General features: G+C 43.8%; 1 protein-coding gene across 1 annotated transcript; it reads right to left on the reverse strand.

Moving 5' to 3' along the window:
- Nucleotides 1-2,363: 2,363 nt before the first annotated feature.
- On the reverse strand, nt 2,364-48,328 carry LOC147894417 (uncharacterized). The gene is made up of 9 exons (XM_087385308.1): nt 47,979-48,328; nt 47,607-47,732; nt 33,322-33,433; nt 5,449-5,576; nt 5,222-5,355; nt 4,986-5,140; nt 4,854-4,895; nt 4,704-4,759; nt 2,364-2,598 (listed from the first exon to the last, which is right to left on the reverse strand). Exons 1-9 carry the CDS (start codon nt 48,326-48,328, stop codon nt 2,364-2,366), a joined length of 1,338 nt encoding a protein of 445 aa, XP_087241434.1.
- Between the last annotated feature and the right edge of the window lie 23,761 nt (nt 48,329-72,089).

Raw genomic sequence — 72,089 nt, forward strand, 5'->3', positions numbered from 1 at the left:
ACAACACCTGAGGCTCGAAATGGAAAAAGACGCACACGTGAAAGAGCAACAATTCAACTAGCAGCTCCAGAGCATGGAAAGTGCCTATAAAACAAAGATGGAAAAGTTGAAAGCACAGCATGCGCAGCACTTACATCAGAGAGACACTCACCTACAAGAGGTTATAGGCGCACATACCGCAGAAAGACAGAGGCTGGTACAAGACCAAAGTACGCTTCAAGCCAAACATGACTGCCTAGCCACTTCCCATTCAGTAGCAGAGAGGAGGATTGCTGAGTTGGAGTCTCAGCTTCAGATTCAAGAGCAGGGCCTCAAGGAGCTTCAGGAACAGCACTCTGCATTGCAAAACATGCATGCCACAGTCCATGCAGAACTACTATCCCTACAAGCAGAGCATACTACTGTGCAGGCTGAGCATACTACTGTGCAGTCTGAGCCTGATCTCTACAGATCAAGATATCACAGATATAAAGGAAAATATGAGGACCTCCGGAATGTGATGGACACTGTGGAGGCAGAGAATGATCAAGTGTATGGAGTCTCTGTCGCACCATCTTAGGGAGAGATGAACAATGACATATGTTTCAGCAGGAGGATTTTTGTGTACAGTTATCTTGTTTACCTCCTCTGGCATCTCTTATTAGCATGATGGCATCTCTGCTGATTTTAGTATTGGATGAGTTCTTTCCCTTTTCAGCTCCAGCATTTTGTACATAGTGCTTCTCTGGGTGTTTTTCTTGGATTTCAGCACACTTTTGTAATAAAGGAGGTCTTTTTGCAGACCCATGGCTTCTGTCAAGCAATTTGATCAGCAATTTTTGTAACCACTGGTTCAATAAAGTTTTCAGAAAATTTTCTTTCAACTCCACTCTTCCAACACAAGGGTTCTGCATTAGTGATACATTTGGAAGTGAATGACTCTGATATGTTTTCAATTCCTGTATTTAGCAAAAGGCACTCTCCCTGCACATCTTTCAGCATCACTTATTCACCAGGATGGTGAATGATAGTGGCGGGGGAACTGTTATACCGACATCATGCAAGACCAACTATGTCCAGCACTTAGTGAGGGGATGACACAAGTCAGGGGATTACATGGTCACAAGGATGACACAAGTCAGGGGATGACATGGTCACAAGGATGACACAAGTCAGCAATGACATGGTTGCAAGATGACACAAGTACATGGTCACCAGGATGGCATAGTCACATGAGGACATAGTCATCAGGATGGCATAGTCACATGGGGACATAGTCATCAGGAGGACATATCACCCAAGCACATGGTCATGCGTCAAGGGTCTTCATGTCGCGTAGTCACGCTCTGCCAACCTCTGCAGACCTAACTCATTGGTGGCATAGACGTTCATCTGGTGGTGCCTTGTCAGATACACGGTGGCTGCAGCGGTGCACATGGAGTAGTTACAAGGCACCGACTCAGCGCAAGTTGGCCATTGCAGGAGACATGAAGAGGCTCAGTGGCGGAATGGCTAAGGAGGAGGGGACAACCAATAGGAGAGAAGGAGGGGATTTCCCATCCGGAAGGCGAGGGTGAAGAGGGGTATGGGGATTCATTTAGCATTGTACAGGGATTGAGAGGGAGGAGAGAGGCTAGAGCTACGAGCTCGCCTGTTGCATTGTTATGGTGTATTGCTACTATTGCATTGTTGTGGATGAGTGATCTCTGATCTCTGTTTAGAGAGGCTAGTGTATGAGGATCTCTTCCTTCTATCATGCGCACTTGTTCGCATTGAGTAATTGTCTACCGCTTTCTCCGTTATCTGTTATTAGCGTTGTTCCTTCTTATCTCCTTTCTGGGTTTATTCTTTCTGTTCTAGTACTCCCCAGTACTCAGCACTCCATAGCATCTTCGACTAGTGTTATGTCATAGGTTCATGCATCACGCAGTGTAGTGCAACTGAGGTAGAGTTGTGTCATAGGTCTACGTATCACCCACCTCACATCAGTGGCCTTAGGCCTCCGGTAACACCTCCGGAAGTGAGCGGACCTCCCCCTCGGACAAGTATGTAGCTCTATAATGTGAGTTCTATATAATAGATTTTTTGTCTTAAAACTCAGCAGAAATCTGCATTGAGGGGAATGAGAGAGAGAATGGAGAGAGAGAGAGAGAGAGAGAGAGAGAGAGAGAGAGAGAGAGGAGGGGGGGGGGGGGGTGTGGGGGGGAGGGGAGGGCGGGCATGCATACATACATATATGTTTTTATACATGCATATCTGTATAAATAAAATTTATATTTGGGACCATTAACAGAGGAATGTGTATGCATGAACTTTGGCATGAGTGGTAAAAAAATAAAGAACTAGGAATCAAAAGTGAAGGCTTTGATCTTCTTAAAAGCTATTTACCTTCGCAGATCACCTTCTCGAAGGCGTGATTTCTCCAAGTGGTAGATGAAAGCTTTGCCTGATGGGGCCCACGGTGCTGACAAATAATCTAAGGACTGCATATGGTATAGTCTTGAGACTGTACTAGCAAAAGCAAACTCCTCATCCTTCTCTTGATAAAGAATTTGCAGTCCATTCGGCTGCCTTTTCCCTCTTGACCTTGAGAAATCAGTATCATCCAGTTCTTCTACCCTGCAAAGGGACAAGTCTTTCAAAAAGTATTACTTTAATCCAAAACATATAATCCTACCAGTTGATATGCAAATTTTGAATGGAAAGCACAAGAGGAGCCCATGTCTTGATTACAATGTAATATGATAAAAAGTGCATGGTACTTGCCAAAAGAAAACTAGCACATAAGATGCAGCTTATGAATACTTCAAGCACAGAACAAGTAGATATGCAATTTTTAATTCTAACATGAATAGTATAACACTTCTTGCACAAGAGCTATGTGCCAAATCATATAAAACAAGAGAGTATCACTGTATAAGAATGTTTCATTTTGTAAAGCATGTATTGTGCTTTCTAAAAACTATCTGGAAAGACTTGCATCATAGAATTGTCAATATCTGAAATAAATCTCTCTTCGTGAGGATGAACTCTCCTTTGTAAGGGATACATCTCTGTTCCAGAATGCACTCTATTAAAACCAATATCACAAGATGGCATCGAGATCAGCATCCACATGGAGCATCATCCATGAGATCCTCTTGCACAAATGTAGCATCCAATGATTTTGAAAATGAAGTTTTTGACATGCATGCATTCTGTTAATGGTTCAAATATACGAATGTTCAGTACAAAGAATAGCATACAACAATACGCCAAACATAAGGAACAAGAGAGCATTGAGGATCATCCTTATTTAATAGGAGATCCTCCACCACTTTGAGGGTTTAATAGTACCATTAGAAAGAAAGAAAGAAAGAAAGTTTATTAAAGTCTTCGGAAGACCGATGGGTCTATGAGATGGTGAAAATCCTGGTACAAACGAGCCGTGGTGGTGGAGCTACTAAACAAGAATCCACACCAATGCAAAATGAAAAAAATGCAGAATGGTAGTACTAAGTACAACATAGTCATGTCGGTGGTCAACTATATATCAATCTCATCATCATCATCATCATCATCATCATCATATGACATCAGGGTGGATGAGGCAATGGAGGCATGAAATCGGCGATAGAGTGTTGTCGGCCACTCACGGGTGCAGCCCTCGCACGTCTCCTGGTCATAGCTTTGCGCCTAACAAGGGCTACAGTAACACTTGTCGGTCAAGCTCCGACTCTAAATAGGGAGGGGATGTCCAAAGTGTAATCTGTGTGTCAAGCCTCTATCTGAGCTGTCGGGTCACTGGCTCTGGGTCCCGTCTGAGAGAAGGCCGTCTGATGAGACACCATTATAGTCATAAGAGGCAGGATAAAGCAGATAATTGCAACTTGGTTGTGCGCTAGAAACATTGCACAGAATTTGAACATATTTTATCACGTTGTCTAGAGGGCATTGATCTTCCTGTAATTCGATCTGATTTGCTCCTAGTTTTTGGACAAGAACATTTAATAAGCCTTGATTAAAGTGAGAGGAGGCATCTAACAAAGTTCTCGTGCCTTGATTTTGAGCCAAGAAGCCAATTCTCAAGGAAAAACATCTTTTTGTTCAATGTATCAATCCTTCTATAAGGTTGTGGGATGAATGTGCAGGCAGCCAGAAGATTAAGGACCTCTTTGCAAAAGGCCACCATCTCTACCTATATATATGTCCCAAGTCATCCACTAAAAGGAATGACAACCTTTGGGTGAGTGGGTGATTGTCCATTTCTGGACCACAAAGGCACTTCATATCAGCATAATCACAAGGGCAGCTGCAAGGTCAAAGAGAAAGGGCACGCAGGTCCCCCAAAACCGGAAGCACAAGAAGGGAGGCAGAGGGGCTGAGAGACAAGGAAAGGTCAGGGAAGAGGTAAGAGGACAAGAAGAGCAAACAAACGGGGCAGAGAGAACGAGCCATGGGAGATGGAAAAAGGATTGGGACAAGAAGAGGTAAAATAAGGGAGAAAACGATCATATAATCTCAACTCAGATCCAGTACAAGAAGCAAGACAAAGACTAACCCAGTTATATAATTTATCCTCAATCCTTGCAGCAAAAATCATGAACTTTAATGCAAGTGCATGTCAAAGCATCCTTCAAACTCTGAAATTTACATTCCATAAGATGGAGGTTTAAAACAGTCAAACTTCAGAGAATTCCCTGAATGTTTCTAGTTGATCATTTTCAGGTATGGAGGTAATATACCTTGGTTGATACAAGTCTTTTGGTTCCACACTAGCACTCGCTATTAGCTTAACCTTCTGCAAACACATTAAAAATCACCACCTATACAATTATAACAGATGACAAAAAAGAATAAAGTGTAGCCTTATGTTTATGACAGTCATCTTGTACCTGTTCATACAGGACATCCACAAGAGTGATAAACCTCCTTGCCTGAATCAGAGAAGTGCTGCATTTATGGGTTTATTTCACAATTCAACCAAGCAAAAAGTTACTCTAAGCAACTGTATTTGTCTTAAATACCATCTCATTGTGAGAAGATGTCATCTGAGGAATGTCTGCTATAAAAACGGTATGGAAAGATGTGGCAATAGCAAGGTAGTCCGAAGCTCCCTTTGTTGGTGTGCCACAAAGATCTACAAATTTGAAGTACGCAAATCCACCAGCTGCTCTAGGAACTGCCAATCAACACCAGAGATGTGTTCATCATTCAAAAATACGGAGTTAAACAGGAGGCGATTTTCCAAAATGAATCTGACCTTCAATTGAACGTGAGCCTTCTTTCAATGTTGTCGGTTCTATCGGACGCTCGCCTGCAAGTTCTGTAAAAGTTTTTTCTAACAGAGTTGCAGTCCCCTCATTCAAGGTTTTGTACCATACCGTAGAAAGGGCACTGGAAAAGGAATAAGTTACACCAAGATTCATAGCCGGTTGGACAGCAGAAAAGGGAAATTTTACTTTGCTACCTAGCAGATCACCAATCTACCTGGACCCATCTGTACAGGCACCAACAAGGCGATAATCTGGAGACCCTGGACAGAAAGCATGTGCTTCACAGCATTGCTGTATCAATTGAATGCATGGCAAAAACAGATCCCTTTGAAGGCCATTCAGCTGCACACCAAAAAAAATATGTGGTCAACAATTCTTTCCAGAAACAAGAACTAAGACTGAACTCACCTGGATTCTGAAAGAGAACCAGACAAAGACATACATCACGTTGTTTCTCATGAGAGCCCAATCCATATGTAGTGGCTGCTAGAGAAAAGGGGAGCACAGTACCAGCATCATCTATAACATCAGCAACCAAGGTGATGCCTTTAAACGAGACAAAGTAGGAACGTCGAGGTTCCTATAAAGCCAAGGGAGGCTGAAAGACTTTCGACCAGTGAATGCTTTCAGCTCTCAAAGAATTCCCAAGCAAAGATTGCCATCCATTCCATTCCAGATGAGAGAGAACATCCTTCCAGTCAAGAAGCAAGCAGAAGACAAAAGGGCAGCCAAGCAAAGTGCCATCATTATAGCCAAAAAAGAAATCCCAGTGATCGAGTTGCCAATGACCAAACGCAGAAATACTAATATGAGTGACCAGAGTCCTAATCATAAGAGCCCAAGGTTGATCACCTTGCAGAAATTGCAGCAACATTTTCCCCCTGTGGGCAAGAATATGCACATGAATATCCGTGATGTTCAATCCACCATGCATCTTGGGAGAACAAATGTGATGCATCGAAAGCAGCCTGAGACTTTTCTGCCATTTTTGGATCACCAGATGATTTCCATAAAGACAGACATGAAAGATGTAAGATCTCCCTTAGTGAACATGATCAATGGCAAGTAAAATTGAATATATGCCACAAGGATGGACTACACTATTCGAAGACAAACGTGCAAAGGCCAGGTTGCCACAGGACCACACACACACACACACACACATACACACAGAGTTGAGCATCCATTTTATTTATATATATAAAAGTTTGTAAGCACTCTAAAGGCAAAGGACTGACAAGGTCTAGCATGAAAGGAGAATGCTAATTAAATCATGGTGCAATGCTTGTAAAGACTCTAGTATTTCAGTTTAGTCTCTCCTAAACACGCATCTCTAAGCAAAAAATGCTTTCAAAATCCAATTGATAGGGCAACACACTTATCTCAAATCAATAGGCCACACATGGATGAAGATAAAAACTGAAATTTGGAAGTTCTTGATAAGCATTTCTAAGAAAAAAATGCTTAGAAAAGATAGTTGATAGGGTAACACACCACTTACTATAGAAAGAAGTTAATGCAATATAAAATAGGCCGTAGCATGATGAAAATTTCACAAAGTAACATTTGCATATTCACTAATATGGTCTAGAAACATGCCCAAGCTCATCATTTGAAAATACAACAAAGTGCGGTTTCAATCTCATGATAGTGACATAGAAGATTACAAACCATAATCTCTATCATACATAGCAAATACTAGCTAGTGTCGGTGTCATCACTGCTCGACGGTGGGTGTAGGCCCTAGTATATACATATATGCTCTTAAACATACAAAGACTCTATTGCAGCAAATTAGATAATAGGAGGTGACAATGCCACAGGAGGCTAATCGTACGTAGCAACATGTCACAAACTTTTATGCTTTCGCAACCCACAACATAGTGGAGAAGAGGAGGAGATAGCCGACATGAGGACATCATGGACCAGTGGGAAGAGAGGATGTGGAGCGATGGAGCCATGGATACAAAGACCAAACATGATGTAGAGATTGACCAGAGCACACACGATGGAGGTCCAGCCCATCCCATCTCTACTCAGAGGGGACCATCCAAGATGAGGCGTCACTCTTGATATGGACTACTAGATATAGACATAAGGGAGATCATGCCCTTGCCACAGCAAGAGATGACAAGACAAACATAGATACAAGACCATCTTTGCAGCTTAGAGGAGAACCACCATGGCAACTAGCTATGTATTCTGAGTACTAACTCTCCCGTTTGGCACTATATCGTCCCACCAAAATCATTCCATAGATGGGAAGAGGAGGGAAGGGAATGAAATCTAGCTAAGTAAACAAAGCAGATGTCAAGGTCCTATGTTAAAGATTGTTGATTCTTAGAAACCATTTTCCTAGAAATCGATGCAAGTGGTTATGCGGTAGAAGTAGTTCTATTGCAAGAGGGAAGGCTGATTGCTAAAACTCTGAAGTATTTTTTATAAACAGCCATATTTGAATGGCCACCAAGCTAGGTGGCAGAGCTCATGCGAGAATGCCATACGGAAATACAACACCAAAGAGGTAAGGAAAATAAAATTAATGATGCATTGTCACACATTATGCATAATGTAAGTTTCATAGTATTAATTAGAGAGTGCTGTAATGATTGAGATTAAAAATTTCAAAAGGTGGGTAAGTATGTCTGGAGCCTTTGGCCTAAGGCTATTGTAATTGAATCTAGGTATTATTGGCCTGGCATCCAGACAAGGTCATATGTGTATAAGATATAACATCGATGACAATATGCTTAAGAGAAATAGCAAGGTTCTAATACCTGAATGTAATTATCTTTGATAGGACATCCAGGTGTCAAGAAGAAATACGAGTCCTTAAAACGTGATTTCTTTTGGTAAGGTTGTTACAATTATGTTTGGTAACCCATGTGTGGGACATCCAGGTGGCTAGAAGAAATACGAGCTTGTAAACGTGATTTTTTTTAGTTACAAAAAAAGAAAAAGAAAAAGGAAAACATATTTACGATAGTTACACAATGTTTCTCGTGTCAAGTAAGGCAAAGTGGGGCGAAGTCCCCTCACCTTTTACAACCAGGTGGCTAGAAAAAATACGAGCTCGTAAACGTGATTTATTTTAGTTTCAAAAAAAGAAAAAGAAAAAGAAAACATATTTACGATAGTTACACAATGTTTCTCGTGTGAAGTAAGGCAAAGTGGGGCGAAGTCCCCTCACCTTTTACAACCATTGGAAAGATGATCAAGTAGATGGAAGAGCATTTCCATGGACTATATAGTTGCTTTGCGACAAACACGAGAATAGATCCTATTCTTGTGGTGGTTGATAGTCTTATAAGATATTCATGTCATCTTATGGGACAGTCAGTTAGTGCTCCATAAATAGCAAACACATTTGTAGGGATTGAGTGAAATAACACAATCATTGTAATTCTAAAGTCTTTTTTTCAAAAATTCCAAATATTTTGCTTTAGTCATGTAAACAGAGAAACCATTTTAAAAAATGGCTAGAAATTCATCAATGTATTCTTGGAAAGTTTCCATCATGAACCTTTGAAACGTTGCTAGTATGTTCTTCAATCCAAATGACATCACTCCACTTGAAAATGCTCATCATTTGGTGATGTGAAGGTTGTCTTTGGCTAGTGTTACTTGATTGTAGGCACTATATCTATCCATTAAAAAATACATTTCATACCCTATCACTTTATCTAGAATATTATTAGTGATTGCAACCAAACTGGTTCTCTATTTCATGAATTTTTTCCGTTAGATGAACTAGAGGATAATGTAGAATGTAGACCAGCAAGAATCTTGGACCAGGGAGAAATGCTAGTTCAAAATCGGAACATGCCTACAGTGCTAGTTGCTTGGCATGGACTTCCTCTATCTAAGGCTATTTGAAGTCTGTTTACTAAATACGGAAAGAAAGCATTCCAAAACTTAAACATCAAGGACAATCGTTCTTGAAAAAGGAAGAAATGTTATGTTCTAGTAAGATTGTGGTAGAGTGTGTTAATCGTTGCACATATAAGTTTGACTTTATGTCAAACTATTTATCAAGAGTAGTGTTCGATGAGATCCTTCATGAGGGGTGCAAGGGGTTTAGGAAGCTTTAAGGTATTCTTTATACATTGAATCACTATGCTATAGTTTATGGGAAATTGCCTGGGGAAATTAATGGAATTCCAACAAAGGACTCACATAAGACGCATACTTGGCAAGTGCATAAATAGAGGACTTTTGCAAGATGCCAATTGACAAACTTTCTAGGATCAAGGGGTCGGGAAAAAAACTTTACAAAATACATTGACTATGTATATAGCTATGTGAGACTGATAGAATAGCTCAGGAGCGCTCCTGCGAGCTTCCCTTCCTCCCCCGCCGTACCTCTACCTCCCCCCCCGCCCCGTTACTCCTTCCGCTCACCCCCGCCCCTGCTACCCCCTCCGCTCACCCCCGCCCCGCTATCCCGCCCCGCTACCCCCTCCGTTCACCCCCGCTATCCCGCCCCGCTACCCCCGCTATCCCGCCCCGCTACCCCCGCCGCTCACCCCCGCCCCGCTACCCCCCTCCGCCCCAGCCCGCTACCCCCCGCCCCGCTACGTCCGCCCCGCTACGCCCTACCGCCCTAGCCCACTACCCCCCGCCCCGCTACCTCCGCCCCATCCCGCCCCATCCCGCCCCGCTTACCGCCCCACCCCAGCCCGCCACCCCCTCGCTCCACTCCGCTCACCCCCGCCGCCAGCCCGTCCCCTCGCCTTTTTTTTTTTTTTTTTAAAATAATTTACTCTGCCTTCCCCTTCCGCCCTCACCCCCGCCCCCCCCCTGTTCACTCGCCCCACCCCGCCCCCTCCACCTCTCCATTCCCCCCCACCCCCCGTCCGCCACTTCATGCGCCACCTCCGTTCCCGCCACACCCAGGCTCCACCCTCCCGCTTCTACCCCCCCCCCGTTTTTGGGTGACAGCCTCTTCCTCATCGGAAGCCTCGCAGTTTGTCTTGGCGGTATGGCGGCTCCCTGCCCGGAACCGGAGGCCCAGACGGTCCCTCCCTCTCCAGATGCCTACCGCGTCATCCTGACTGAGCAGCAGTCATCTCGGGTTCAGGAGGTGGCCAATGACTTTGCTCTTACATCAGTCTACGGCAGAGTCATTGGACATTCCCCCTCCAGATCAGCCATCAGGGACTGGCTCCAGTCCACTCTCATGTTAGAGGACGGCCATATTGTGGAGGTGGCCCTTATGGGAAGGGGCATCTTCTGGCTCAAACTCTCCAGTGCGAAAGCTGCGAGCAACCTGATTGCTGGCTCCCCCACGTCAGTGGACAAAAAGATTATCATGATAGTCCCGTGGTACCGCGGATTCAGCGCAGCAGATTTTGATGCCCGGTTCCGTATACCTCGCCATCCAGTGACGCTGGTTTTTCCTGGTCTTGCTGCTGAGCTGCAGCCGATTGTTAGGGACCTTGGTTCCCACTTCGGTTGGGTTATGCACGATACCTTCGCCGATGCGGTGACTACGGCAGGAGCCCCCCGAGTCCGTGTGGCTGTGGCGGATCCTGCGACTCTCCCGGCAGTGATCGAGATCGTGACAGGTACCGGCAGCATCACCCAGAGCATGGTAGTCACCGGACAGCCAGGACAGTGTCTGAGGTGTCACGGCTTTGGACACCTGGCGGCTGTCTGCCCACGTTTCGCCAGCTCTTCTCGGCCCTCCCCGCCTCCCCCCGCTCCGCCCCCTCCTCCCCCCTCCGGACAGCCACGCCAGGAGGAGCAGAGGCAGCCGGAGCCCGAACCAGAGCTAGCTGGCGGCTGGACTGAGGTTAGAAGAAAAAAGGGAAAGAACAAGAAGATTTCTGATAAAGGCAAGGAGGCAGAGGTTACCCCACCTGTAGCTGCACCCTAGAGACCCGATAGGCAGCCGCCCCAGGGACTTGGGAGAGCATCTTCCTCGACGGTAGCCCGCCCTCCACAGCCTCAGGTCCCCCTCTCTCCCTCTCCCCAGCCTCCCCCCCTCCAGCCCCAGCCCGTCCCCCAACGGCACCCCTTGCCTCCCGACCCGCAGCTTTAGCCCCCGCGTCCTCCTCAGTCTTCTTCCCCTCCTTTTCATCCCCAGTTCCAGTTGCAGCCCCATCCCTCCCCCCCCCCGCGTCTTTCAGTTCTCCCGCAGAGCTAGCTGCTCCGTCGGTTCCCCAGCCGAGGGTAGTTCCCGCTCCCCCTCCTCCTTCTCCTCCGCCAGCCGCCCCTGAGGAGTCTGAGCTGCCTATTCCCCAGCCTCCTCCCCCTCCCCCTCCCCCTCCGCTGATAGGACACCCGGAGTCTCCACCACCACCGGTGCAGGCTTCTCCGTCCGCTAGCCCCTCAGTGGTAGACTCTGATGGGCCTCAGCCTCAGGAGAGAGAGCTCCCCCGCGACTTTTACAGATCCGGCCCCTGGGACTACTTGGATGTGGCCGACCTCGGGACCTTCCCTGCTTGCCTCGACATCAGTATCTTCCTGCTCCGCAAAGGGGCGGATGGGAAGATAGCCGCCTTGGCCCCTAGGGATGGCCCTAGCTTTGCTTTCACGTTCCTCAGTGACGACACCGAGACCTGGACAGACGACTCGGTTTGGGAGGCTCTCAGGGAGCAGACGCATGCTCAGATTTGTTCCTGGATAGGCCCGTCCGGTGGGCAGCTTCTCGAGACTCAGTGGTCCGAGGGTGACGTGCGCCTGCGGTGGCGTTGCGCCGCCAATCGATTTAGACTGATTGTGATCCTCAGGCCCCCCCTGTCTTGGCCCCTCCCCCAAGATGTCAGAGCCTGGACGCCTCAGAAACTCCGTGCCTTCTACGGGATGTCCACCTCAGAGATCTCGAGCTGGCTCGAGAAAGCCTTCGTTCATGGTACCAAAGGCCTCTCGCCTTTGCTGAAGGTGTTGAAGGACGGGCAGGACGACCCCGCCTCCCCCTCCAAACCTTCCCATAAGCGCCAGCGCCTCTCCTCCGAAATGTCAGCTTCTTCTTCGACCTCGACCGCGAGCAGATAGTTGTTCGCTGCCTCCCAATCCTCACCATGAGCCTACACCTCGTATCCTGGAATGTGAACGGGTTTCACTCTTCTGGCACCCGTGGTCCCAGGAAGCTCATTTTGAGACAGGAACTTCAGCCAGCAGTGATAGGACGTGTGGATGTACTTCTGCTACAGGAACACAAGCTTTCGGCGGCTCACTCCCGTAGATGTGGGAAGATCCTCACTGGTCACTCTCACACTTATTGGGAGCCCTCGATCGGCGCTCTAGGGAGGAGTGGTGGTGTCTGTACTTCCGTGGGAGAGCAGCTAGCCCAGGGAGTTTTCGATCATGGCACGTTGATTCCAGGTCATGCCCTTTGGGTAGGCCTGGAATTAGAGGGCTCCAGAGTTGGAATCCTCAACATTTATGCCCCCACAGATCTCCGTTGTAGAGCCACCTTCTGGAGGACACTTACAGGGATTCTCCCAGACATGGATTCCTGGATTGTTGGAGGTGACTTCAACAATCTGGAGACCTTGGAGGACCAGCAGGGCAGAGGACCGGAGTTTATAGGTATGGCTCAGGCAGAGCAGTCCGCTTGGGACTCTTTTATCTTTGCGACAGGAGGAAGGGACTGTTGGCGAGACCCGTCCTTCCGGCGTTGGCACGGGAGATTGGACTTCTCGTGGGGTTTCCGCAGGGAAGGAGGCAGACTCCTGGAGAGCCTGGATAGATTCTATGTTAGTGATTGGGCCATCAGCAGAGGCGGTCAGGCCGGTATAGTTCCAGGGACGACACTCTCCGACCATGCGCCGGTGCTCTTATCATTAGATTCGGCAGCTCAGACCCTTCCCCCCCGCTCATGCCGGATTCCCGATTCCATTTTCTCGAGGGAGGACGTGCGCAGCAGTATTTGCGATCTTTGGGACAGAGACTGGGGCGAGTGCGAGGACTTGGTTGATTCGGTGGCGCAGGCGTTGCAGGAGTCCAACCAGATCTGCCAGCTCGCAGCCCTACAGGTTCGACAGGAGTGGTGGGGTAGAGAGAGAGCCCTTCGGAGAGACCTCGCCTCCATTCAGCGGCTCCAGCAGGCATCCCTGGGCTCGGAGGAGCTTCGGATCCAGGCCCTTCGAGCCAGAGCCCTTCTTGAGGAGACACTCCAGCGTCGCTCAGAGTTTTCCTATCACGCCTCTCTCTCCTTCTGGGCTCGGAAGGGTGACCGGATGTGCAGGGAGTTCTTCAGGACACATGGCCAGAAAGCTGCAGGTGATCAGCTTCGGAGTCTCAGGACAGCGTCGGGACACATTGTCACAAATCCGGGAGAGGTCTTGGGATTGGCCATCGACTTCTATAGGACCCTTTTTCAGCAGGAGCCACTTGCTCCTCGCACTCGTCGTGCCCGCGAGGAGGTGTGGAGACACACTCCTTCCTTGGTCCATCCTAGCATGCAGGCGACGCTGTTGGCACCGTTTACCACGGATGAGATGCTGGAGGCCTTGATGGCCATCGATGGACAGAAATGCCCAGGTGAGGATGGGCTATCCCGGGCATTCTTCACCTCCTTCTGGGACCAGATCCATCAGCCCCTCTTAGCAGCTTTTCAGAGGATTTTCAGCAGCGGTTATATGCCAGAAAGCCTCTCCTCGGGATTGATTTGCCTCATCCCGAAGGGAGGAGATAGACAGGAGATCCGTCAGTGGCACCCGATCACTCTCCTTACCACTGCCTACAAAATCCTAGCCAAGATGATCAGCGCCAGAGTTCGGCCTCTACTTCCAGACATCATTCACGACACTCAGACAGGCTTTGTTCAGGATCGTTGTATCCTGGACAATGTCTTCACCTTTTCAGAGGCGGCAGAGTGGGCTCAGCACAGCGGATCACACCTTGCCATCCTACTTCTCGACTTTGAGAAGGCCTACGATCGGGTGGACTGGTCCTTTCTGGAGGGGACTCTGGAGCGGCTAGGTTTCCCAGCAGGTTGGATTCAGGGCATTTCAGCTTTGTACAGGACAGCCTCTAGCAGAGTCATCATTGGAGGCAGGATGGGAGAGCGTTTTAGCTTGGAGAGATCAGTGCGTCAGGGCTGCCCCCTTGCCCCTTACCTGTTTCTCTTCTTCGCCGAGGCTATGACTTACTATCTCCGGGCGAGGTCTACAGGGATCAAGGGTGTTCGCCTCCCCCTCCGGGAGGACACGGAGCTCTTGGACTCGGAGTACGCGGATGACACAGCCCTGTATGTCCAGGACGATGAGTTGATGCTGGAGAGGGTGAGGTTGGCCCTGGAGGTCTTCTGTTCGGCTGCTGGTGCGAAAATCAACTGGAACTAATCAGTTGGTTTCCTCACAGACCCCGGGGCGCGTTCTCAGTGGGGGAGGTTTTTGGGTTTCAGGTGGATCCCGCGGGGACAGACAGCTAGATACTTGGGTTTTCAGGTCGGCCTGGACATCACGCCAGCTCAACAGTTTCTCCCGGTGCTAGATTCCATCCGACGAAAGCTGGCTTTCTGGAGCACTGCTAAGCTTTCCCTTGCAGGTCGTGCCTTGGTAGTCAACCAAGTCCTCCTTGCCATGGCTTGGTATGTGGCTTCCTGTTGGTGTTTCTCGAGATCCAGTGTGGCACAGCTTAGGAGGCTGGTTCGGAACTTCCTTTGGTCCGGGGAGGATGGCCTCAGAGATACCAGAGCCAGGGTTGCTTGGCAGACAGTTATTCTTCCGCAGGCTGAGGGAGGCCTAGGAGTCATCGATCCAGAGCTGCAGAGTCAGGCCTTGCTAGGCAAGTTAGTCTCCGCGGTTTGACCCCGGGGGGGCAGACGTGGAAGATGCTACTTCAGCAGGGGGTCGGTTCTTGTGTCCCGCGACGAGGTGGAGAGTGGCTCCCGTCCCTCAGGTGGATCTTCACTTCCGCCCCACTTACTCAGCCCCATGGACCTATATTCCCTCGGAAGCCTCAGGAAGCGGAGCGTCACTGGAAAGCGAGGAACATGGTGAGTCGAGTCCATGTCCCAATCACATGGTGTTGTCATAGAACCCCTTTGGTCGCCACCAATGTCCCAATCACTAGTAATAAGCAATAAACCACACCAACCGCAATAGAGGAGGAACGGAAGAAAGAAGTAAAAGCACCTGCGAGGAGAAAGCCCCAATGAAATGAACCGGCCCAACCCTGAAAAAAGCCCCGAAGTTCTTCTACAGGCAAGCTCTCGAATTCCACAAGTGAGCTGTCATGAAGAAGAACTAGCCCCAAAGAGCATGAAACTTTCCACTAGCTCGGGAGCAGCTTTCAATGTACTTCTTGAGGAGCTAGTCAAGCAATGGAAAGGACAACGAATGTACACTCCCAATTCCTAGTGTCAGAAATCTCCTTTGGGTGAAGAAGATTGCAATTGAAGAGTGCCAAAAGGAGAACCAGTTGACCCACAGCGGCTGTGGATTTTTCAGCGTGATCACGAGCTTCTAAACCAGAGCTGAGCGTCAAGGGTAATGTACAGTGATCACGAGGGGCTGGGCTGGAGAGGTAGCGCCAAGCAGCAGCAAATCTGCAAGAGATAGCAGCTGGGCTACTATTGGTGCCTAGGAGTGTCGGTACGGGCAGCAACGAGCTGCTGGTGAGGCTCAAGAGAGGGCTCGGAAGCTGCAATGGGCAGCTGACAGAGACCACTAGTGGGGGAGTGCCTTGGGCTTTGGAACAGTACGGTGCCACAGCCTGTACGATGGCTGTGGCAGCGAGGTACAAAGGGAGGGCGGTGAGACTAGTGCGCCCCTACCCTGCTGTCCATGCTGGGCAGCAAGGCCTTGCAATGCCGAAGAAGGGCGCGGGGCGCAAGGGAGAGGGGGGTTTTGTGGGAGGTGAGCTCGCAGTGGAGACCATTCAATCAATCCTTGGGTTTTGGAGATTTGTTTAGACTCTTCTCTTAAACTCCAAAACAAAGATAGAGGTGAATGGATTGAGCTCGCAGCCCTTAGTGTTAAAAAGTTCAATCAAACAAGGCTGCCCTCTTCCCCCCTCCTTTTTGCAGTTGGGCTGGCCCATCCAAAAAAAGCTGATAAAGGACTAGTAAGAGGAATTCAGTTGGGCAATAGAACCCGAGTCCTCTGCCAGCACTTTGCTGATGACACCTACCTCACTCCCCATAATGATGAGGGTTCAGTGGGCACCACGCTAGACTCTTTAGATACCTTCAAAGCCTCAGGATCCAAGATTAATCACAATACAACTGGGTGCATGGGACCAAAGGACCGGTCCAAAAGAGGCTAAACGAGAGCCGCTGTAAAGAAATCCTAGAAGGGGTACCCTACAGGCTCCTAGGACCCCTTGGGATTTCATTGCTTCATGAAAGACAAGTGGGAATTGGGTTTGCACAAACTAAAAGGAAGGTACAAACTTGGCAAGCAAGGAAAAAATTTCTACAAATCAATTCCTTTATCCTTGAATGATTATTTTATCTCTTGCTAGTTCCCCTCATAGAATACCACAACACACACTATAGCATAAAGAAACTTTATCCTTATGACAATACCTAAATGACAGCCCTCTCTGGTGTTGATATTTTCAACATGTGGCACCTTGGTGGAGCCATGTACTGAGGGTGCCCCAACCCTTAGCAACCTAGCCACTCCAAGGAACTCAACCCCTTAAAAGTCCATCTAGGGTATTGAAGGTCCTCTCAATCCAAGGCTTATATGCCTTGATATTGGGATATACACTTTTGCATGTGGGATTAAGTCCTTAGACATTTGCAACGTGTCAATCCTACGTGAAGTTCTATCCTCTCCTCATGCACTCTCATGATTGTGCACATCTAACAGCCCCCCTCAATCATGAGCCAGGTTCTGACAGCTCCCTTTGCGATATGTGGGCTTCAACTTGTCATTAGATTTTTCATGCTACGGCTCTTGCCTACACATTGGTCCATTCTCCAAGGCGTGCAGCTTCATTGTCATTCAGATTTCAATTGTGCGAATCTTCTTGTGTGTTGCATGTTCATATTAATTCGGTACTCTTCCTTGCGTGGACATTATCTCAACAAGTGACCCATAAAACGTGAACTGTTCCTGGTGCATGATGGCGCGAGATGTGTTGAAGACCATAACCTTGGTTTTACCAAGGCTGACCTTCAAATTATGAGACTCACAAAAGGAGTGTAGTGCGTCAAGGTGTCTCTGGAGACTCTCTGCTGAAGGAGAAAAGTGCCACGTCATCTGCATATAGCAATATCTGGACAGAGTGCCAACAAGAGAGCATCCATCCCCCCCTTGTGTCAACATCCATCCCCCCCCTGTGTCTGCATCATTGTCTCAAGCTCGTCAATGTAGAGGGCAAATAGGGTAGGTGATAAAGGACACCCTTATTTGACTCCAATAGTGCTCATGATCTCGTCTGTCCACCCCGACCCTGCTCGGACTCTACCTGAGACCGTAAAGTGCCATGACAGCTCAAATGATCTCTTGGCCATAACCCAAATCCTATAGGCGCCGAAGGAGGCGGGCTCTTGGGACCGTATCAAACACTTTGTGAAAGTCCACAAAGCAACAGTAAACCCTCTGCTTCCGTGCCCTCACCTCCTCGATGTAACACCTCAGCGTGAGAATGTGATCCATGGTCCCATGATCCCGTCGGAATCCAGCCTGTCCTGCTGCTCTAAGTCCTCGATACTCTACGAATCGATTGACCTTGGAATCAAGCACTGATGCATAAATCTTGGACATGACATGTCCAATCATAATGGTCCTGTAGTTCTCCGGGCTCATGGGATCCCCTACCTTGTGGATGGGTGAGATAGTGTTAATGGTCGAGGTGTGTGGAACCCCAAGCAAACCGCTTCATTAAAGAACTTTGCTAAGATAGGGGCTAGGAGATAAATCTTGTATGCAATGAACTCAATGAATAGCCCCTCATGATCCTTCACTTGGCCGTTATGAAGTTTCATTACAGCATCGTTCACTCCCCCTTAGTGAAGAGAGTGCATGAAATGGGGTGTGATATATGTGAGAGGTTAGGGACTGCTGGCTGATTTGGGACGTCATATAGTGTGCATGCATAATTATGCTAGACCTGGGTGTCCATGAGAGGTGAGGGGGACCGTCCCTTTAGAAATCTCTGCCAAAAGTCCTTAGAGTTGTTACTAAACAAAATGTTCAGTAGTTCCTCCTCATTCCGGCGAACAAAATCTAGTTTCTTCCTATGTACTAGTCGACGATACTCGAGTAGCGTCTCTAGTTCACTCGAAAGATTGTTTTTTGCTATGAATCTGAGATGACGGTGTAAAGCCTTACACTCATCATTGTACCAACTATTATAAGGTATGATCCTGGGTGGTGGTGGGCGGGTGGAGCAAGTGGTGTGAGGGAAAGCGTGAAGCGCAACCTCATGTAGTGAGCGAGTGAGTGCGATCCTCTAATAGGGGTATGAAGTCAATATAAGCGAGAAGTATGTACAGACGGCCCGAGTAAATAGGTGAGTGATCGCGGTCAAAGCGTATGTCATGATATGTGGAGTAAGAAATTAGTGGGGTGGGAGGTGCTATGCAACGGGGAATGGAAATACTAAAGAATAAGTAGGTATGATCAGCTCCTGGGTAGAGAGGTGCTACAGTGAAATTAGTGATGCGAGATGTGAAGGCAGGGGATCCCATGATATAATCAACACTAGAGCCTCCCCCATGTGGGAAGCATGTGAGACCACCTGAGGCGGGGCATCTGTTAACACAATTATAGATAATGAGATTATGCATCCTACCGAGATCCAAAAAAGCCTATCCATAAGATGTGACCGGCCTTCTCTGTAGAACGAAACACGTAGCATACTTGCATCCTCAACGTCAATGTTTGGCAATAGAATGGAATCATCCCTGAAATCGAGGAGTGGTACCTGGTGGGAGCCTGTCCTCCCATTGAAGTCCCCAACTAGGAGGACTTCTCCGTGGCTCGAGAAGTCAACAATGGACTGATAGAGGTCTACAAATGGAGATGTCTCAGCCTCATCTCAGATGTCTCTAGCAAAGTGAGAGGTCTCGGGAGGGAAGTAGCATATTGCAACAAACAGATCCTGGCTGTCCATGTGTCAGATTCGGATCCAAAGAAACCTGGAATGTGCATCTCTCTACTCTACTGAAATGGTCCCCAAAAGAGTGGATCTGTAAAGAACTGCAACTCCTCCTAACCCTAATATTCTCTCTGCATCCCTAGTCCCATCTCTGTAGGCAAACTCCCATGTGTATTCACTGATTACTGGTAGTGGGCGCTCTGGACTTTGATGTGTCTCTGTGTAGAAGACAGTGAATCAACTATGCTGAAGAGAAAGAAAGAAGAAAGAAAGAAAGTCTATTAACGTCCACTGGAGACCAAAAGGTCTATGGGACAGCAAGAAACCCTCTAATACATCTACTTTAGGGAGGGCACATGGCACGTCCCAACAAGGAGTGCAAAAGCAACCCCCATTTATTTAGAGTACCTACATAATAATCTGAGAGAGTAAACAGCCATACATCAGTATAAGACGGAGAGTCTTTTGGTTTTGATTTAAACTCTCGGATTAGAGCTATGCCTTCACCGTAAACTGCCCATTTTTCATCCTTTCAGGCAGTCCTGACTTTAGCTAATTCAGTTTCCTTATTCTTGAGTTGCGCTTGTGTAAGCTCCTCAACTATCCATACTTTGGTACCCTTCAGCTTGTAAGATTTTCAAAGAAGCTTGATTCGCATATCTTTTGACTTCGGTGTAAGGATTGCATGACCTTTATAGTGCATAATAGAAGCTGGCCTGGAGTTGTCGTCATCCTACTCATCATCATCCGTCCATTCAATGTTGGGCAAGCCTGTTTTGATCTTTGTCAATATTTCACTATATGTGTCCTCCTCTTTGTACCAATCTTCTAGGAGCCCCCTATTCTAATCTTCAGCGCATTATCACATCTAGCTTCGTGTTCTTTAATCTCTGCTTGAATATCAGACTTACTTGCTTTGGTGTCCACTTCTAAAATCACTTCCTTCTTAGCAGGTTGTACTTCAATGTGAACAAGATCTTTGATTGTAGAGACTAGCTGCGAGGTAGGGGGGGAATCCTTACAAGATTTTACAGCCTCATCAATTACTGCCTGCTTACAAAGTCCTTCCTGAATGAGAAGTCGAGCCTTTACTCTTGCCAGTTCCAATCATAGTTCTCTCATTTCCTACTACAGATAAAAAATCTGATCATCTTGCCCAAGGATGGGTCATTTTGAGCCTTCTTGTTGGTAATTGCGTACATATGGAGAGGGTGTCATAGCTGCAACTGTACTTGTTGGTAATTGCGTACATATGGAGAGGGTGTCATAGCTGCAACTGTAGAGTACCGAGTCCTGATGGAGGTTGAAGGAGTTGAGGGGGACTTGGAGGAGAGGGTAGGCCAGTCCATAATTGGTTGTCTGTTGAACCCCTTAAAATAGGGGGCTGGCGGTTGGCAGTTGGCGGCTGCTGACTACTGTTAGTAGAGGCTACGGGGCTAATGGGCGACGGGCTGCTGACGGACGGAAGTATGATGGGCTGACGGGCTGAAAGGACGAGCTAACGGGCTGACGAGAGAGAGAGAGAGAGAGAGAGAGAAAGAGAGTTGAAACAACAGCATATCTTTTGTCCAAGCATGGAACAATCATATACAAAATATGTGCACAGCATCCCAGCCTGTATCGACAGGAAGCTGACTAGATGTGGACCCCTATGACACCCAGAACTGCTCTCCTACCTCCTCATGGCACCTTCGAGACACTTCAGCCTGCGTTGCTCTCCTAGAGCTTTTGTGGGCTTCGTAAAATACACCTTCTTGTTGCTCCACTGAACAGCCCAACGTAAGGAACAGTTTGCTCCTGTGAGCTTGACCTCCTTGCTGCTGTGTAGGCAGCCAATGGTGAGGCACAAGTTCTTGGGAATCTTCTCCTCACTGTTGTGTAGGCAGCCGATGGTGAGGAACTTCATTTGTTCATCTGGACCTCCCTGCTGCTCCAGTAGTGGCAGCCCAGGTTGAGGCACTAGAGACTTGGTACAATAGTTAGTGAATGCCCCCCTTGGCAACGCTTTTTAAAGGTTGGATCCCATTCAAATCTGCCCAATCCAAGTGTGTAGACTGGCCGACTAGTCTACAGATTGGCCTGACCTGTTCGTGGAGTCTTTACCTTGTCCAATGTAGGTGCAATACTGCTATGTGGCAGATCTACTCGAGGGGACTCTGTCTTGAACTACCCCGACCTACCTGGTGACCCAACCTGCTTCTGCAGCTTCCAAAGTTCCCTATGAGTTGCACGTTTTGCTGCTGATTGTCGTGCAGGCTTCTGCTACTTGCAGACCTGCCCCAAACACTTTTTTGCACCCTGAATTCCACCTCTTTTGTGGAGTCTTTATCTTGTAGGTGCAATACTGCTGTGTGGAAGATCTACTCGAGGGGACTCTGTCTTGAACTACCCCGACCTGCTTCTGCAACTTCCAAAGTTTCCTATGAGTTGCGCCTTTTGCTGCTGATTGTTGTGCAAGCTTCTGCTGCTTGCAGACCTGCCCCAAACAATTTTTTGCACCCTAAATTTCACCTCTTTTGCTCCAAACAGCCTCCGGGTGCTGCTGTTTGTTGCAGCCTTCATTGGAGGTCCATACCTGCCTTTCTTTCGGAAATTAAATCAGGAATGTATTCTTTGCCTCCAAGTTCATGAAGTGAAGCCATGCATAGGAACCCCTTTGAAATCGGCCTCTTTTGTTTAAATATTAGGCAATTAAAAAAAAAAAAGAGGCCCAAATACCCCTTTCTTTGAACAAAGGGGTTTTTGGGCTGCATTTTTCACATGAAAGCAGCCCAAAAATCTCTTTCATCATAGAAAGGGGTAATGGGCAATATGAAAAAAATAGGCCTAGAGACCCCTCTCTTTGATGAAAAGCATTTTGGGACTGCTCTTTTCTACATGAAAGTAGCCCAAGAATTCAATTTCTCCGAAGAAAAGGGTCTTTAGTCCTCTTATTTTTTACATGGCCCAAAGACCCATTTCTTCAATGAAAGGGGTCTATGGGCAATATGAAAAAAATAGGCCTAGAGACCCCTCTCTTTGACGAAAAGCATTTTGGGACTACTCTTTTCTACATGAAAGTAGCCCAAAAATTCAATTTCGTCGAAGAAAAGGGTCTTTAGTCCTCTTATTTTTTACATGGCCCAAAGACCCATTTCTTCAATGAAAGGGATTTTCGGGTTGCTTTCATGTCAAAAAGAGCAGCCCAAAAACCCCTTTCGTCGAAGAAAGGGGTATTTGGGCCTCCTTTTGTAAGATGGCCCATGTAAAAAAATGAGGCCCAAATACCCCTTTTGTTGAAAAAGGGGGTCTTTGGGCCTCATTTTTTTACATGGGCCATCTTACAAAAAGAGGCCCAAGACCCCTTTCTTCGATGGAAGCGGTTTTTAGGATGCCCTTTTTCACATGGAAGCAGCCCAAAAAGGGCTGCTCTTTTTCACATCAAAGCAATCCACCTTTCTTCAACCAAAGGGGTTTTTGGGCTGCACTTTTCAAAAGAAGGCACCCAAAAACCCTTCCATTGACGAAAGGGGTCTTTGGGCCTCTTTTTTGGAAAAAAAAGAGGCCCGAAGAATCCTTTCTTTGACGAAAGGTATTTTTGGGATGCTTTCATTTGAAAAAAAGTAGCCCAAGAACCCCTTTCATCATCGAAGGAAAAAAAAGAGCCCTAAAGACTCCTTTCTTTGACGAAAGGAGCCTTTGGGATGCTTTCATTTGGAAAAAAGCAACCCAAAAACCCCTTTCATCGAAGAAAGCGGTCTCCCTTTCATCGAAGAAAGGGGTCTTTGGCCCTTTTTTCCTTCCATGGCCCATGGAAAAAAAAGAGGCCCAAAGACCCCTTTCTTCAACAAAATGGATTTTTGGGCCGCTTTTATTTGAAAAAAGTAGCCCAAAAACTCATTTTTTCAAATAAAAGCAGCCTAGAAATCCATTTTTGTTAAAGAAAGGGGTCTTTGATCTTGTTTTTAACATGGGTAGAGGCACAAATATCCCTTTCTTCGCCAAAAGGGATTTTTGGACCTCTTTTTCACATGGGCCATGGCAAAAGAAATAGGCCCAAAGGCCCCTTTCTTTGATAAAAGGGGCATTTGGTTTTTTTTTCCCCAAATGGGACATCTAGTAAGTATGCATGATGGATGTTTTAGTAGAGAGGATGCTAAAATTAAGTAAACATGTAGGGTAGCATTGTGAATAAAGGGGTCTTATAAACAATATCTCTATTTGAAATATCAACAAAACATTAGATATTTGCAGCTGAATTGGTAAGATGTTAAATGTGGTTAAATAGGAAATAAAATATAGCATCTTTATGGGGTGGTTTTGCGACTAAATGGGTCTATAATGTTGCAACAAAATTGTTTATCTGAAGACAATATACGCCATGCTCAGAAAATTTTGCTCAGACCAGATGCTTGGAGAAAAGACGCACCCTCTCTGAGCAACCTTTATTGATGGTCCTAGTCACATGTGTTGTCGACCACCTTGCAAACCTTCTCAATTTTGCATCTCTGAGACCTTCTTGGTGCACCTCACCCATGCTCTTCTCATTTCGGGGCTCTGCAATTCACAAGCTCTCTCTCTATAGATCCTCACGCTCTGAATTTACTGCAGAAATACTCAGTAGAGCTCTCTCTCTCTCTCTCTCTCTCTCTCTCTCTCTCTCCACACTGCTAGGGCCCAAGACAACATGTCGGGCTGGGTCCCCCCGAAGGTATTTTATTGCTTGAAGAGAATCTGTTACAAGAGTTCAATGTAGAGCTGTCTGATACATTCCCAAAAATCCAAAACGTGAATCATTCATTACAAGAGCTTCAACCTCATTTCAAATTGGCAACATGCCACTTGTCTAAAATCTAGACTAAGTCCTGTTACATGCCACTAAGGGCCACTCTGGAGTCTTCAAAGCACTTGGTCACATAAACCGCCTCCTAGATGCTTGTTAGGCTCCCGTAGTGCTTAGGAAAATAACTCTTCCTAGTACCTGCAACAATTAATTAAAGCGCACCACCATGGCACCCATTAATTGTTAGCGCTTTGCATGCAAATAACACACTGTGGACTAATTCTAGTCACGGTGGGTGTCTCCACTGAACACATGTGCACACCTAACAAATATAAAAATATATATTTATTCTCTGGTTGACCAGAGTCAACACTCTTGATTATAATTAAGGAGCTTTGACCAAGGGTCGAGGCGCCTTAATTATAGCCAAGTCTCTCCAACCGAAGTTGGCATAACTCTCCAACCGAAGTTGGCACATCTTGGTTAACTGGTGTTAACCCTCTTGGCGCATGGCAAGTCTTGTTGACCGAAGTCAACACTCTCTAACCGTAGTCAACTCTGTGGTTCTCTAATTAACCGCAGTTAACCCTCTTGGTAATAAACCAAGTCTCCCCGACCGAAGTCAGGTTTACTTGACTAGAGTCAAGTATCTTTGACCGTAGTCAATCCTTTGACCATTAAAAGAATTCTTTGACCATAATTAACACATATAAAGCTCTTTAATTATGATCAAATAAATGGTCAACTGTACTTTGACTTAGGATATTTACATTGTGATGACATCCCCTCGGCTTCTATTCAGTTGACCTCAACTGAAAAGCTTCCTTGTAAACATCCAAAAGCTGTGGATGATCGGATAACATGTCTTCGTCCATCCACTTGGCATCTAATGCCGTATAGTTCTTGAATTTTACAAGATACCTGTAAAACTCCTTACCCTGAGGACCTTTGCGTACAGTATGGTACACAATTTGCTCTGGCTGAAGGACCTCCTCCAGCTCATCCACTTCTGGTGGATCCTCTGATACTGGTTCTGTAGGCTCTGGTCCCTGGAAATTCTTTAGAAGACTCACATGGAATGCATTGTGAATCCTCCAATGCTTTGGCAATGCTGACCTATATGCAACCTCATTTATTCTTTCTGTAACCCTGAAAGGGCCATAGTATCTGGGAGATAACTTTGCATACACTTTCTGTTTGCCTTTAAACTTACGGAGCCTAGCTTTTTCAAACTTCAAAAGTACCCAATCCCCTTCCTTGAGATCTAACTGTCTCCTATGCTTATCTGCAGCTCTTTTATGTTTCTCTTGAGACCTTTCGATTGCTGTCCGGACTTGGCTGTAAGCTGTCTGGAGGTCTCTCACAAATTGATCAGGTGCAAATATTTCATCTTTGGTCCTCAATATAGGTGGCAAAATCACGTTCCCATATATGACCTCAAAAGGGGCTTTCCTTGTAGAGCTATGTACTGTATTATTGTAAGCAAACTCTACCAATGGTAGGTACTTTTCCCAGTCTGAACTTTGGTCACCCACGTAGCATTTCAGCATATCCAAAACTGTAGAATTTGCTACTTCACTTTGACCATCTGTCTGGGGATGGAAAGAAGAAGAAAAATTCAGATTCATCCCCATGTTATCAAATAAAGCTCTCCAGAATAGACTGGTCATTCTGGGATCTCGATCACTAACAATGGACTTAGGCATACCATGATGCTTAAAGATCTGTGCCATGAAAAGCTTAGCCATATGATCTGCCTTTATGGTTTTGCGAACCGGAATGAAATGAGCTTGCTTGCTGAATCTATCAATGATAGTCCAAATCCCATCATTCCTTGACTTTGATCTTGGCAAATAAAAAATAAATTCCATTGTAATACTTTCCCATGGTGCCTGAGGCACGAGAAGAGGCATAAGTAGACCAGGTGCCTTCCGTCTGTCATACTTGACTTTCTGACACGTAAGGCATTCAGTAACAAACTGATGTATATCTTTCTGCATCCCTGGCCAAAAGAAATACCTCTCTAGTGCTAAAGTGGTTGCTGTAATTCCTCTGTGTCCAGCATAGGGAGGTGCATGGCATTCCTCCAAAATCTTTTTCCTCATCTCCTGGGTGATGCATAGGCAATCATCTTTCATTAGATACCCATCTTTCAGGGAATAGTGACTGGTGGATTGCCCCTCTTGCATTTGCTGTAAAATCTCACCAAAATCCGCATCACTAGCATATTGCTCCCTCATGCCTTCCAGGTCCTGATGATAAGCAATAGTCACATTATTGACCTAGGGAATTCGGGACAAGGCATCTACCACTCTGTTCCAATTCCTGGGGTATGGACAATCTGAAAATGATACATTGACAGCATGTTTGCCCATTTCATATGCTTCTTAGAAAGCTTGGTCTGAGTCAAAAAGTATCTCAGACTTTGGTGATCTGTCTTAACAGTAAAATCTGCACCCAAAAGATAGTGCTTCCATGTATGGATGGCATGAATTACAGCCAATAACTCTTTCTCATAGATTCCTAGATATCTCTTTGCATCCCGAAGTCTCCTGCTTTCATAGGCCACTACATGACCATTCTGATGCAATGCAGCCCCAACACCTTCTCCACAAGCATCGCAATCAACGTCAAAAGATTGATAAAGATCCGGGACTACAAGAATAGGCTCTGTAGTCAACTTCTCCTTGAGTGTATTGAATGCTTTCTTCTGTGATATTCCCCATGTGAAGGCTGCATTTTTCTTAGTAAGGTCATGTAATGGAGCTGCGATATCAGCAAAATGCTTGATAAACCTTCTGTAGTAAGAACACAGGCCTAGGAAACTTCGAACTTCATGCACAGTTTTCAGCTCTGGCCATTCTTGAATGGCACGGATCTTTGCTGGATCCATTTGTATCCCATTCTTGGATATTATATGCCCCAGATAATGGATTTCTTCCAAGAAGAATTCACTTTTCTTGCTGTTTTGCATAGAGCTGATGATTTCTCAGCTCTTGAAACGCTATAGCAAGATGTTCCCTGTGCTCTTCCTCTGTCTTTGAAAAGACTAGGATATCATCAAAGAAAGTACTCGTGAAATGCCTGTACTTTCGGAAGATGCGATCAATCATTCTATTGAATGTGGCTGGAGCATTTGTCAACCCAAAAGGCATCACTAAGTATTCATACAACCCGAATGTAGTGCGGAATGCTGTCTTGTGCACATCCTGAGGCTATATCCTCACTTGGTGATAGCCACTCTTTAAGTCTAACAACCTGCTGAAAACTGAAGCTCCATTTAACTGATCCAGCACATCATCAATGCGCGGAATAGGGAATCTATTCTTGATGGTCATTTTGTTCAGTGTGCGGTAATCGATGCACATACGAAGTGAACCATCTTTCTTCTGTACTAGTAGTACAGGGGAACAAAAAGGAGACGAGCTAGGCTGAATCAACCCTTTGGACAGCAAGTCCTATACCTAAGCCATAATCTCCTCTCTCTGAGTCGCACTGACTCTATAAGGTGGTCTGTTTGGTGGCTCACTACCAGGCATTAACTCTATCTGATGATCTTCTGGTCTCTCTGGGGGTACCTCCCCTGGCAAAGCATCAGAAAAGCAATCTTTAAAGTTTACAAGAAACTGAAACTTATCTTTGTCTGCATCATTCATTTCAGCATGCATATCATTCTCTTTTTCTTTTACAAAAACCATGTACGCAGAAATTGCAGACTTTATTGCTTTACCACATGTAACATCACATACAATGGGGATAGTGTCCCCTTTATTCCTGGCAACTAAACGCTGATTTTTCCCCCTATGCACAAACTCCAACACTCTTTCAAGAAGAGTCAACTTCACTACCTTGCGATGAAACCAAGGCATTCCCCGGACTACATCATGATGTTTCAGTGGAGAAATGAAGAAGTCTTTCTTATCCACATAACTATGTACATGAAGACGAAGCTTCCCTATCAAGGGAGTGACTGGCACAGGATTCCCACAGAACACCTGATTGGCATCCAAAGCCCTGCCCAACTCCTCCGTCTTTATTCCCAGCCTCAGGGCTAGGTTCTCTGATATGAAATTATCAGTAGCCCTTGGATCAAATAAAATTAGCGCTTGCTGTGGTCTCTGACTTTGCCCCATGATAGCAGCAATTCTCGTTCTTCTGGGTTTGAAACATGACCCAGTATGTTAGGAATTCCTCTTGCCATTGGCTTTTGTGGTCCTCGTGGCTTCTCTGCCTCTTTTCCCTTCAAAGTTGAAGGGTTTTCTGGGCACTGGGCAGCCACATGTCCCTCTTTACCGCACTTGAAGCATTTCTCATCTCTACGGAATTCAATTTATCTGTTCAGGGGTGAATGGAGATTTGCCTTTATAAGCCTTTGAAAACTGAGTACCCCTCGGCTTCTGAGGCTGAACTTTCTTTTCAACCTTGGGGTACTCTTTCTTTTCAGATTTTGAAAAATCAGTTTTCTTTCTTTCGGCATGTCCTGCATGCAAGGATAGTACCGTGGATGGATCTTGTAACGGCACAAGACTAGCTGCTGAAGCTGAATGCATAAGGTCTTGAATGTTCTTTGCCCCCAAAGCATTCACTACTGCCTGGATTCTTGGAGTGAGACCTGCTCTATATTTTCTCATTTGGGTTCCTTTGGAGATCTTTTTGAAAGGTGCAACCTGCAAATAAGCATCCCAAAACTTTTGGTTGTACACATCCACTGTATCTCCTGCATCCATATGCAAACTGTCCCAATCTTGAAGAACATGGTCTCTAAATTGTTTAGGCATAAACTGTTGGTAGAAGGCTTTCTTGAAGTCCTTCCACTTCTTTGGGGCTGACCCATCTATGGTCTGTGCACTCCACCATGCACTAGCTGTCGCTGTCAAGTGCAAACTGACCATTCTTAACTTGGAGGATTCTGAAAACTTTTCTGTGCCGAATGCAGCATCAAACTGCCTGATGAACTGCAATGCTTTGTCTGTATGACCATACTGTCCATTGTAGGTCATAAACTTGATAGATTTACCTCCCTCTTTGAATTCCTTATTCTCTCTGGAATACTCTCTCTTTCTAGACTTCTTGTGTTTCCTTCTTTTCCTGGATGGTTTATCTGATAAAGAAGAAGAAGATATAGAAGTCGAACTTGGGGTAGATGGTGATGGACTAGGAGATCGGTGATGATGCCTCGATCTCTTCCTGCTATGAGACCGTCCCCTATGAGATCTCTCTTTCTCTGGTTGTACACCGAGAGTGTGCCTCTGGCATTGGCACGTCATATACTGCATTAGGCATAGCTTCTGCTTGAAACAAATGCTGAGCCCTTGGATCCATTCTGAGATTTTCCATCTCTTGTATACGAGTGTGTACCATCTGCTCAACTTCTTGCTGAGTTTGTTGCACACTTCTCTGATTTGGATGCGCATCCCTATCTTGTGAATCCCACTGGTGGATAGGTGATTGAGCCATCTTCTTACAACTCGTCTGAGATCTACAAATTTCTCGCACACACACTGTGTATGCAACTGATGCACGCTGCCTTCAATGAGAAAATTTACCTCAACAAGAGGTGTCTTGCATTCACAATCTATGCCAGTACTGGCTGTCAATTCAAGGCATGTACCCACACAGTTGCCAAAGCATCAACAACTATATTGCCCCTTTTCTGGCTACTGCAAATGACTTCAAAAAGCATTTGTTCTTTCCCTCTTTTCACTGCTCAAAGGCATGCATACTCTTTTTTTGCAAATCTCTGTTTTCTCTGCTTTTCTGCTGCTTTTCTGACAGTAAAAGTTTGACAGGCAAGTGAAATCTGCTAGGAGAAATAGTCTCTGCAACTGTCTTTTTTTTTTTTTTTTTTGGGTCAACAGTAATCAAATGAAGTAACTGACTGGTTACTCTAACCAGACTGATCTGCAACTAGATTAACTGGACTGGTTACACCAACCAAACTGGTCTGCTTAGGCCAGATTAACTAGACCAAAGTTGAGCTAACTAGATACTGGTTCAACTAACCAAAGTTAACTAGCTGTATTTAACTTAACCATGGTTTCACTAACCACTGGTCAACCAACCAGGATTAACTGTACCAGGGATAACTTAGCCACTGGCCTGCCAGGCTGGCTGCCATGTGTCAGTGCCACATCATCTAGTGCGTTGTCTGCCACGTGTTAGTGCCACATCATCTACTGCACGTGTGGATGCCACGTCAGTTGGACCTGCTGGCTGCCACGTCAGTGCCACGTGTCCTGCGCCATGTCAGCTCTGCAAACTTCTCCAAACCTTGGCAAGAATTTCTGTCGAAAGCATCACACCTCAGAGACCATCGCGTGTTGCGCCTCGCTAGAGCCTTTTGTGTGCAGCGCAGATGATCAACGACGAAAAGGAAACTTTTCCAGGGTCACGTCTGTCGTCGCACCATCGCGTCAATGTGCCTGTGCAGAGTGCCACACCCGTGCCCGATCATTGTCTTGTGCCTTCACAAGGACAACGAAAACTTCCATGAACTCCTTAGAGCATGCCATCTAGAGACCTCCCTAATACCCCTTCACCGCTCAACGGAAATATTATTCCCTGATACCCCTTCGCCGTTTCTTTTGCCATCAGATGTGCGCCGTTAGATGTGCGCTGTCAGGCATCCTTTCTATTCCGTCACATGTACACTCGTGCGTAAGGCAATTCCTTTACGCAACTGATCAATCTAGACTTAGGGGCTTTCGTGCATTCATAGGCTTCAAAGTAAGCATTTCTGTCCCTTCACACTTGAAGCCCCAAACCTTCCAGCTGCCACCTCTTGGGCCAACGCCATCCTTTCTTCGGAATCAACGTCGAATCTTTACTCTCTTGTTGGATTGTCACAGCCTGAGAAGGCTATGAGCCTTGGCTTTGATACCAATGCAATTCACAAGCTCTCTCTCTACAGATCCTCACGCTCTGAATTCACTGCAGAAATACTCAAAAGAGCTCTCTCTCTCTCTCTCTCTCTCTCTCTCTACACACTGCTAGGGCCCAGGACAACCTGTCGGGTTGGACCCCCTCGAAGGTTTTTTATTTCTTGAAGAGAATCTGTTACAAGAGTTCAGCGTAGAGCTGTCTGATACATTCCCAAAAATCCAAAACGTGAATCATTCATTACAAGAGCTTCAACCTCATTTCAAATTGGCAACATGCCACTTATCTAAAATCTAGACTAAGTCCTATTACATGCTACTAAGGGCCACTCTGGAGTCTTCAAAGCACTTGGTCACACGAACTGCCTCCTAGATGCTTGTTAGGCTCCCGTAGTGCTTAGGAAAATAACTCTTCCTAGTACCTGCAACAATTAATTAAAGCGCACCACCATGGCACCCATTAATTGTTAGCGCTTTGCATGCAAATAACACACTGTGGACTAATTCTAGTCATGGTGGGCGTCCCCACTGAACACATGTGCACACCTAACAAATATAAAAAAATATATTTATTCTCTGGTTGAGTGGAGTCAACACTCTTGATTATAATTAAGGAGCTTTGAACAAGGGTCGAGGCGCCTTAATTATAGCCAAGTCTCTCCAACCGAAGTTGGCACATCTTGGTTAACCGGTGTTAACCCTCTTGGCACATGCCAAGTCTTGTTGACTGAAGTCAACACTCTCTGACCGTAGTCAGCTCTGTGGTTCTCTAGTTAACCGCACTTAACCCTCTTGGTAATAAACCAAGTCTCCCCGACCAAAGTCGGGTTTACTTGACTAGAGTCAAGTATCTTTGACCGTAGTCAATCCTTTGACCATTAAAAGAATTCTTTGACCATAATTAACACATATAAAACTCTTTAATTATGATCAAATAAATGGTCAACTATACTTTGACTTAGGATATTTACATTGTGATGACAGGCTCACAGATGGGGAGGTGACCTACATAACTCCTACAGCCCTTCCCACCAACCCATGATGGGCCAATCCCCACACGTGGACGAAGCGGCTCCATCGGCTCCAATGACCCTCTGGAACAAGTCGGAGTCATCTTGTACATTGGTCTTTCAACCCTCATGTCCTGCTCCTCTAGGTCCGGTCCCATGAAAGTAAACCATCTTGGTACACATGTATAATCGTAGCGGTACCATAGGTCCATGGCACAAACATCTTAAGTTAGGAACCCACCAGTGATCTTGACCAATCCTAGTACCCTCATCTATCTGTCCCCCTCACAATCTAAGAAGAGTATTGAGTCTTCGAAGCGCATCACTCTTGACATCTGTTTCAACCTGTCTTTACTCCGGCAGTGTCTGCAGTCAAGTGAGGCATGAGATCCTTGTGGCTAATCCACATAGATCTCCTACTCCATTGGGACATCTCTAGAAAACCTAGACCATGAGCTCTAGTTGAGCTCTCACTTAGGTAATCCTCTGCTGATAGGACACTAATAGATGTCCCAGTCTCCACCACCAAGGCCTCAATGAGTTCATCAAGTCGACCTTCCAGCAACCTACCAACGAGTTTTGAAGAAGCACCACATCTTCCCTCTGTGCCTTCCACGAAGCCTCTCATCCTCCAACCTCTCATCATATGAGAAATATTAAGCAAAGATTGTGCCCATAGCATGCTACTAAGGTCTAAATGAATACACAATGAATATACATACCCGTAGATCCACCCCTTTGTTTTCTTGCTCTGAAAAAAAGCCATGTACCTCAAAGGGGAAGGATGTGACAGCCATGAGAAACATCAAGCAAACAAAATGCACTCACCATAGCAATCATTAATTAAACCACTCATTACAATGTTAATATATATGACATTTGACAGATTTTTATTTCTTAGAAACACAAAGAAGAAGAGCCTTGCAACTGTGTAGATGAACATACATTTAGATCACAAATCTGTTATAAGAGGCCACCTAATAAATAAGTCTAACCTTCCTCATAGATTTGCAGACAAAGGTATCAAAGATGCCAAATATGCTTACTGCTTTCATATACATGCACAGTAATTCGGAATGAAATGGTTATAGAGTCCAGTTAGTACTACATATTTTCCAATTGAATGAGAACTAAAATATCACTTATGCCTTCATTTTATTACTCGAGTAATTCCTTGATTTCATTAATCCTTCCAAGGCTACAAGGGAAATCAAGATATTAGTAAGATGTTGAAGATCAATTGCGCTTGTGTATGCCAATTTCTTAGCTTATTTTCATTCCTTCAATTCCAAAGTCAAATTTCATTTATAAGCTCTCCGTTGCTGCTGTCATTTATATTTGTGAGTTCTAGAACTGAATGCACATATGCTACTAGACTGTTAGCAATTCCACAATTGTGACAAATTTACTGGTATTGAACACTCACGCACTTGAAGTTCATCAAAGCAAAAGAGCCATCCTGCCTCCAAAAGATCTTGCGCCACAATTTCGATAACATCATGTGTCTTTCCTTGCCCTCCCTTCAGCCTCCTCTCGTGCAACCTAACCCCTCATTGTTACGCTCTAGCTGAGGTGGCATGACCTCGGAAGAATTAGTCGACATTTCCCTTAAGGATCTATGTTTGTAATATATTTGTTTGCACTTCATGTAAATGATTGGGAGGGAATTAATGTCAAGGTCCTAGGTGAGGGCTGATAGCACCAGACTAGGTGGATCTAAGACTAAGGGCCTAATGCAAGCAATGTGCCTAGGGGCAAAGGAAATTAAAGTATCCCAAGAGAGGGGTGAAAAGATGCATTAGGAAAGGCCCTATGATGATGACATGTGGCATCTAGATCCATCTAGGGAGATGGGGCTTGTTGGAGTTAGCGAGAGCAGGAGAATGGACCTTTACGTGATTTTTTTTTCCTCTAAAAGCTCTCACACTCTAGCAAGGATTTGGCTGGGAGGATATTCTGTGGTGCTACTCCCATGATCTGCTGTAGTAAATAGGAAGTTCATATCATTTGGTATCAGAGCGCTGGTTATCGAAAAGGTGGACGAACGTTGCGCAAAAGCAAGCAACGTTGAAATCTGATAGCGAGGCTATCGCTCGACTTTTATTGTCTGACCTTGGAGGGCTATGACTGTGAGTCCGTTGGGAAAGCAGGGCGAGATGTATCATGAGCCAGTCAGCAATGTAGCCAGAGAGCATAGGTGCGAGATATGTGATGGTTTGGAGATCGCACTCAGCCTGGCAGCGCGCTGAAATTCAGCTGCAGACTTATGCTCTTGCGACAAATTTTAGGCCACACAATTTTGTTCGGTTGATGGGACGATAAGCGATAAGCGATAAGTGAGGTGTTGGTGGTGTCAAGCGTAGCAGTGGCCTCATCTACGAAGAAACTCGGCTTGGGAGAAATAGATTGATGAGGAACAGGAGCGGAGGGTTCTCGTAAAGAAGGTGACAGAGGATATCCAGTTTGCTAATGACTTCGAAGCAGGGTTCCCGTAGGCAGATAGCGGAAGCTCCAAAGTGACCCTACGCACTGGGTGAAGTTGCTAAGCAGAAATTCGCATGTCTATGTGTCATGTCCCTGTCGATAGCTAAACAATCCGCTTGCTTATGGGCAATCTCTCTCTGGTGGAATATCCTGTTGCACTACACTCTACCGACGAGAAGGAAGGCGACAACCTTTGAAAAAGTTTTAGAGCATTTGTGGTCATGTAACTAGCCTGTACGCTGAGGCTGATTCCGAACAAACAGCAGGCTGATTTTGAAACAGAGAAGCGAACAACCATGGAGCTTTCGTTGGCATTCGTCAATTCTGTGTTTTTTTTTCTGACCTTAATCTTTGTTGATGCTCTGCTTGCATGAAGAAGTTCTCGTGAATATTTAGCCTGCAAAAAGGTTCGATGCCATAGCAGGGTACATAGAAGACTTGGGATTTTTTTGACTTCTTCAAATTCCTGTGGGCAATCTGGGAGATTATGCTTATGCATATGCCTTTGTGATAAAGTCAGTTGTTTGCAGGAATTTCCCTAGTATAGGGAAAGGCGATATTTGGATATATGCCTGTGTCAATTACCTAGTCAGTATAATTGTCAGATTGCAGGTATTCCCTAGAATAGGGAATTGTGTCAAAGTGCCAGTACACTGAATTCTGTCAGTTTGTAAATACAGTGTTCTAGCGGTGTTTTAAATTAAAAAAAAAAACCACACAAAATAAAATAAAACACCCATTGACCTGAATGGAAGCAGAAGAAGGAGCACCCAGGATGGACCCTGTAGAGTCAGGAGTCCGGCCGACCCAGCAGGTGTCGCGCCTAGTAGTTCACACCTTATCTGGCAGGATTGCATTACTTGAGGATGCCTTGCAGTAGTTATTAGCACAACAATTACAGGCAAATGCAGGGCAGTCTGAACTTAGAAGAGTGATACACAGTATGTCTGCCACACCTTCTCGAGATGAGAAAGGAAAGGCTCCAATGGAACCGGAGTCTAGTGTCCATACGGTCGAGCCTAGGAAAGCTAAAGTACCTAATATTGCCAATTATAGGCCGGAAAAGTATTATGGTCAAATGAATGATCGTAGTTCTGATATCATTGAGACCTGGTTGCACAAATGGGACGAGGCGTTCACCATTTGTGAAATCAGAAATGATATCAAGAAAATCCACGAGGCCACCCACATGTTTAGTGAGGCAGCGGATCGGTGGTGGATTAAACAACACAAAGATGGTATTGCATCCACTACCTGGGAGGGGTTTAAAAGGGAATTTAGGAAACACTTCTTACCTCCTGACGAAGCATCCCGAGCTTGGGATCATTATAGAAACCTTCGTCAGAGAAATTTGTCAGTGGCAAAATACACTGATAAGTTTCGAGAGAGCGTAATGAAGGTTGATGAGCCCCTACCTCAATCAATCCAAGTGAAAGATTTCATATTTGGATTGAATGATCGGATTAAAAGGAAAGTTCGGGCTAAGTATGCGAACACGTTGGATGATGCAATAGCCATAGCCCTGAACTATGAAGATGCCAAGGGCAGCAGGCCAAGTGGGTTTGCGTAGGTCGAAACCCAGTATGGGTACCAGAAGAAATCTGGGTTTAAGAAGAAGTGGATTAGTAAAGGGAGTGCGAGTGGTCAAGCCAAGCAGGCGAAACCAACTGAAACTCCTAAATCAAGTACCACCATTGGAGTGAAGAGGAAAGTAACACCAATGGCAGCCCGGGCTTGTGGTCAAAGTCTCCCTTAAACCCAGAGCAAAGAGAAAAAGCGAGGAGAGAAGGCTTGTGTTTTGTAACTAGGTCTCAATGACATCGGAGCTACGGTCGTTCATCCAACCAGAACTTTTTCGGTCTGTAATTGGCAATATTTTGCACTTTAGCCTTCCTAGGCTCGACCGTATGGACAATAGACTCCGGTTCCATTGGAGCCTTTCCCTTCTCCTCTCGAGAAGGTCTGGCAGACATACTGTGTATCGCTCTCCTAAGTTCAAACTGCCCTGCATTGGCCTTTAATTGCTGCGCTAACAACTATTGCAAGGCATCCTCTAGCAATGCAATCCTGCCAGATAAAGTGTGAGCTACTAGGCGCGACACCTGCTGGGTCGGCCGGACTCCTGATTCACCAGTGTCCCTCCTGGAAGCTCCCTCTTCTGCTTCCATTCAGTTCAATGGGTGTTTTGTTCTGTTCTGTTTTGTTTTGTTTGGTTTTGTTTTCTTTTCTTTTTTTTTTAAATAATTTTTTAAACATCGCTAGAAAACTGTATTTACAAACTGACGCAATTCAGCGTACTGACACTCTGACACAATTCCCTATATTAGGGAATTCCTGCAATCCCACATGCACCCTGACTAGGCATTTGACACAGGCATATATCCCAAATGGCACTTTTCCCTATCCTAGGGAAGCTCCTGCAAACAAACTCAGACTGTAGCACATAGGCATAACCTCAAGCATAATCTGTCCCTGCTACAACATCAAAGCCTCATGTAGGCTGATCACTCACGAGATCCTGTCTATAAAAGTAAAGCATCAACCGACTAAATCGAGAAGAAAAAAAAACACCAAACTGATGGAGGTCAAAGAGAGCTCCCTGGTCATCAACGATTTCGCCATAGCCTTCTTGGATTGCGTGGCCTCTTCCTTTGTCAGCCAAGGTGTAGATGTCTGATCGAGATGTTCTCTGGCTACGAGTTGCCCATCCCCAAATCTCCTCGAAGATGCACACGAGCCACCACGCTTCCGCTGCGTCACCTCTGCGCTCCCAGGTCACAGCTTACGTGCTCAAATCCCAAATACAACTCTGTTGTTCTGCGTCACCTTCACTGAATCATCGAAGGCCTCTTCCTTTGTCTGTCGGGCTATTCGTGTCAAATGGTCTCCCCGCTCACGAGCTCCTGCTGTTTGTCGTCACGGGCAATCAACGTCGAAGGGTCTCCCTAATTCCCGAGTTCCTGTTACGCCCCCCCTTCCGTTGTAGTTACGGGAGCGCCAACAGCACCCTTTCCATCGTAGTTATGGGAGCGCCAACAACTATACGTCCATGTAGCCTGAGTTTCGTCACAGCCTTACGAGATGATCAACAATTTCGTCAATTGCCCTACACACCACAATTCCTGCTCGCCAGAGGACTACCGCGCTGTTTGTCAATCCATTCCTTTCCTGCGCTCTGCGACAAGCTTGCGTAGGCCAGCTCCGATCGATGCATAGGCCCTGTCACATCGCAGCATCAACACAATCTACCCATCGCATGGACTCTCCATTGATTTGGCGCTTAGGTGCTTCGACGATCCAGCTCGTCTCTCTTGTTTGCTCGTCCGTCCCTTCTCTAATTTCTAGCCTTGGGCTCTGATACCAAATGTTACACACTAACTATCTAATTCCTACTGCAGATCACGGGAGCAGCACCATATATATCCTCCCAGCCAACCTTGCTGAAGCTAACGAGTTAGACAGAAAATTTCGATATCAAAACATAGGTGAAAATCCTTCTCTTCTCTCTCTAGCTTCAACAAGCCCCATCTCCCTAGATAGATCTAGATGCCACATGTCATCCATATAGGGCCTTCCTAATGCAACATTTCACCCCTCTCTTGGGATGCATTAAATCCTTTGCCCCTAGGCACAATCTTTGCATTAGGCCCCTAGCCTTAGATCTACCTAGTCTGGTGCTATCAACCCCTACCTAGGACCTTGACATTAATTCCCTCCCGATCATTTACATGAAGCGCAAACAAATATATCACAAAAATAGATCCTTCAAGGGAAATGTCGACTGATTCTTCCGAGGTCATGCTACCTCGGCTAGAGCGTAACAAAAAATATGCCTTGCGAGGCTGAAGGTCAGCCAAATGGGGATCAAAAACTTTTCTCCAATGGATGCTCTGAAGAACAAATATACTCCCAGGATCAGGAGGACGACTTGACCAAAGTAGATGAGCCAAGAGCTGCTGTCATGAAATGGGTAGGAAAGGGACAACTAGAAATCTAAACACATAGATGCCCTAAAATAACATCTAAAATAGCAAATGGCCAAATGTCTTTGCATGAAGAGAGCCTATTAGACAAGAAGCTAAGTGTCCAGGGTTAACGTTGCTCCACAAAGGTGACCAACAGCAGGGCCCTGCAAGCAAAAAAACTTTTGAAGCACCCACTGTCTCTCTTGCGGCAAAGAAATATGCCATTCATGCTAGGCCGAAGGCGATCCCTATCACATTCATACAAAGGCAAAAGCTTAGATTTGCTAAAATTCACCTTCAGCCCTGTTGCAAGACCATACAAATCAAGTGCCTGCATAATGTGCAAACGTCTGACTCAAAATTCCAAGAAGAAAAAGGATTTATTTGCATAAGCCTGGCTTATAAAAGGTACACCTTTAAAGAAATCAATGTCATGCAAACGCGGTTGAGAGACCAAGGCATCCATATGCATCAACACAGATGAGTAGCAATAGCAAATAGCAAGACATGAGAGGACATCCTTGACGAACAGATTGACCCAAGGGTCTAAGAAGAAGAGAGGGCATCGATAACGTGTTGTGCCATCTTGATAAAGTGTCAAAAGCTTTCTCAATATTCACCTGCATTATCAAAACATCCTATCCTATGTATTTGGCATATTCAATTTCAATATAAGCATTAGCAATGTTATCCCCATAATTTGTTTTGCGGGGTGCAAACCCATACTAGGTAGGATGATGCAACCCAGAGTAGAAGGAATTGGAGATGTGTAAAACCAACATTTTAGAAATCAACCTATACACCACATGCATGAGTATAATTGGGGGCCAATCTAACAAATGCTCACATAATGGTTTTTTCGGAACAAATGCAGCAATCCCTATTTCCACAAATGAGGCATAGTGCCAAAAAGCCAAGCATTATTGATCATTTGCAATAGGATAGGGCTTAATTGATCCCAAAATTCAGTAAAAAACTCAATAGTAAGGCCATCTGATACAATCTCGATTCTAACTCACACTCAGATCACGGGCGATGGCATCACAATTGTTCCACCCAGCCTACTCTCGTGGATCACATTTTCCAATTCATACGTCTTTCTTGTTTCCTCATGCATATCCACGAGACCCTCAACTCCCTAGATGGCTCCCCCTTGCCACATGTCATCATTTTAGCCTTTCACTTGGTGCACCATTTACCCCTCTCTTGGGGCACATTAAAACCATTTGCCCCTTGGCATTATTGCACATTTAGGTGCACCTAGGCCTTAGCACTCAGAACCACCTAGTCAATGCCATTTCACCCTCACCTAGGACCTTGGCAGTTACTTCTCTTGACCATTTCATTTACGCACATTAATTATTACAAAAGTTGGTCATCTAAGAGAAAATGCCCACCGATCTTTTCGAGGTCATGCTATCTCGGCTAGAGCATAACATTCCTTCCCTCTTCAAGCATCAGCGTCCTCGATGATTAAATCTGGGAACACTCTCCGTAACTGGTATACGGATTCCTAGGTAGCTTCCGATAGAGGCTGACCATGCCATGCAACCAACACCGTGGGTATCTTCCGATTTCGTATTTGCATTGTTCCTTGGTCCAGGATTCTTGTTGGTTTGCGTCTTGCATTATCCTCTATCTCCTGAAACAAAACCACACCTTCGATTAGTGAGTCACCAATATGCAAAAATTTATACCAGACTCATCCTCTAAAAACACAACATAGTGCAGTTTCAATCTCATGATAGTCACTCACAAGGTTGAAAACCATAAACTCCATCATGCATAGCAAGGACTAGCTACTATGAAATCCCCACTGATGTCATCAACGCCCAACAGTGGGTGTAGACCATAGTATAAAAATATGCTCTCACACATACAAATCCACACACCCACACATACTTGAGCATCCATTTATACAAAGTCTTCGTACTGAGTTTCTGTCGGCACTCCGGAGGTGAAGGGTAGACTCAGCCATGATGAAGGCTAGCACTAAAGGAGAAGGCTAATCAAAAGGTAGTCCAAAATCTCTTCATTCAAGCTACAACTGCTTGTGAAGTCCAAACATTTTCATTTTAGTCTCTCCCCAATGAGTATCTAAATCTAAATCTAGCTGATAGGGCAACGCACCATTTAAGATAGAAAGAATTATCACAATACCAGCAGGCCGCAACTTGGACGAAACATGAAACACTGGGTGCACCTTACACCCCAGTGGTAATTCTAATTTATAGGCTACCTTGCCTATTCTTTTTAGAATTTAACCACGGCCCACAGTATCGAGGTGATAACTTAGCACACTCTCCTGAAGTCAACGACTTCGAGTGCGAAGGAACTCTGAGAAAAACTTTTTCTCCTTCCTTAAATACTCTTATAGACCGGTTTTCATCCGCATACACCTTGGCTCTACTGGCGGATATTAGCTCTCGCAAGTGCTAGCATCTCCCGCATCTGAACCACAAAGTTCGCGGCACTAGGTACTTTCTGAGGTACTCCAACTATAGTTGGATTGGCTGGTCTATAACCATAGTTCAGTTCAAACGGACTGAACCCTGTAGAGGAATGTTTCCTATCATTGTAGGCAAACTCCAACAATGGCAACCACTTGTCCCATGTATGTTGCCTCAATGACACATATGCTCTCAGCATATCCTCTAAAGTCTGGTTGACTCTCTCCGTCTGACCATTTGTCTCAGGATGATCCCCACTACTCATTCCCAACTCAGTCCTTAGTGTCTCGAATACCGCTGTCCAAAAATGACCGGTAAATCTGACATCTCTGTCTGACACTATGGATCTAGGCAATCCATGCAGATGAAATATATGTCTAATAAACAAATCCGCCACTTGCGGGGCAGTAACAGACTCTCTAGTCGGAATGAAGTGAGCCATCTTGGTTAGACGGTCAACCACCACAAGGATAGAATCATACCCTCCTTGTGTCGTAGGCAGCCCTACAATAAAGTCCATGGAAATGCTCTCCCACTTACTTAGTGGTACTTCCAAGGGCTGTAAAAGTCCGGGTGGCTTCACCTGCTCGGCCTTGTTTACCTGACACAAGAAACACCGTGTCACATATTCATGAATATGCTTTTTCATCTTTGGCCAAAAGAAATCTCGCTTCACGAGATCATATGTCTTCTCGACTCCTGGATGTCCCGCACATGGGCTATCATGGCACTGTTGAATGACTCTTTGCCTAAGATCATTCTGACTAGGTACTACAACCTTGCCATTTCTTTCTAGCATACCATCCCTTATGGTATATCTTGCATAAGTTTGGCCTTTTCTGGATGCCAGGTCATCCTTTTCATTTTCCCCGGGTTTCAACACATGAGCTTTAGGCCATAAGCTCTGGACAAACTCGTCCACCTTTTGAGTTTCTCTGATCTCGGTCATTAGAGCACTCTCTAATACCGTGAAACTCAGGTTGTGCATAATGTGAGACAACGCATCAGCAACCTTATTGTCTTTTCCTCTTCGGTACCGAATCATTAAATTAAACTCCTGCATGAGCTCTGCCCACCTAGCTTGGTGGCCCCTCAAGTCAGACTGTTTACAAAAATGTTTCAGAGTATCATGATCCACATCCACATAAAACTCTGAACCATACAAATAATGCCTCCATGTTTTCAAAGCATGGATAACAGCATACAACTCCAATTCATGAGTTGGCCAATTCCTTTGAGAGGGAGAAAGCTTCTTGCTTTCAAAGGCTACTGGCCTTTCCTCTTGAAAGAGAATTGCTCCTACCGCAATGCCACTTGCATCGGTTTCTAGGAACAACGGTTTCACGGGATCAACTATTTTTAACACTGGTCCTATGACCACAGCTTGTTTTATGGTGTTAAAACTTTCTTGTTGATTCTATCCCCAAATAAAAGGTACTTTATCTGAGGTCAGATCAGTCAATGGCGATACTATTCCGGAATATCCTTTGATATGCCTTCTATAAAACTGGACAAATCCCAAGAATGATCGCAACGTGGACAGACTCTGAGGGATTGGCCAAGTTAGTATCGTAGCCACTTTCTTCGGATCCATTTCTACCCCCTGTGGAGTAATTATGAACCCTAAATATTCAAGCCTAACCATACACAGTATAGTTTTTATTTTATTTACATAAAGACTGGCTTTCCTCAAAGTACTGAACACTATTCTTAAGTGTTCACGATGCTTAGCAATACTTTTACTGAATATCAGGATATCGTCAATAAAATGTACTACGAACTTTCCGATATACGGACGTAGCAAATCATTCATAAGCATGACGAATGTCGCTGGAGCATTGGTAAGTCCAAAGGGCATAACCAAAAACTCATAATGACCAAACCTGCTTCTGAAAGCGGTTTTATGCACATCCTCGGCTCTAATCTGGATCTGATGGTAGCCACACTTAAGATCTATCTTGCTGAAAATCACGGCTCCATGTGATGCATCTAGCAAATCATCAATCCGAGCCATCGGATACCTGTGCTTAATAGTGATATTATTCAATGCTCTGTAATCTATACAGAGGCGAAACGTATCATCCTTTTTCTTCTTTAATATCACTGGCGAAGCAAAAGGTGAGAAACTTGGTTGAATCTGCCCCAACTTGAGGTATTCTTCCAGTTGTCTATGCACCTCCGCCTCTTCAGTAAAACTCATTCTATAGGGCGGCCTATTTACAGGTTCTGCCCCCAGGATCAGTTCAATCTTATGATGAACTTTCCGCTCTGGAGGTAACCCATAAGGTAGTTCATCCCTAAAACATTCAAAGAACTTCTTTGATATCTCTTTAGCCAACTCGGCCATTTTCCCATCTTGGATAGCCTCAGTGCTAGTCGATGCATTATCAATCGACTCTACCGATGCTATACACAGACGCAGAAACTCTTTCGGAGTCCTCCAAATTTCCATGGCTGAAATGAGTGGTCCTCGAGGTAAATCCTTCTCACCTCGCAAAACATATTCTACCCTGTTCATCTTGAACTGGTAAATATGCTTCTTCCAATCAATGGCTGGATTTTTTCGAAAATGCCATGCCTAGGGCTATATCTGAGTGAGCAAGTCTGGTCAATTCAAAGTCCAGCTTCACGAAGTTCCAACTGGGTAACCCTTTGGTCCCATACTTCAGTTGAACTTCCGTCCGCCATCTTGACCGTATAAGCATAGTCAGATGGACTGGTTTTCAACTTGAGCCTCTTAATAAGCTTCGAGTTGATTACATTGTGTGTTGATGCTGAGTCAAACAACACAATCACATCATGACTGGCTACTTGCCCTTTCATTTTAATCAACTCAGGCTCATTGAAAACCGTATACCCCGTTGCTGCGGCTTAGAAAGGATGTTATCAGGTGCACCGCTTACTAACTTAGTAACAGACACACTTAACAACACAGGTACTAACCTCTGAGAAGGTCCCGCCAATTGCATCTGCATATGTTCCGCACTGGGACTCTCTTGCATTTCCACGTCGCATTCAGATATTATCATATTAGCCATGCGACGGTCTTTATTCAGCGGACAATCTTTCCACTCATGTCGCTGAAGGCAGCTGAAGCACAATCCTTCTTTTCTAGATTTCTCTTTTTGTTCAGGGGTCAACGAGGACTTTGACCAAGCCCGGGCTGCCATAGGAGTTATCTTCCTTTTCACCCCAACGGTGGTACTTGTTTTTGCTGGTCCCTCAACCGGCTTCACCTGCTTGGTTTGGCCACTTGGCTGCGAGACACTTGTCTTTGAAGTCCATTTCCTCTGAAATCCCCCTTTTTTCGGGTACTCATACTGAGTCCCTGCCTGCACAAATCCACTAGGTCTGCCTCTGGCATCCTCATAGTTCAAGGCTACTACAATAGATTCGTCTAATGTAGTCACATATTTAGCCCAAACTTCCATTTTGATCTTGTCGTTCAGTCCATAGATATAGTCTTTTAACTGAACCGACATAGGGAGAGGGTCTGTTATTTTCATGACACATTCCCTGAATTTGTCAGTGTACTCTGCCACCGACAGACTCCTCTGACGAAGATTTCTGTAAGCATCCCAAGCTCGGGAGTCTTCATCAGGTGGAAGAAAGTGTTTCTTAAATTCAGCTTTTAACCCTTCCCAGGTGGTAGGAGCAACTTGATCCTTCTGTTGCTTTATCCACCATGTATCCACTGCCTCAATAAACAGGTGAGTGGCCTCACAGATTTTCTTTAGATCAGATCTGATTTCACAAATGGCGAAGGCTTCTTCCCATTTGTGTAACCAAACCTCGATCACATCAGAACTCGGTCATCCGACCAGCGTACTTCTCTGGTCTTTAGTTAGCAATATTAGGCACCTTGACCCTTGCACGCTCTGATGAATGTATACTGGGCTCTGGCTCTGCTGGAGCTTTGCCCTTATCAATTCGACGAGAAATTGGAGAGGGGTCCGAAACCATCCTGAAGAGACAATGGTAATGACCTTAGATCTCGAAGTACACAAGGCATCTGAATTTGAAGCGCTCCTCTGACTTGATCTCGGTCGATCACATAGAGTACCGATGTGATCCTCCCATAGGTGGTGCGATGAGACATGGAATTGCCCGACCTATATCCTCAGGGAGTGGGGGAGGTGGACCCGTTGTATACCTAGGTGGATCAATGAGGCCATCCTCTGACATCCTCAAGCAATGGTCCCTGTAGAAGCTGAGCTTCACAAGAAGCTCGTTGGGTGCCAACCAGGTTCTGAATGTGTGTAATTGTGAGAGATCTCTTGGATAACCTGGATGAGCTCGTGATAGGTGAGTGGAGCAGAGAGCTATACTGAAAGGTGGGTAATCTGTCCATGTAAAGCTCCAGGCTCTAAAACCATTTGCATGCACATGAGTACCAACACATCTGATCGCCCTCACATGGATGAAGATATGGCTAGTCATGGTAGCCTACGTCGTCCTGAGGACTCGGTAGAGGCATGTGATAACTTGAAAAGCTCCATCAAGCTGCAGTGGGGATGCTCTAAACTCAGCGAAGACTATCTGATGTCGGCCTGGTGGTTGCAGGTCATCTGTAACAACAAGAGAACCTGAAGCCTCTCCACTCAATCCCAATCTACAACTGCCCCCAACAAGACTACAACACATACCTGTAGGGCAGACCAGGGAGTCAAAGACAAGAGACTTGATCTGGGGATCCTAGAAATGAGAGTGAAAGCACTGCCACCTGAGACTAGCAAGTGCGGCGTATACCTGCTCAGCGGCCTGCATATTGTGAAAACCGGGCCAAATAAAAGAACCCCCAAGTATGTGTAGGATGCAACAACCTCTACCGGTAATCCATCCACCAGCATGAACTGCTCCCTGTGCATGGCTACTCCAGATGTGATGAAGATTATGATATTGGTTTTACCAAGGTTGACCTTAAAGTCATGTGTCTTGCAGAAGGTATGAATTGCAGTGTTGCTGGAGGCCCTATGCTGAGGATGAGTATAAGGCCACGTCATCTGCAAATAGGAGGATTTGAACCATGTAGCCGGCAAGAGAGCAGCCTGCCCCCCCTAGCGTCCCAAGGAAAGTCTCAAGCTTGTCTATGTAAAGGCCAAACAAGATAGGTGATGATTGGCAACCTTGTTTGACCCTCCCATAGCGCTCATTATCTCCTATATCCATCCTATACCTGTCCGAGCCTGCCTGAGACCCTCTCATAGAGAGAGGGAGAGAGAGAGAGAGAGCTTCGACGGCTCGGGGAGTAGGAGCTTGACTCTCAACAGCTATAGAAGATAGATATGAGTGCGCCAGGAGTTGTCTCATAGAAGATAAAAGTTTGAGAAGAAAGTATTCTTATCACTCCTCTCATGCTCGCTGAGTTCAGCAGGGTGACCCGATGACATGATAGTTTTTCCATACCACATGTCCATGTTCAGCAATGACTCAGCTTCAGAGGTTGAGGGATGATTTGCAACAGACATAGAGGAAATTCAGACATGGGAAGAGGCCCTAGGTTCCCTATGGATACCTTGAGGACAGAGTATGCATTATCTGTGCTAGAGAGAGTATGCTGAAAGCTCCAATACTTGAGCTTTGCCAGATTGAGCCTGGAAGGGAGCGCTTTGGGGGTTAACAAGGATATTCTGGCCGTGGGATCTTCATGGTGCTTTCATAGAGATGCATGGGGCAGCTTAGGTGCTTGGTGCAACAATTTTCTATGGGCAAAGTCGAATGGAACGTAGAACACTCTGGCAGACTGTGATCATGCCTCACATAGAGGGTCCACATACTGGAGTCCCACTCAAGAGTCTTCTTTGTGGGTAGCAACATTGATCTGCCGTGCCCGATTTCCTACAGTATAGGCACGAGAGAGTGGTTGTGAATGGAGTCAGAGCCTATGAGAGAGCTAATAGACGATGGGTCCCTTCAGTCACAGAAAATCAGAGTGGCTGGGCGTCGTCCATTGTACTATACTCTCTCATGGACTGCTTTGGTCTTCTAAAGACGTTAATAAGCATTTCTTGTTTTTCTTTTCGTCTCATCGCCAAAAACATTCTTTAAAAACCATACATAAGCAAGAAATCTCTTTAATAAACAGATAGCTACAAGATATTTCATTAATTTACCACCTCAGGGAGACGATGGACTAGTCAACTCCTAGCACAAAAGAGAGGGAGAAAGCTGCATCCTCTTTAGCAAGCATGTACATAGACAACATCTGACAACTCCTACTGCCACAAGAAGTGTATCCTTTCACTTCTCACTCCACCTTCTCCAGTTTCTCTTATTCCCCCTTCCCCAACCAAAATCAACATCCAAGCCCCACAGTACAGAGGCATGGGTACAGATGACGATAAGTGAGGTCCCATTCAAGGCAGGGAGTGTGCCTGCTAATTTGAGTGTCGAAAGCCTCTCTCTCTCTCTCTCTCTCTCTCTCTCTCTCTCTCTCTCTCTTTCTCTCTCTCGTGCATACAAGTGCACAGACAGATCAGCAGCCAAATTATATAACACACGATCACTGATTATGTTTGTTTTCAGCCCACAGAGTTCAGGATGATATAGGGGATAGACTATAATTCACACACGAGAAGTAAGAAATTTATCAAGCATTACATTCAGAAAATGAAAAAATGCAGACTATAAGGTACGATGCAATCTAAGTACCAATTCATCTAACTTTTTGAGCTTTGTATGGGTTGGCAATGTCAAGTATTCCAGTCTTATACACTAAGATCCAACAATCGACACAATCGACACACCCAAAGTTCTAGTCATTACAGAGTGATTCAGGACCTTTATTTGTAAAAAATAAAACGTTTCAAAACCAACCTTCGGTGCACATCGAGCATGAATTGATGAAAATGCACACGACGCTTGCTTTTGACAGGACTGCAGTGATAGAATATGTCCGCAATCAAGGATTTCCCAGTACCTACTCCCCCATAAACGTAGACCCTGCAACAAGCATTTACGCATGATATTCAGTAAAGGGAGCAAACGCAGAGCCCTGTTTCACCCGTCAAAAGCAGATCAATGGTTACAGAGAGATGAAAGATGTGTGGTGAATTCCAATTCTTATGAGCAGTTAGTTAGTGCAGTAGAAGTGTCGCACTGCTCCTTGTGCTGCTCGACGGTATTTGTTGAAGGACGTTTTGGTATCGAAAGGTAAGTAAGCGGTTGCCAAATAAGTGAAAGGCGCACCCTCGAGGAGCTTCCCGGGATGTATAAGCACCCACAGCCCGTAAAAGTCGTGACGCTAAGCCCTTATAAGCTGGAGGCTTGTAATCTTCCAACTCTCTGTACAAGCGCTCGAAAGGTTGTAGTGCGGCAACCTGATGTTCGTCTCTATGGATTGCACCCGATGCCACAAGCTGATTATAGGCGGCTGTTGGAGACGTTCCAACAGGAATCTGCTCCAATTGTGCACTCCCATGGACATACCTGTTAATGCAGCTCCTTATCGAATAATTCGAGGGACGAGGAAGGCGAAAGCAGGGGCGACAGAAGCTATGAGCCCTTTCCGTGATTGCAAAAGCGATGGCTGCAGGCATCCTCAGTTGTTTGCTCTGCATCTAGGCAATCCTTTATATTTTCTTCATCAAATCGAGGAAATGCGACTACAATGCACTACGACACAGCTTGAAAAATCAAAATGTAGTTTCTTGGCCGGTTGATGTCGCGTTGCAGTATTGATTCTCAAGTCCTGTATCTCATTGCTCGTTCGAGCTTGATTCTGCCATCCAATTCGATGCTTTCGTTTCCTAATTTAGCCTGACACCATGAAATTTATTCTATCCACGAGGCAGCGTAACGCCAATGCTGCAAAATCTGCTGCGGGGTGAATCTACGTTGCATAGCTTCGATGTGTCGCCGAAATTCGATCGAAACTGTTGTTGGGTGCTCGATTCCGAAGCCAAAATCGACGTTAGACGAATTTTTCTTGCACTGCCTGCGCACCACCTTGCGTCACCTGTCTTCTGAAGACTTGTTCAATTTGGATGTTTTGGCTCACATAAAGAACACTCACAAATAATGCATGGCCATGGCAACGCTACAATTCACACCAAGTTTAAGACACATTGCCACACTAGGACATCATGAGTTTCCAGAGAGGAAGCCCACGTACCTAGCCGCACCGCCCACGTACCTAGCCTGGTGCGGCTGGAGGCAAGGGACCTGAGGCCCTCACCACAAAAATAATGCATGGCCATGGCAACGCTACAATTCACACCAAGTCTTAGAGAGATTGCCACATTAGGACAACATCACGAGTTTCTACATAGGAGGCCCACGTACCTAGCCCGGTGCGGCTGGAGGTAGGGGACCACACCCGGGGCCCGGCGGTCCCCTACCTCTAGCTGCATCGGGCTAGGTACATGGGCCTCCTCTGTAGAAACTCGTGATGTTAGGGCCGGCAGTCCCCTGCCCCTAGCCGCACTTGGTTAGGTACGTGGTGCCTTCTCTGTAGAAACTCATGATATTGAATACTACATGGAAAAGGGCCTCTTTCCACATGGCAAAACTTCCAAAATGTCTTGTGAGCAAGCCTACATGTGCCCTTCAATACTTCCCATAAACTCTCCTCCCATAGAAGTTCCTAGCCATTTTGGGTGAGCATCTTCAAGATTGCTCACAGCATGGGGATTGAGACAAGCGAATACAAGGTACTCCTCAGACAAACCAATACAAGGATTGCCCAAAGCATGGTGAGTGAGACAAGTACTCGTAAGCACTACCTTAGGTTGCAGACGATCGTCAAGATGAATGGATGATTACTTTGCAGCTCCTATGATGGAAGCCCGTGCATCGAACCATTGGAAAGTTTATGTGCTGTTTATTTCACTAAAAAGGAAGTTTGTGTGTGTGTGTGTGTGTGTGTGTGTGTGTGTGAGAGAGAGAGAGAGAGAGAGAGAGAGAGAGAGGAGCCACGCGGCAAGAGGGACACTTTTTTCAAAAGTGAGAGTAAGCACTGCCTTCCAAGGAAATGCTAACAAATTGAAGACAACTAGAAGTAAGGTGGTCACAAAGCTATTGGATAAACGTATTCAAACAATGAATTCACCTAAAAGAAATTTAGACTAAAGGAGAAATAAAGAAAAGAAAAAGTACAACTGGCTTCTATCGAAGTCCAACTTTGAGCAATGTTGCATCAATCCTAAAGACTTTAAATGCATTACAATAAAATTCGAACACACTCATAATTCTAGCTTACCAATGTCACCAATTATGAACAATGTCTATGAACAAGAAATTCAACCGACCTAGGTCTCCTCAAAAGAGGTACCAATAGCCTACAAGCTTTGTACCTTGTTTGCAAACAAAATTAAGGACATAAGGTGGAGCTTTCTTTGCAATATTTTTTTAAACAATACCTCTCTCTCTCTCTCTCTCTCTCTCTCTCTCTCTCTCTCTCTCTCTCTTCTTGCCCCCCCTCGCTTCCCTTCCCCTTGCATGAGCTACAAGGAGGGAGTAGGGCTCGTCAAAAAGGAGGTAATTTCTCCCTAAACAATCAGAACAATGCAATTATACAGTTTCACAAGGTCTCATCAAAATCCTTAAACTTTCCCTTGACCATGATTGTTGTATCATGCGCCTTTAGTGCAAAATAGAGTATAAATATATATTGCTCCTTGAACTAGAGGCCAAATTGAAACTAAGTTTGAATTGAAGCCGAGTCCCTTAATTAAGCTTGTCTCCATCGAATCTAATACCTTTTGTATTGCCTACTCTAAGGATTATTCTTTTAATGATTCCCCATAGCCTTCTTGCAATCCCTTCTTGTTTTTGGGTGCTTCAAAATAAGTGCATGGTAGTCTCAATGTCAAATTTACATATTGGACAATGGGTATCTATCTACAGAAATTAGGCTTGGAATGTGCAAGGGCAACCACTCATGCATGATCTCCCATTATAGGAAGTGGAATATGAGAAGCATTCAAGTTGTCATTTTTGTTTATCCAAGATTTTCATTTGACAGGAGATCTAACTTTTCCATTTTGCTCCCATTTTATAGCAAATCTCTCATACGGACCTTGGAAGCTACCAATGAAGAAAACCAACTTGAGGAGGGATCTTTCTTAAACAGAGTACAAGTTGCGACTACAAGTGCCCAATAAAAAATGCCTATAACTAGAAATGTTCATGCACAGCCTTCAAGGTGGCTAGTGACTAGGAAAACTGTGGATGCATCGAGTCATGCCCAAGCCAGTATTCATATGCCTAATAATGTTCCTGGGGTTGGACAAGGATTTGTAGAAGAGGATCTCAATACTGAAATGGACACTACCCCAACACTTGATCCACCCTTGAGATTGTTAACCAAGCTACAGGGAGAGAATTTATGTGGGTGCCACAATCCTCTCAAAGAGGTATTCCACATGCACAGGGGGGAAAATGTAAGTCACATGGTGGAAAGAGGGAGAGAGAGAGGGTAGGCTAGGGAGAGAGGCAGTGATACTCAAAAGAAGACATAATGAAATGGAAATGAAGTGACTAGAGAAATGAACAAAAATGAGAGTACTCACATGTAGACCAAAGAGCTTGTAGCTTGATACTTGATTGATTTGACACTAGACAAGTACAACTCTTATATAAGAGCACACACACACATATGAACACCTATGCATATGGGATAACTCCCAATATGACACGTCGCATCCATAGGACACACTAGACTAGAATTCACACTAGAACACACTTGAACACACCAATTGACTCAACTTGGCTTCATATTCTAACATCCCCCCGTGAAGGCAAGGTGAGAGACTACTAGAATGGAATCAAGAAAAGAACATGACAATGACGGTCATCAAAACTGTGCATGCCGGTCTAGAACTAGACATGGTTCCCACACAATCTCAGAGGCAAGTGAGCATGGCTCAGAGGCTAGTGAGCATAACATAGAAAGCTCATCTAGCATGGATGCATGACCAACTCAGAGGTTTAGGAAACCAATGCACCAACATCCTGGAACTCTCAAGCCAAGCATGATAAACAAATAGACCTATCAATGCCAATATATGGCTCCCATAGTACATCCCCCTCTTGACTGCAGGGACTAACTAGAAACATGGAGTCACACACCATAAAAGAAATACATCATTTTAGGAGGACAATCCAAGGAACAGGACCTTTATTGACTCTTCAAACATTCATTTTAGAGGGACTACTCAAGGCAGAGAATCTTTAACTCAAACATATAAAAAATATAAAAGATTTCATTCATTCTATGCATAGCAAGGGCAGAGAACCCATGAGCTCGAAGTAGCTACCACACAAGAGTGCGCACATCCTGATGCAAATAGGTACGTCGGTTAAGAACCATGCAAGAATGCCCTCGAATGATGTGTCGATGAAGTCCATAGGAGCAGCTACCAAGGGAGATCACATCATGAGTCTTAATGTGCCAATCTTAGAGTCACCGAATGCGCAGAAGAGGCTCAAAAAAATGAGCGAAAATGTACTGTAGGAGATGACGAGGTGTGAAAAGAGTATTCCCCACTGTCGGAAGCCTCAAGTCAATGTACCGGAGTGTTGGTACAGTCAAATTGACTTGTGGGTAAGCTCAAGAAGCTCAACTCACTGGTGGAGGTCAGGGAGTCCAAATTTGAGCAAAAAATGCCAAAAAGTAGCCTAAACTGCTCAGAATTGCCTTCTGACAAGTTGTACGGACTCTTGGCATTGTCGCGCATTTGCCTACAGAGGTCCGTATAGTTGTACGAAACAAAAATTAATTTTTTTCTCAAAATGTGTGGGATAGGGTCGTTTATGTTTAAGTAGTGCCGAAATGTCAAAAAACATCAAAATCGGACCTCAAAAGATCAAAAAATAGTCGCTGGACTACTCCAAAACAAGTTTTTGGCAACCAACTGATGAGGAATGTCCGCCAATGCTAAGGGAGAACCATGAATTGATGCAAGAATGAGCTGAACTCACAAACGAGGACCACGAGCAATCACTAGGACATTGGAGTACTTGATGGCGAGGAACCATGGTGAGGCTAAGAGAAGGGAGGCTCTACCTAAGAGGAGAGGGGAGCTTCCATTTGTGGGCTTCTCTCATCCTCTAGATAGAGCAAGAAGAAGGGGAAGGTAGGAAGGGAGGCTCTGATACCACATGAAGGAACATGGTGGAAAGAGGGAGAGAGAGAGGGTAGGCTAGGGAGAGAGAAAGTGACACTTAAAAGGAGACATATTGAAATGGAAATGAAATGACTAGAGCAATGAACAAAAATGAGAGTACTCACAATGTGTAGACCAAAGAGCTTGTAGCTTGATACTTGATTGATTTGACACTAGACAAGTAGAGCTCTTATATAAGAGCACACACACATATGAACACCTATGCATATGGGATAACTCCCAATACGACATGTGGCATCCATAGGACACACTAGACTAGAACTCACACTAGAACACACCAAACTGACTCAACTTGGCTTCATATTCTAACACAGAATGGACTTTGTCATTAATATTCATGACTGTGTTGAGTGGAAATGCAAGTATTGTGGTATAAAGAATCAAGGGTAGCATCTTGCATAAGGGGTCACTTGCCTAGTGACTAAAGAAAGCACATTCAGTGTTGTGCAGCCCCAGGAAGTCCTGTAGCAGCTCGAACCTTGATAGAGAAGTTGCAATCGTTTGGGAAAATCCGAAGAAGATCAATTTGGGAAGCTCAAGATGTAAGTGGACTAGGGTCTGCAAGCACACACAGGTGATGTAATTATAATTGTTGCAACATCACACACCCTGTGTGGACATTAACATGCAAGATAGATCTCCACCTATGGCTCGTGAAGCTAGATCGGCAATTGCAACTCCTAATTTCAAGAAATCCACGATAGTTGAGAGCATCCGGATTTAAGAATTAAAGAATGCACGGTATGTTCTTGGTAGATCAATTTTGCGATTAGGATATCCATAGAGAATGGTCAATAACAATGATATGAGAGTTGCATGGAATTGCATTGCTAACTATGGAGTGGGATTCAACCCCCCTGCATACCACACATTGCGTACAACATTGTCAAACAAGGCATATGCAAAAGAGAAAGATCACATAAAGTGCAACATTTTCGAATGATTGCATAACACTGGATGCACAATTGTCTTAGATGGGTGGACAAGCATAAAACACCATGTTTTATTGAATGTGATGATTATATCGCTGCATGGGGAGGCCTTCCACATATCATGCCTCACATGTAAAGAAGTGGGAGACCTATATAAACTGGTATATTATCAAAGGTTATAAGAGAGTTAGGCCTTGGAAAAGGTTCTGTAGGTTATCATGGACAATGCCAAGAGATTGTCAATAGGTGGGCAGAATATTGCAAAGGGAGTATACCAATCTATATGCATCTACATGTTGTATGCAACTTTAAATCTTGCATTGTTCAATATTGGTATAAACAAGTGCCATGGTTCAAAGATATTGTTCATGAGGCTCGAGACATTGAGAAGTTAATACGATCGAAGTAATGTCTTGAATCAATCTTTATGTCTCGTGAAGGTTCTACCATGTTGCAATTGCCAACAACAACCACGGGATTTGCCAGTATTTCTACACTTTGTAATCCTTGGTGAATAATAAGAGTTTTCTTATAGAGACATTAAATTGTGATACATTTGATGATGGATGTTAGAATTGACATCAATAGGGCAACAAAGGAGAAGATGGATGACCGGAAAGAAACATTGGGATCCCCTATATTATGGAGGCAGTTTGAGGATGCTGCTAATGGTATGAAACCTGTATAATATTAGCTTAGGGCTTTGGAGTCAAAGGCTCCAACAATCAGAAAAGCATATGTTCATGACACTAAGAGGTAGGAGATGAGATGATTCGGCGGTTGAGGATATTGGCTTGGATCTTGTTTTTGGGGGAGATATAATTTCAAGGAGTAGACTCCTTAGTTTAGATCTAAGTAGAAAAATTCAAATTTGCGATTCGAAAAATGCAAGAAAATTGCTCGAATGATTCGAATGAAAGAAAAAATTGGGTAAAAAGAATGACATGTCACGTTTTTTACATAAATCGACACGTCATCCCTATATATTCATACGGATAGATTTTATTCGTACAAATAATGTATTCGTATGAATAAACTTGTATTAGGACGAATATGTGGCTACGTTTTTGTATATAAGGTCACTGTTTGCCAGTGTCTCCTATCTCACCCTTGGTTCCCTAGCTGAGCATAAGAGATCAAACAAGGAAAAGAAGAAGAAACGTCCTTCAAAGTTGTGAAAGCAACCTAGAATGTCTGAAATAAGATGGATTTTGTGTTAGGGAGCTTTAGGATCTCATTTTGAGTTCCTGAGATCTCTTGTAAGACTTTTGGTTTTGGTCTTTGTTTCTTTGTTTGTGGGAGTTCTAGGTTCTCTTTATTGAGTTCCTTCGATCTCTTGTGAGAAAAGTGTCTTAGGTGTTTTTGGGTCTGAAATTTGTTTGTGGGAATTCTAGGATCTCTTTGTTGAGTTCCTTAGATCTCTTGTGAGAAATGTTCTCTTGGTGTTTTTATGTCTATGAAATGTGTTTGTGAGAGTTATAGGATCTCCTTGTTGAGTTCCTTAGATCTTTTGTGAGATAAATTTATTTGTGGGAGTTTTAGGATCTCCTTGTTGAGTTCCTTAGATCTCTTGTGAGAAATGTGCTTGTTTTTGTGTCTATGAAATTTGTTTATGGGAGTTCTAGGATCTCCTTGTTGAGTTCCTTAGATCTCTTATGACAAGATTTTTGTACGTGGGAGTTTTAGGATCTCCTTGTTGAACTCCTTAGATCTCTTGTGAGAAATGCGCTTGTTTTTTGGGAGTTCTAGGATCTCCTTGTTGAGTTCCTTAGATCTCTTGTGAGAATTTTTGTATTTGGGAGTTCTAGGATCTCCTTGTTGAGTTCCTTAGATCTCTTGTGAGAAATATGATTTTATTTTGTGTTTGTATTCTCACACTTTCTTTGAATGAATATTTAATATTCTTTCAATAGAATGTGAAAGGAATGAGACAAGTCTCCTAATAACCTTTAAAACTTTTAATTCATACATCTTTAAAACTCTTTGTATTCTTACACTTTATTTTGAATGAATATTTAATATTCTTTCAATAGAATGTGAATGAATGATTTTCAATTTGAGTATATTCTTTGAATAAAAATGAATCCATGTCTATTTTTATTACTCATTCTTCCACTTTCTTTTGAATGAATATGTAATATTCTTTCAATAGAATGTGAATGAATGATTTTCAATTTGAGCATATTCTTTCAATAGAAATGAATCAATGTCTCTCAATTTTTATTACTCATTCGTACACTTTCTTTTGAATGAATATTTAATATTCTTTCAATAGAATGTGAATGAATGATTTACAGTTTGAGTGTTCTTTCATTAGAGATGAATCCATGTCTTTCAATTTTCATTACTCATTCTTACACTTTCTTTTGAATGAATATTTAATATTCTTTCAATAAAATGTGAATGAATGCTTTACACTTTGAGTGCATTCTTTCAATAGAAATGAATCCATGTCTCTTAATTTTCATTACTCGTTTTTACACTTTCTTTTGAATGAATATTTCATATTATTTCAATAGAACGTGAATGACTGACAATTAATAAATTCTTGAAAGTGTTTTTTAAAGGATATGTGTTGTTTTCGACAAAATGTGTATTGCAATATGTTTCTATAGCATACTCAAATTAATTTTTTTGCATTTGGTTTTTCTACAACTTTAAAAGCATGGTGCGCAACAAGATTTGGTCATATGTGATGGAGATATGAAAATTACATGCCTCGGTCTCTTTTGTGTAGTGTAAATATTGTGGACATAAGTTCACAGGCGGTTCTACTTACATCAAGCAACATTTTCTCGGAATAGGCAGTGACGTTGAAGCTTGCTCAGGACTACACTCCGTCTGATGTTCTTCCGTTATGCAAATCATATTTAGAGAAAGTGAAGAAAGTGGTTAATCCGACCCTAATAAGGAATTGTCCAAGTCAACAAGATGTGAGCACTGAGGTTGATGAGATGGTTGAAGGAGAAGCACCAATAAATGTGAGGGGTGTATCCATACATGAAGGTGATGTAGATTTGCTAGCAAGTGGGTCGCACATGAGTTTTGATGCGACTAATTCCTGTCAAAGTAAAGAAGAGAAAAAAGGGGGAACAATCTTCTATGGAGGATGGATTTCTTCTCGGCAACAGGTGCATGAAGAGCATTTAAGATGGATAGAAGCATTTGTTAAAAATGGTATACCATTCAATGTCATGAGAGATGAGAGGTTGCGTAATGCCTTGAAATCATGTGCTAGACCAGGATTTATTTTGTCGGATTATAACAAAATGCATACAGATCATCTTGATAGAGTCAAACAAACTATGGCGGACTACTTGAAAAAAAAGATATTGGATTTTAGTCCTATATATGGGTGCACTCTTACTTTTGATGGATGGACTAGCAAGCAGGCCAGACCCTTGATAAATGTAATGTGCATTACACCCAAGGGAACTATGTTTTCGAAGAGTATTGATACATCTCTAAAAGAAAAAGCTTTAGCATATATTGTAAAAATATACGAAAGAGCAATCCGTAAAGTTGGTGGCAGTGAAAATGTTATTGCATTAGTAATAGATAATGCATCGAATTACAAGACCACGAGTGAGACGGTCATGGCAAAGTATCCCACTCTGACATGGGTGCCATGTGGCACTCATACTCTCAACTTATTGTTGAAGGATATTGGACAATTGCCATTATGCAACCAGTACTACAAGATGCTAATGCTGTATTGAGTTTTATAAAGAGTCATCAATACTTGCATGCAGTATTCAGAGAGCACTTTGTGAAGAAACTAAGGCAATTTTGTCAAACTAAATTTGCCACTTCTTTTCTAGTTCTTGCTAGATTGTTGGCAAGCTTTAGTCGAGACTGTTGCTGATAGACGATGGGCGAATTGGCTTGAGAAAAAGACGCAGTACGCAATACCAGGCAGTAAATGTGTGCATCTTGTACAATCATCTCTATTCTGGAGAAATGTAGAAAGAATAAAAGAAGGTGTGGAGCCATTTGTGATAGTATTGAGGATGGTCGATGCTGATGCCTTTGTGGGTAAAGTGTATTGGAAGATGTCAGAAGCAATATTACAGGTTAAAGAATTCGTGCGCTTTGCACCTAGGGAAAAGCAACAAGTGGTATATTTGGCCAATAAGAGATGGAAGCAAATGCACACTCCTTTGCATGGAGCTGCATTCGCAATACATCCACAATATCAAATGCATGCTCAATCACAGAATCCTAAAGTCATAAGTAACTTTCGAGAGGTTTGTAAGAACTTGCTTTCGGGAGATCAAGGCAAATTGGCCTACCAACAACGAGTGAGGTATACGAATCGCGAAGGCTCTTTTGGAGATCCTTGGAATCTTGATGCTATTAAGACGACTATTGCACCTACTTGGTGGAAGGAATATGGTGGAAAGACATTGGAGTTGCAACATGTTGCAACTCGTGTGCTCTCTTTTGATGCATCATTGTGTGCATGTGAATGAAATTGGAGTGCATATAATTTTATTCATTCTAAGAGACGCAATCGCTTAAAGTCATCAAGAGTTGCAGATTTAGTATTTTGCTTTGGAAATCTACAATTGTTGAAAGGATTTAATGTTGCGGCTAGGGCAGCAAGTGAAGCCACTATAATGAGAATTGTTGGATAACAATTGACTATAGAATTAGTTGCTGAGGGTGCATTCAACGAAGAGGAAGACGAGCTTGATCTACTCAGTGACAACAGTGAAGTCGAAGAGATAGATGATATTGTACCTATGTTGAATGCAATAGAGTGTTCTATGTTACACATGAGGGGATGGATAGGAGAATATGATAGGTGACGAAAGCGTGGATGAAGCTCTAATTATATAGGATGGTATGTTGTATGCAAGGGGATGGATGGGAGAATATGTCAAGCAATGGAAGAGTGCATATGCTCGTATCCATCTTGTCTCATTTTGTACTTGAAAGCTAGAACTTTATGGGCTACAAGTTATGTTGTTGTGTTGTAATTATTGAGATTGTGGATGATTTGGTATACATAATAGCTAGAGCCAACCTTGTGACTTGCAAATACTTTCAAGGCAACATCAGAAAGTTGGAAATAATAATCGAATATACGCAATCGAAGTTTATATTTTCAAGTTGCAAGGGTTGATCTAGCTATCATGTGCACTAATTCATGTTGATATATTTCAATATTTTTGCATTAACTTTACAAGTCCACCTAATCCACTGAAACCACTTAAATCACTTATATGACTTAGTCCAATTAAATCACTTAAACAATGCAGTTCACTTGAATCACTTAAACCACCCTGTCCACCTAATCCGCTCATACCACTCAAACCACTTCCTTCACTTATATCACTTAAACAAGGTCATTCACTTATACCACTTAGTCCACTTCATTCACAACAACTCAAGGTTGTGCTGATAGTGTCGGCATTAATATTAAATTTCAAAATTGTTTTCTAGTATCTCTAGATATTTTGACCAAAATTTAAATATTAATTTTTCATTTGTAGTATCTCCTTTAATAACTATCAGATCCATCCTAAGCCTCATTTTTCATCCTTTTTTAGTAGTGTCTCCTAACCAATGGATCTTTTCAAAGTTAATGCTTTTGTATTTTTTTGCAAAACTATACTGTATGAAAACATAGAGGTAGGTGAAAATGGTGGTTTCCATGGGTTCATGGAAATGACCATTTCTATCAACCCCTCTCTTTTCATTGAGTACAGCTTCGCAAAAATTACAAAAGCATTAATTCTGAAGAGCTTCTAGGATTTCAAGGTACCACTCAATATGGATGGAGGGATATAAGTTTATTTTAGATTTGGTAATCATTGAGTACTGGATTGTCAAATGAAAACTTATTAATGTTTAGTCTAATATCACACCGTTGATGCCATTGGAGGAGATACTAAAAAACAAATTTGAACCATCATTGCACAAGAAGTTGGAGAATGATAAAAATTGTACAATGAAACAAATGCACTTAACCCAGATCATTATATTCGAAGAAGAGTATTACAAAGTTATATAAGAAGTTTACATAATTATGCAGTAGGATCCACATCTGCCGTTCCCTGAGTGCTTGGTCCTGCACCCTGCGAATCTATGTTAGTGAAGTCCTCAAAATCAAATGTGTCAATATCCTCAACTACATCCAAGTCTCCAAAGGTAAGTCTGTAGCATGCAAGCTCAGTCTCCAATGTGTGTACATGTGCTTGCAAGTCCTCGATCTCTTTGGCTTGTGATGCAAGACAATCTTGTAACTCCTTACCAATAATACCCTATTGATGGAGAGGTATGGCAGATGTTGCCAAGTCAACAAGATCACTATGTGCTTGGGGAGTTAGCATGTGAGGTCCCTAAGACACGGGCTCTATGTTCTCTGTTCTTGCTTGCTTGCGCTCCGCAGGACATCCCTTTCCTATAGTTACATTGCCACCTACCAACAAAACCGTATTACACCACCCATTGCTATACTTGTAGCCCTCCGACCGGTGCTATAGAGCTATCCCGTCGACTGGCGCTATACCTCTGGGGTAGCCAAGGAATTAAAAGAAAATTCCAAAACCTCAGTTCAGCCTGGGTGTCCCCAGCCAGAGGCATCCCACATGCACTTGAGTTCGAGAGGACTTTGCCAAGGGATATCGTGCTAGAAGAAGGTGCTTCGAGCTACGCTCAACCCACCCTCCATCCTAGCTGCGAATCCAAAAGCTCGATCCCGAGCCTCCACTCGTTTGTAGGTCCCCGTCCAAAAACTCCATCTAGTTCAGATGAAATAGAGAGTCTTGAAGGAGTGATGTAAGACCCTTCAGGTCCAAGGGCCTTGGAGGCTCCCTTCACAAGTGTAGCCTCTCCCAACTCTCTTGCACCTTCAGTTGCATCCAGGCTTAGAACGAACAGAGTCGGCGGACATGGAGAACCCCTTTCTCGGCGTGTCCATAGGAAGGGAAGGCCAGCATCAAATAGTTCTGGAGCCCTAGACCGGGACAGAAACTGCCTTCGCCGATCTAGGTCCCTCTGCCTATGCCAGACCCCCTCAGTGGGAGAACATGGATGATGAAGATCCATGGATGAGGGAATTTCGTAGACAAGATCCGAGTCGAGGGGATACTAGGAACTTCCAAGGTGGAATGCCTTATGACCCTCTAACATCCCCGGACCTACCAGTCTTCGTCAACTATGGGGCACCGCAGCTCCCACCCTACCACCCGTTGCATGGAACCACAGCTCCCACCCTACCACCCACTGCATGGAACCAACATTACCATGCCCCAAGACCCACCGCCTCTGAGAGTCCATCCCTTCCCGTCTATACCGGTTGCACCAATGAATGCAAGCATGGGTACTTCTCTCCCAATGCTGACACCAAAAACTACATGGATACCACCACCTGGGCCAAGTAGCCCTGCAACTTGTCATGCCCACAGCAACACCAACTCTACTAGCCGCTCAAACGGTGTTGACTGATGAGGCAATGCGTATTTTGGTGAACACCCTAGGAAGGGGGGCAACACCACCTCCACCCGCCCCAGTGTTCCCTGCAGGGATGGCCAATCCCTTGAGAAGCCGTCCCATGGCCATTTTCAAGCTAATGACCAAGTTCCTAGGAGAAGGAGACTTGGTCTTCCATGTAGAATGGTTCGAATAGATTTGTGAAGCCTTTGGTGCACCAGGTGACCTTGAGATGGCCAATGCATTCGGCCTCAATTTGGATGGCAAGCAGGCCAGTGGTATAGGGATCTCACCCTAGAAGAAAAGATCAACTGGGAGACATTGAGAAAGGCTTTTATTGTGGGATTCGCCCCCAACAACCATAAATGGAGCTTGATCAACTAATTGTATGGGGTAAAATGGAACGACAAGGAATCCTTGAGGGATTACATTGCGAGGATTAAGCACCTCAATGCCTACTGTGAACCTTATGAGTGGATGAGCAACGAACGACTGCTGCCTCACTTCCTTATCGGATTAGCAGACCCAAAGCTGCATGACCACCTCATGGTGATGAACCCCACCTCCTTTGATCTATGCAACAAGGTGGCCATCCGTATAAGTGACAACATGATGGACAAAGTGGATTTAGACAAGGCCTCGGCTCCCTTCGAAATAGCTCCATCAGTTAGGTCCTCGAGTATAGAGTCAAGCAAGAAGGAGGCTAACAAGCCTAAAAGCTTGGATGTGAGTGAGTTGGCCTCCACTTTGTTGGATCAGCTAGGCCAACAATGGAGGACAGGATCCACCAAGGAGGTGCCAAGCAACCCCCACTTGTTTCCATGGAGAGACAATGTATGGTGTGGGGTATGCAACGGCAACCACCCCTCCAATGAGTGCCCGTGCCTAAGGGCAAGGCCGGCTCTCTACTGTGCACACTGCCATATGTGAGGAAACCATGATACCTCCCAATGCTGATTTTCAAGGTCTCTCCCCCAACCCATTAACCCCCCTTAGCCCTAACAGCCCCACCTAACACCCAGATCTCTCAAGGTGGTTTTGTGGCTACCTCTCAGTGCTCAGCTCCGCTACAACCACCCATACTAGGTCCACAACCCCTGCTACCTCACGTCGCCCCAGTCAATCAAGTGTTGGTTGAAGAATTGCCCAACGACTGTGAGGAAACGGATCCTGATCATGGACCTCATGATTACTACCCCTACGAGGAGGGAAGTGGCACCCTGATCCACCACCTCCCCCCAGACGATCAACAAGTCCCTGTATTCCAGACTACCCCTGTAAATGCAAGACCGAGAGATCTAAACTCGATTGCTCGGAGGCCCCCGCTCCAATGTTATACCTGCCAGGGTCCCCATAGAGCAAGTGAATTCCCCTACCGAGGCACTTTAAACCCTCCGGTGTCCTGTTTCAAATGTCAGGCCCACACTTCTTCAAGGATTGTCCATATAGGGATCGTATACCCACCGACCCAACAACAACCAATCCCACCCATTTGTGTGCAGGATGTGGAATGGAGCATCTATTCCAGGATTGTCCCACGAGGAGACCAACCACTCCACTCACCCCACCAAAGAGCACCGGCCTAAATCTGCTTAGCATCAAATAAGGTCATGTGGCCGCAGTGCCACTGCAAGTCATTACAAGGATGCAAGCCAAGGCATTAGGCAAGGCAATGAGGAAGCTCAAAAAGAAGGGCAAGGTATCCTTGTTACCCGGTCCCAAGATTTCCCCACAACCTCTAACTCGATCTAAGAATTATATGCTAGTACTACTACTCGGGCAAATTTGAAGGGCGCATGGGCATCGGAGTCAAATTGCTTTGCTGTTGGATGGCTACTTCGGCAAATTGCCAACTTTCTCATCAATTCTGTAGACTCTCTCAGTGATAGTTCCGTGAACGGCAACATCGCAATCAAGCTCTTGATTGATTGTGGGAATGCGCTTTGCAATATTGATCCAAAGGAGCGACCTTCCATGGGAGCAATTTTAACAAAACTGCATAGTTTCAATGTAAACGAGGATGTGGCAATGCGACCCATTGACAAAATGAAGACATGTTGAATAAAAGCACTATGATTGCCAAAGTTTAATGTCTTTAAAAAATGTTAATGTGGGTTTAAAAATGTGACAATTTGTTAGAGTTTGACATTTTTATTCGTACAATTTAGTCGATCATGGTCAATCCTTAATTCTATTAGTTAGATAAATTCTTATATGGTATGGTTGGCGTAAGCATGTTAAATGTTTCAATAACAAGTCGCTCACTCAATCTCACATGGTGCTTAGATCTCCTCTTGCTCCCTCCCTCACGAGTCACCATGGCATCTGCATTGCAACGTGGAATGCAAGCTGCATACGCATCTCAAGATCCAAGCATGAGGGGAAAGCAAGCCATGAAGCACATGATGGATGTGGCTGATGCTACCCTCCTCTCGACACAAAGAGATGAGGCACATGCAATTGCCAATGCAAGTGTATTTCATGATCTGAATGGTTGGAAATGGAACTGCATAAACACAGTGGTGACCAACGAGGACGTTGCAGGGGTATGGGAATGCGGCGATGCAAAACATGGACAGTGGCCCATCAAGAATTGTCGCTACCCCACTATGAGGGATAATGCATACTATATATACTACATGATCAAGTCTGACAAGCCTCATAGTAGGGCTGTGCCACTTTACTTTGTAAAGATGTTATATGCAAAGTTTGTGTTGGACGTGCCTATGGATTTTGCTGACAAACCCAAGACATAGGCACCACAAGGCATAGGCCCTTTTCCGACGAAAATACCGACCTTTTTTACACTAAAAAGTTTTTTTTTGATGGGCACAAAGGTCGTTATTTACGTCGCGATAAACGTCAAAAAAGAATGGTCGCTATATAAGCATCGCTATATAGCGATACTAATAAATGTCACTATATAGCGACACTGGTAAACGTCGCTATATAGCGGCGTTTACCAGAAGCTATAAAAAAACATTAATGGGGCTAAAAAGGGCCACAGTAAGCCCTGTTTTGCCCCACTAATGTTTTTTATTTAGTAATTACAAAAGAATGTTTTTTATTACAAAATTTTCCTTGTGGAAAGGGTGATACAAAATCGCTCAAATGAATCGAGCGACAGAAGCATATACATGTCGAAGATATACAACATTGTTTCTTACAAAATTACCCTTTTGAAAAGGGTGATACAAAATCGCTCAAACGAGCCAATATACAAAAGCATATATATGGCAAAGTATATGCAAACTACTACTACTACTACTACTACTACTACTCATCCGAATCGTCATCATCCTCCTCGTCCTCGTCTTGCTGGCATGATCCTTGGCCCTTGTGAGCTGCATCTATTCCGTGGCCCTCATGAGCTGTGCCTCATCCCTAGCCCTCGTCGAAGCCGTGTAAGCCTAATTCCTCATCATCACTGCTCACCTCCACTGATGGGACGTTCGAGCTTTGATTCTAAGAGTGAAACCATATTAATTGGAAATTAGATTGGAACTTAAAGAATAAAACAGTTTAAAAAGTGAGATTACAAGTAGGAGTAGACTTATACCGTGCGAGTAGCCACCTCAGTGCAATCGACCATCGCTCCCAGTGCCTCCTGCTCAATAAACCACGGCTTTGTTCCTACACGAAATGCGTGTCTTGTCTCTGTGTCTGTAGGAAGATGACCCATCGTAACTTACTGTGGGCCCAATTTACGAGAGTTAGATAAAGTGCATGCAATATGTAGTAAAACAAATAGAACAATACATTAAATGAGAAGAAGTAGACTTACCATGGTTGCCTCGAACGCCAACCGTCCGCCTGCACCAAAGTGCGAAGTACCTACAGAGTCTAGCCGTCTCCTCGCAGCCCCCCTCTGACCCTCGAACATTGCGGGATGGTCCCTGTTCTGCTTCTTAAAAAACTTCCAATCAGCTTCGTCTGCCCAGTTGGGTTTAGCTTTCCCCTTTGCAATGGAAGTACGCAAGGTTGACCTACGATGCTTTAAGACCAAACCCATGCGCTCTCGCATGTAATTCTCATTGAACTCCCAATTTGGGGGTTAGGGTATTTTCTTTTCGACTCATCGATGACTGCTTGCTTCTTTTGGTCATCTTGGTACTGCTAGTCTAGCTAGCTATGCCTAAGACATGTCATCTTTTTTGCTATGTTTTATTTGAATCAATCCAAACTTAAAATTTTGTGGCTTTATTTAGCTCACACGCCAACTAGACTTATTTTCAATTAGGTTAGCATACCCATATTTGAATTTGAAGGTTGAACTCCAAAAAAGCTCATTGCATAAAACACCTTAGGCATCCTACTAATGAGAACTTTTTTGACAACGTGGTATGGGTAGTGCACAAATCAATTTGCTTCCTGATGTCTAAATACACAAAAATTTAGGTGCGCATATCATGATCAGTTGACATTTGATTTAGACATAGTTCACACCATGGTTTCAAACATAAAAATCACATGTTATGCATGCCATATTTATGAGGGAAGGGCCTCCCTTCCCTAGTATTTAAGAGGGTAAGAATTGAAAACCCGTTTCAAACAAACTCATATGTAAAGACCCTATGAGTGAGTAAAGGATGTCATGAGCTCAAGTTCCCCCTGTACATGAAATTTTGAAGTTGTCCCTTTGACCTTAGCTTAATTGGGCTATCTCCATCTTTTCACCTAACAAATGAATTGGATTTTCTCTATTAAAAAAGATAGGTCTACTCGATTACGTTTCAATATTGGAATAATTTATTGAGATTAAGTGCCTTTTGAATAAGTAGATGGGAAGTATATATCAATAAACTATTGGAGGAATCAAGTGAGAGCCAAGTAGATGGCTTTCCTATCTATTCACAAGTAGTCTCCATGATGGGGAAATGAAAATAGGTGATGCTAGGATTTTACACACAAGATAACAAAAAAATTTCCCTCAATACAGCACTAAAATGCTAGCACACATGGCTTTGAATGAGAAGGAGCTACCAATCCTAAACGTAGAATATTGTACTTGTTTTTATCATGTATATGTGCCTTGAAGCCATGCTAATATGAACAAAGTTGGATGTGAAGCAGTTGCAGGTCCACATAATCTAAAGTTTGGTGTGATTTCAAGGTACTAGAATGTCTTTTTTTTCAATGGGCCTAGAAGACATTGTGAAGCATTTGACATAGGAAGTGAATGAGAAGTGATTAGGAAGAAGAGCTTGAGGGTGCTATGATGATGCAAAGTATGTGAAGCATAAATTATAAGGGATTTTACACACTAGCCTTGCGCACAAGCTTGGACGAGTGATAGGCAGCCAAGATTGGTTGCCTATTACACTTATCGTTATTAGATATTTTCACTTTTTTGCCTCGCCCTTTAGGTTTTGTTTTATTTTTAGAGCCGGCTTTGCTGGTGAGGCACTTACACCCCCCAGACATCTTGTGGAGAAATCTTTCCCCCCATCTTTAGTGAATGTCTTAGTGATGGTTCATTTTGAAAGCTAAAATTATTTTGTGGGATTTTATGTGGTCCATCCACCATGGAAAACTAGAATTATAGGCGCTTCCTTTAAATGTTTTTGACATTTATAGGGCACACCTTATGAATGCTATTCATCTTTTTATCCTTGTTTTTAATATGAATTTTTATTTCATACAAAAAGAAAAGAAAAGAAGATTGGATATCAGTGGTGGAAATGTTTGCCACATCAGCTCAACTTGGTGGGCACCCTCTATGAGTAATCACCCTAAGGCTCTCTACAAACCACCAAAGGGCACCTAAATAGTGCCCAAAAAGAGTCATGGGTACTCTGGAATGGGTGCACCCCATTACACACCACCTTTGAAGAGGGTATGGCTACCAGGAGGGTAAACATAGGCTAGAGCTATCCGTGTCCATCAATGGGCTAGCCTCAACACCTTGCCCATGAAAGTGGAAACAAAATGTAGAAAGTGCAACTCAAGGATTGCATTGGTTGTTGGCATTGACGATGAGGGTGGGCTTGAGTTAGCGAGTGTGTGTAACCAACTTGAGGCTTGGGGAAGTATGTGGGAGACATCACATGTATAATGTTCTTGTTGGTTGTGTGTGATGCTCGATCGTCATCTTAGTCATCCCGTTGGATCATCGTCTTTTTTTTGAATTACAATCATCTGACGATCCGGTAGGATGACTAAGATGACGATCCGGCGGGATGCAGTTATTTGGCAGGATAGTTGTAAGGCAATGATTCGACAAGATGACTAAGACGATGATCCTGCTAATGGAGTGATCGTGCCGTTGAGGCCTGAGAACTAATCCAAAAGGGGCATGGGATGAAAAAAATGTGGGAGAGATGACATGTATAATGTTTTTGTTGGTTGTGATTGGGGCTAGGCAGCACCACCCTTGGGCCTAGAATGAAAAACATGTGGGAGAGATGACATGCACAATGTTCTTGTTGGCTGTGATTGGGGCTAGGGAGCACCACCCTTGGGCTTGGAGTATATAAGAGAGGGGCAAAAGAAGAAGTTGCCAGGAGAGAGCTGCCATTGTGTATGAGAGAGAGAGTTGCCATTGCCATTGCCAGAGAGTGAGAGTTGCCAGGAGAGAGTTTCCAGGAGGGAGGGAGAGGCATGGAGGATGCTAAGCGTCCTCATGCAATGATGGTGCCTTTGCCTTTGCAAGGCCATATCAACCCCATGTTACATCTAGCTCATCTCCGGGCCTCCCAACATGGCTTCACAATCATCTTTGTCAACACTAAATTCACCAACACAACTCACAAGATCATCCTCCCTTCTTCTTCTTCTTCCCAACTATTCCCTATTCTCTTCGGCCTTAGAAGTACCTTCTAGCCAATCTAGCAAATCAAGAATCTAATCCGCTTCAAGCGCATCCAAACTAGTGGAATAGTATCAAGGCTTTTAATTGAATAAAAGCTAGTGTCATAGCTCACGACTAGGAAAAGGACATTTACCTCCAAACTCAAAGTTAATTGTATCTATTACAATACTCAATTGGAATCAATGAAGAAGGAAACATTTAATATATATTTAGCCAATCCATTACTAATAAGATAAGGGGAACACTTTTTTTTTTTTGGCGAGATAGGGAAAGACAATTAATTCTAAATGCCACATTAAGGCACTCATTCATGTGTGCAAATTCATTGTTCTGCACAACAAATGTATAGGAGTAAAAGATGTAGGAAATCTATAAACATTTTTTTAAAAGTCTAATTTGTTCTAAAAAGAGAACAAAAGTCGACCCTTGTATGTTGTATGAAAGGGTGCTGTTAATTGGTTCTCGTACATTGTCCAATAAAGGGAAAGAGGGGAAACAAGAAAAAGAGGCCTTTTGAAGGAAGATAGGGCCATCTTAGAGTCATAGAGACTCTAATCTTAGTCAACCTTTGACAATGCACATTTTGAACCTAGGCTTATGGATTTTCATGTTGTTATTAAGTACAATAAAACAGAGCCATAGATATATATATATATTGATATAGATTAAAGCAGAACGAAAGAGGAAGGATACTGTATAGAGAATACTATCGGTGAATGATGACCATCTCTACTCTTTTAATAATGAAGATGCATGTTGAGAAATAGTATTGTAGGAAGAATAATCTCATGAATGTCCTTAAATCTTTTTGATATGGAAATTGTAGAATGTGCTAATCAATCAATGGGTGATGAATTTTGCTAGGGAGAATGTATAAATTTTGTACCTCAATGGGAAATCTAATAAATTGAAAAATGATTTTGTTTTACAAAGCTTTTAGGTAGCTCAATGCAAAACTTCATGTTGTTTCCAAAGCTCTCTTGGTTTCCAAAAAAAAAAAATCTTGGTTTCAAAATTTGAGGCATATTATATTTCTTTTCAAAAGACTACATGGGCATTTAGTTTTTTCAAAGGAAACTCATAGATTACTTTATTTTGTTCATTTCGATCTTACATTATTGATCCTTAAAACGAAAAGATGATGCATCCAACTTTGACTCAATAGCTACATTGTCTGTATCATGGCATGATTCTCCATGATGTTGTGGAATTGTGGACATTAACAAGTTTTTATGCAAAGAAGAAGTGCCTTAAAGGAGTTGAGACCATCGTGTAGATATCATATTTAAAGTGGGCCACCATTAAAAGAAGCATGAAAATAGAGGAGCAAAATAGCAACTAAACTCTAACTCCTAACTTTTGAGTCAGCAATGACATCATCTATTTTGAAGTCACCCATCACATCATTATGCATGATATCAATAAATTGTTGATGGTGACAAGTTTTATACATAGAAGGAGTTCCCTAAACAATTTGAACACCATGGTGTGGATGGCATATGCAAAGAAACTGGATTGTAAAGTTGTTGCTCTAAAGATGCAACTCCAAGGCTCAAGGGGTGCACTACTGTATCAGGTGCATTCAAAGGGTATTTAAAAAAAACCCTCAATTAAAAATTTCCCCTCAATAAAGCCACCCCTCTTTACTTCTGAGATAACAAATTCTTTTGTAAAGTTGAATTAAAAGACCCCTCTTGTTATTGTAGTCCCATTAAATTTCCCCCAAAAGTTGCACTAAATACCCCCCTTTTTGAATGCATGCAGCATGTGGTACACTAAAATTCTGTGAGGTGAAGTTCTCGAGCCCATAGGATGCTTATATACATATCTTCTCCTTATATATTAACTCTTTCCAACTTGAACTCCTAGAAGCTATGTAGGCTTGCAAATAGACAAAATTATTTGTAATTTATTAAATATCAAATATTAGTTAAGCCAAGCAATGACATACACATTGATATCATGTAAGCCCCTTCATGCAAGACAATGACTTACAACTAGACATATAGGATGACTAATTAAGCCATTTTAATTTAGTCAACTTAATGATGGGATAGAATGCAAGGTTAGTCACAAATTAATCATATAAAGAAAGAAATTTTGATAGGCAAATCTTCAGACCATCAAACTTCTTTTGATAAATAATAAAGCATTACCCACATTTATTAGAAATTGTTCAAGTTGACATGGACTTCTTGAATAGGAAATTTGTAGATAATTTAAATATATATGTTAACACTAAAGGGCTTGGATAGGCGAGACTTAATATAATCAATAACATTCTTCTTAGATTGGCGTGATGTGGTTAGTGGTGTAATTTTTTTAGTACCCCAACTAAGGGGATGAGTATATATGGACTGGCATAAATGCTTTATAGCTAGGAAGGGGGTCAAAGTCTCCTTTGCCATGTTAGAATAAGAATTGTTAAAAAGGAAGAGTTTCAACGTATGCCTTTTTATGCAAATGATGTGTAGGTACCTTAATTCCAAGTGTCTTAAACTCTTTCTTACCACTTTTCAACACTCAAATAGGTCCCACAATTGAAAATATGTTAAAATTTTATCAAATATTGAAAAAAGGGAGGGTAAAGGCAAAGGGGTTGTGTGTAAAGAGAAAGTGAATAATGTGGACACCCCTATTTATGAGGGAAGGGCCTTCCTTCCTGGTATTTATGAGGGTAAGAATTGAAAACCCATTTCAAACAAACTCTTATGTAAAGACCCTATGAGTGAGTAAAGGATGTCATGAGCTCGAGTTCCAATTCCTGTACATGAAATTTTGAAGTTGTCCCTTTGACCTTAGCTTTATTGGGCTATCTCCGTCTTTTCACCTAACATATGAATTGGATCTTCTCTATTAAAAAAGAAAGGTCTATTCAATTACATTTGAATATTGGAATAATTTGTTGAGATTAAGAGCCTTTTGAATAAGTAGATGGGAAGTATATGTCAATAAACTATTGGAGGAATCAAGTGAGAGCCAAGAATATGGCTTTTCCTATCTATGCACAAGTAATCTCCATGATGGGGCAATGAAAATAGGTGATGCTAGGATTTTACACACAAGATAACAAAAGTTTTTCCCTCAATATTGCACTAAAATGCTAGCACACATGGCTTTGAATGAGAAGGAGCTACCAATCCTAAACGTAGAATATTGTACTTATTTTTTATCATGTATACGTGCCTTGAAGCCATGATAATATGAACAAAGTTGGATGTGAAGCAGTTGTAGGTCCACATAATCTAAAGTTTGGTGTGATTTCAAGGTACTAGAATGTCTTTTTTAAATGGGCCTAGTGAAGCATTTGAGATAGAAAGTGAATGAGAAGTGAATGGGGAAGAAGAGCTTGAGGGTGCTATGATGATGCAAAGTATGTGAAGCACAAATTATAAGGGTGTTTACACACTAGCCCTATGCACAAGCTTGGGCGAGCAATGGGCGGCCAAGATTGGTTGCCTATTACACTTATCATTAATAGATATTTTCACTTTTTTGGCCTGCCCTTTAGGTTTTGTTTTATTTTGAGAGCTAGCTTTGCTATGTGAGGCACTTACACCCACCAGGCATCTCATGGAGAAATCTTTCCCCCCACATTTAGGCAATGTCTTAGTGATGGTTCGTTTTGAAAGCAAAATTATTTTGTGGGATTTTTTGTTGTCCATCCACCATGGAAAACTAGAATTATAGGGGCTTCCTTTAAATGTTTCTAACATTTACAGGGCAGGCCTTATGAATGATATCCATCTTTTTATCCTTGTTTTAAATATGAATCTTTCTTTCATACAAAAAGAAAAGAAAAGAAAACTAGCTATTGGTGGTGGAAATGTTTGCCACATCAGCTCAACTTGGTGGGCACCCTCAATGTGTAACCACCCTAAGGCTCTCTATAGACTGCCAAAGGGCACCTAAATAGTGCCAAAAAAGAGTCATGGGTACTCTAGAATGGGTGCACCCCATTACACACCAGCTTTGTAGATGGTCTTGG

This window comes from Dipteris shenzhenensis, chromosome 14 (assembly GCF_047967505.1).
Source record: "Dipteris shenzhenensis isolate YYH24624 ecotype China chromosome 14, Dip_SZ_1.0, whole genome shotgun sequence".
Classification (NCBI taxonomy): Eukaryota; Viridiplantae; Streptophyta; class Polypodiopsida; order Gleicheniales; family Dipteridaceae; genus Dipteris; species Dipteris shenzhenensis.

Excerpts from the sequence above, each read along its gene's own strand:
- LOC147894417 (XM_087385308.1), bottom strand. The coding sequence starts at position 48,328 with ATGCCTGCAGCCATCGCTTTTGCAATCACGGAAAGGGCTCATAGCTTC. Across the intron at positions 4,896-4,985 it reads CATCTTCTCACAATGAGATG|GCAAGGAGGTTTATCACTCT; the intron begins GTATTTAAGACA and ends TCTCTGATTCAG. Across the intron at positions 4,760-4,853 it reads TGGATGTCCTGTATGAACAG|AAGGTTAAGCTAATAGCGAG; the intron begins GTACAAGATGAC and ends ATGTGTTTGCAG.